This window comes from Puma concolor, chromosome B3, assembly GCF_028749965.1.
Source record: "Puma concolor isolate L17-30 chromosome B3, mPumCon1.1.hap2, whole genome shotgun sequence".
In the NCBI taxonomy this organism is placed as follows: Eukaryota; Metazoa; Chordata; class Mammalia; order Carnivora; family Felidae; genus Puma; species Puma concolor.
This window is the reverse complement of record NC_141672.1, coordinates 96816237-96878172: the sequence shown is the minus strand read 5'-3', so window position 1 is coordinate 96878172 and position 61936 is coordinate 96816237. Positions and strand designations below refer to the sequence as shown.

Below are 61936 nucleotides of genomic sequence, written 5' to 3'. Positions count from 1 at the left end.
GTGTGGGAGGGTGTGGATGGATAAGGACTCTCATATACTGCTGGCAGGAGTGTACCTCAGTACATTTTGGGACAGCAATATGGCATCTCCTAGACTTGAAGATATGCATTGTCTGTGACCCAGCAACTAGATCTATACCCTCAAGATACTCTTATACATGTTTGCAAAAATTCTCACTGCAACCACGTTTAGAGGAGCAAACTTTTGAAAACAAATGTCATTTTGAATAAAATGTAAATAAAAAAGTGATTAAAAGTGGATAAAAACATTGCAACACAGCAATTAAAATGGAATTAGAGCTACATGTATCAACAGTTATATTTCAGAGACATATTGAGTGAAAAATGCAAGTTGAAAAAAGATTAACAATATGCCATATGGAATTTTAAAACATGCAAAATGTTTACAAAACCATATATAGTAAAAGTATAAAACTGCATGAAAATGGTAAAATTCAGCAACGTGTCTTCCTCTGGGAGAGGCAGATAAATGTGATGTGGCGGGGGGTTAAACAGAGGGGTTCAACTTTATCGGTAGCTGGTTTATCTGACGCAGATCAACTCTAGATGAACAAAGCAAGTGACATATATATTTACTAACAATTCCAGGGGCACCTGGGTGGCTCAGTCAGTTAAGCGTCTGACTTCGGCTCAGGTCATGATCTCATGGTCCATGGGTTTGAGTCCTGCGTTTGGGCTCTGTGCTGACAGCTCGGAGCCTGGAGCCTGCTTCGGATTCTGTGTCTCCCTCTCTCTCTGCCCCTCCCCTGCTCATGCTCTGTCTCCCTCTCTCTCAAAAATAAACAAACATTTAAAAATTAAAAAAAAAAATTCTATACACCTTTTCTGTATGCTTGAAATTGCATTTAAAAGACAATCAAAAAAGCGTAGGGGTGGGAGGGTGCAGAGGGAGGTGTACTGGCTCCAAATTAAGCCTAATTATTGAAGCTTAAGAAATAGCTCTAAAAATGGTGATGCCACCAGTTCAGTGACATGACAAATCTGACACACATCATCCCAAAAGTCTGAAAGCTGCACAACAGGTAGAACATCCTTCTAATTCAGAGTAAGTCATTTAAATAGTAAATTATTTTTGGACATAAGATGGCAGAATAGGAAGCCTCAGAACTCACTACCCCCACAGAAGCACTGACTTAACAATATATGGTCCCAAAAGACCTCCAGAAAACAGTTAGGAAGTCACAGCATACCGGACAAGCTCGACGCCAAGAACAGGTGCACTAAAATTGGAAAGGAAAGCGGTTTCATGTCAATGTCAGTCCCTCCCCCATGTTCCTCGTGATTGAGAGGAAAAGGCCACCTCACAGCTTCTCCCTTGGAAGGGAAAGAGAAGAAAAGAACGGTCATCCAGTGTTCCAGGCTGAGGGGCTACCCAAGAGACTGGCTTCAGTCTGGCCTGACTCAAAGCACTACTTTGGATGCGTGGGGGCCACTGAGAACAATCATGGGTTGTGGCAGAGCCAGAGAACCTACAACACCTCAGACAGCCAAAGGGGTAAGAGACTACTACAACCTCCTAAGAAACACACTGTCCAACTTGGGGTGAGGAGGAGGCTGGATTATGCACATAAGAACAGAGATGACACACACAGCCCCATAAAAAGTTTGAGATGCCCCCAGAAACTCTAGCTGGGATGATAGGGGAAGATGTTCCCCAGTACAAAGCCAGTCTATAAAGAGACAGAGGTGGCTGTTTCTCCACAGGCAAAAATCACAACAAATAACAAGGTACATAAACAGGGAAACAAGGCCCAAAGAAAGAAATCTCCACAAATTGACAGAAAAGAAATGGAGATCTACAAATTACCTGACAAAGAATTCAAAATAATCATGTTAAAGAAGCTTAATGTGCTACAAGAGAACACAGCTAACATCACAACATCAGGAAAACAATGCATGAACAAAATGAGAAAACAAAGACATCAAAACTATAAAGGACAAACCAAACAGGAATTCTGGAGCTGAAGAATACAAAAACTGAATTGAAAAATTCACTAGAGGGGATCAACATCAGACTCAATCAAGCAGAACAGTAAGTGAACTCTAAGGTAGTTCTTTTAAAATTATCCAGTCTGAAGAACATAAAAACAATGAACAAAAGTGAAAAAAGCCTAAAGGACTTAATGAGACACAATCAAGCAAACCGATGCACATGACTAAGAGAAGCCAGTTGAAAAGGCTGCATACTGTATGATTCTAAGTCTACGACATTCTGGAAAAGGCAAGAGTATGGAGAGAATAAAAGACCAATGGCTGCCTGATGTTAAGGGAAGAGGAAGGGACGAGTGGGCAGAGCACAAAGGATTTTCAGGGCAATGAAACTACTCTGATACTAAAATTGTGGATACATATTATTATACATTTGTCTAAACATAGAGTACATACAACACCATGAGTAAACTCTAATGTGAACTGTGGACTTTGGGTGATGATGATGTGTCAATCTAGGTTCATCAATTATAACATACGTACCACTCTGATAAGAGATGTAGATAATGTGGGAGGCTATGCATGTGCGGGGGGAGTAGGTATATCAAAAATCTTTGCACATTCTCCTTAATTTTGCTGTGAACCTAAAACTGCTCTAAAAAAATAAAGTCTACTTTTAAAAAAGCCCTTGAGGCACCTGGGTGGCTCAGGCCGTCAAGCGTCCAACTTTGGGTCAGATCATGATCTCCCAGTTCATTGAGTTTGAGCCCTGCAACGGGCTCTCTGCTGTCAGTGTGGAGCCGGCTTCGGATCCTTTGTCCCTCTCTCTGCAACTCCCCCACTCATGTTCTCTCAAAAATAAACACTAAAAAAACAAAAAAAAGACCTCCATTTCTTGACTCAACACCGTGTCCTTTGTTCCACTTTTCAGGGACTCCGTTGACAGGACTTCCTCAGGTAGAAAGGCTATAATGGATACATAACAAGCTATGTATTCTGGGGTATAGGGGTTTGCCTCTTATTTAAATATGATAACACTAAGTAGGACAGGTTCTATCACTGCACATGAACAAAGTGGATTATTTTTATTTTACCTTATGCTCAACTAGCATTCTACTAAACCCAAAGCTGCCACCATTTTACAACCACCCATTCTATAGCAGATACTGTATATCCCTTGAAAGCAAAGACTGTGACTTATTATTCATCTTTGTATTTCTATCAGTGACTATGTAATGCTTTCCATATCCAAGATTACTAATAAATACTTGATGGACGTGTTAATGGTTCCTTTAGAAAATCCTTCTAGATAACTCATTTAATTTTTTGTTTATTTTTATTTTTGAGAGACAGAGTGTGAGCAGGGGAGGGGCAAAGAGACAGGGAGACAGAGTTTGAAGCAGGCTCCAGGCTCTGAGCTGTTGGCACAGAGCCTGATGTGGGACTCAAACTCACAAGCTGTGAGATCATGATCTAAGCCCAAACTGAATGTTTGAGCCACCCAGGCACCCCTAGATAACTCATATTATTAAAGGAATATTCTACTTGGCATTATAGCTTACTTGCAGATTTGCATTTTTTAATAAAGTGTGAGATTCATGGAACAAAAAAATAATGAAAATAAAAAATAAAAAAGACCTCAAATCAACAATCTAACTTTACATCTTAAGAACTAGAAAAGGACAAAAAACATCCAAAGTCATGAGAAGGGAATAATAAAAATTAGAGCAGAAACGGAGAACAGAAAAGATCAACAAAATCAACAAACTATTAGCTACACTGAGAAAAAGAGAAAAGACACAACATAAATCTTAAGTGAAAAAAGGACAAGTTACAACTGATACAGAAATAAAAAGGGGTAAGAGACTATAATGAACAAATTATATGCCAACAAACTAGATAACCTACAAGAAATGGATAAATTTCTAGAAACATGCAACCTACCAAGAGTGAATTGTGAAGAAATTAAAAATCCAAACAGACCTAGTAAGGAGACTGAATCAATAATCAAAAATCTCCCAAAAGCCTTGGGACCAGATGGCTTCACTAGAGAAGTCTACCAAACAGTGAAACAATTAACAATTCTTCTCAAACTCTTCCCAAAAATTGAGGAGAGAATATTTCCAAAGTCATTCAATGAGACCAGCATTACCCTGATACCAAAATTAGACAATGGTGTTATAACTACAGGCCAATATACCTAATGAGTATTGATACATAAAGTCCTAAGACAAAACACTAAGCAAATCAAGTCCAACAGCACATTAAAAGGATTACACGATCATAATCAAGTGAGATTTCTGGAATACAAGAATGGTTCAACATATGAAAATCAATGTAATTCACCACATTAGGGACAAAAACCAGGATCATCTCAATATGTGCAATAAAAGCATTTCACAAACCACCTTTTCATGATAAAAAAAAAAAAAACCACCACACTCAACAAAATAGGAAAAGGAAATTACTTCAAAGTAATAAAGGCCATATATGAAAATCCACAGCTTAACATAATATCCAATGGTGAAAACCTGAAAGCTTCCACTCTAAGAGTTTGTCTTTTTAAGGTTAACTGGAGTATAAATTCACAACACGTGACAATGATACCCATCCAGAAAATACCTGTATTTTTTAAAAGCTCTGAGAATCCAAATGAAATCAGTGAATAGGTCACCGGGAAGGTAGAAGTCTGAATATTAATAGAACTGGCTTTGTATATAAATAAGGAAGACAAATGGAAAAGGGAGGTTAAAGGAAAAATGGTTTTATATTTGGATAGGTAAATAGGTAAGTTCTTGAACAAAGGAAACATGATGTACTGTAGGGCAAATACATTTAAATTTTTTTTTTTTTTTTTTTCAACGTTTATTTATTTTTGGGACAGAGAGAGACAGAGCATGAACGGGCGAGGGGCAGAGAGAGAGGGAGACACAGAATCAGAAACAGGCTCCAGGCTCCGAGCCATCAGCCCAGAGCCCGACGCGGGGCTCGAACTCACGGACCGTGAGATCGTGACCTGGTTGAAGTCGGACGCTTAACCGACTGCGCCACCCAGGCGCCCCTGTAGGGCAAATACATTTAAAGGAGGTTCCTCTGCGTACTTCAAAGCCTCCAAGGGCACTTAATAGTTTCGAAATATATAAAACCTTATTCCATTTTAATGTGTGAAGGTAAATCAACAAGGTTTCTGTGTAGAGACAAAGAAGCTTTTTCTTTGAAGCCGTTTAGCCTAACATAGTCTAAAGTACAGCCACAATTTTGCTGAAAGGTGAGACTAGATAAAGAATTTGCTAATAATTTTTACTTTTCCTGCACTACCCTAAAGAGTTCAACAGGAGCCATAGTTGCTGGCCATGTTTATTTGTCCTTTTCTTTGAACAGGATCACTAAAGATACCGACAGTATTCAATAAAATAAAATAGATGAAACAAATTCTAAGAGACTCCAATACCACATGCTATATTTAACCTAATTTTATTCATGCTTGCCTTGGGATGGGGAACAGATCATTCAGTAAAAACATACAGTAAAAACAAAATATGTCTTATCATGTACAACTTTTAAACTACAATAATGATGTACCTTAATTACTTCCATGCACACAAGTCTAACATTACAATTTGTTTTGTTTAAAAATAAACACAGTTAAGACTTCTAGGAGCATTTTATAACAAAGTAATTCCTAATGTTTCTTTGTAGATAGATCAAGCACCTCCAAAATACAAATTCCTATACACAGTGAGCGCTTTACTTAAAATGAATACGAAAGTAAATTAAGTACGTGGACAGCCTTAGGATGAGCCGACATTATATATTCAGCTAAGTAGGCAACAAACCATAGTGCCAAATGGAAAAAGTGTATTTGCAAATAAATTTCAAAAACTAAGTCAACTTTTTATAATTAAATACAGAAAATATACTGATTTTCTAAAATAAATAAGATGTGATGTAGTAACACTTCACTATAAAGAATGCATACCAGAACATTTATAAACGGTGCGTGAATCTTATTAATAGTTTACTACAATAAACGCTGGCTAAATAGAAGTGCATGTGTGAAGCACTATGGATGGTATATGTTTTGCCACATACTTTTGTTACCTTGAGGTAGATAACACATGTGTACCAAATTCGGCATTCATTTTCAGTTGCTGCTGGTATCATGTGTTTTAAGAAATGTGTACAGTATGAAAAACTTGAAAATACTCATGAATGAAAAATGTTTTAGGAAAAAAATAGATATTTTCATGCAATTATGTACAGTCTCACTGTGTAAATTTCAAGGCAAGATTTTTGTTTCCTGTAAAACAGATCATTGTTCTATGAGAGAATGTTTTTTACTTGTCTTAGTGCATTTCTTTTGTCTCCTCCTGCATTGCATTATTTTGCTCTATTCTTTATTTTTGTGTGCAAACGACATGCCAGTTAAAATGAAAACCATCTCACATGTAGAAAAAAAGTCTGGATTTTAAAAACCAAGAACTAATAAAATCCTTTCTAAATGACACCATATGATTCAAGTAAAAAAATGACTTAAACACTAGTAATAAAAAAGACAAAACACATTTCATGAAGAATACAAAGAGAAATGTCTGCTGAGTGTTTTAGTTCAGATGTTTCAGAATGCTGCTGTATGTCTTATGAGGAATCTGAGGGGAAGATTTCATAGCAGAAGGTGTTAAGGTGGCCTGGATTGACTTCAGTGGGGACCCAACTGGACTGTGAAACTGCGGGATGCCTATGGATTCGAGCTGCTTGTTAAAGAGGAACTCCCCACTGTTGTTCAGAAATCCTTCCTCATTTCCTCTCTCCCCAAGCTTCCCATCCTCTACTGGCTCAGTTTCTAGCATTTCGGTATCTTCTTTCCTGCTAAAGAACTTGTCCAGGTAACTGGTATAAGTGTTTTCCTTCTCAATTTGTTCATCCTTCCTTACCTCACAACAAAATTGATTTATAAGAAAACAGTCCTCCCCACCACCCACAAACTGGCTATCCCAAGAAGACTGGTACAAGGCTTCTAACTGAGCCAAATTTGCCATGCCTTTTTCCTGTTTTTCTCGGCTTACTGACTTTGATATCAAACTTTTCAATTCTAGTTGGGACACTGAGCTATTCAAGTCATTCAATTTATCAACAACATCAGTAGGTTCATGTTGTGAACTAAGTTGAATAGTTCCTGCAATAAAGGAATCAAAGTCAAATCCCTGATTCTTTTCCCTTTCTTTTTCAGCCAGTTGCTGTGATGCTTCCTCTAGAGCTATCTGGGCTTTAACCAATCCATTCCTTTCACATTTTGACTTGCCTTTCTTATCAGACTTTTCTTTGCTTTGTTCTTTCCAATTGGAAAGATCTATGATAAGCTTGGGTTCATAATAATGGTTAACTTCACTCTCTCTCCAAACTAAGTTATCTAAATAAGATGATGACCTTGTTTTGTAGTTACAAGTATGGCCACACTCCAGATCACAATATTTGTTTTCATGATGATCTGGGTACTGCCAACAAGGCTCGGTAGAGTAATTCGTATCGAAAGCAGGATCCTCCAAATACTTCTCACGATCTCCATCCAAATATTTTCGAGGATCGACTTGTACTTCTTCTTCATCAGTGACATCAGACAGAGCTCTTGGGTCAAGCTGAACTTCATCAATATCAAAGTTGTTATGTATAGGCCAATCATGCTCTGAAAATTGGCAATCGTGGTACCTGAAAAAAATGAATACATTACTATTAGTGCAGGGGTATGATTTCATTTTCAAATTCACTGAGTGCCTTTTAGGTGAAAGCACTCTGCTAGGTCTATGCAGGGATAACAGGAGTGTAACTCCTAACTTTAATGGATAGGTAAGATCTATTACTACATAAAGTAATAAAAGGCAATTTTGGTAATTACCAATGAAGCCTATGATTATAACAAAATTCTAAGCCCTCCATTTTTAAATTTAAGATGAAATACCATTTTACAATTATTCCATCTTTTCTTTATTTTTCATCCACCTCAAACACAGCTGTAGATAAACATCTGAGTGACTGGCTTGTCTACGGTTCAAGTCCAACAGTTTCATACACAGAAAAAACACTTTGTGGCCACAAAATCAATGTCTCTAATCTTAATCAGGTCTCTTACAGATTTTCACTGTACTGGTACCAAGTCAGACTAGAAAAAAAGGAAGGCTTCCTAGCACTCATACTGAATAGAAAAAAACCTCTCCATGTATAAGCACTACCAAATACGGTATCCTCTTACTGACATATCACAGTGAGGTGACCATTCATGCCCAAGTAGCAGCAGACTGGGAGACACACACAAATGGTTGGGGGATGGGGAGGAGAGACTAGGAAAGATATTAGAAGACATCTGGTTATGTACCTACTATACACAGGTAGTAGAAATGTTCATGTGGACAAAATGGTCATTGGCAGAGGTGTGTAAACATACAAATACCTGAACATTTTAGGAGGAAAATGCAATGACTTCACAAACTAATTTAATGATTTTTCTTTTAAACAAAGAAATATATGAAATTTTAAAGTTTTACGACTGTCATTAGTGACTTAACACCTAGTGGCTAAATATCAAAATTATCTGAAGATTTTAAAAAACATCGATCCATTATTATATGCTACAACCTTACTTTGAAGCAAAATTATACCTAAATTTCTCCAGAAATTTAGAAATCCTAAAAGAAAGCGGAGGGAAAAAAATTTTTAACTCAAATGTATGATATTACCCATTTTGATATTTTATACTATTCAAAATAGAAAAGTCCCTTATACTGGACCTATGTTAACTGAAGTTTTTTTTTTAATTTTTTTAGTGTTTATTATTTATTTTTGAGAGAGACAGAGAAAGACAGAGTACAAGCAGGGGGAGGGGCAGAGAGAGGGAGACACAGAATCCGAAGCAGGTTCTAGGCTCTGAGCTGTCAGCACAGAGCCCAACATGGGGCTCAAACTCACAAACCGGGAGATCATGACCCAAGCCGAAGTTGGATGCTTAACCAACTGAGCCACCCAGATTTCCCCCGAAAGTTAATTTTATGTCATTAGGAAAACAGATTTGAATAGCATATACCATGAATCAAAATAATTGCTATCCTAAGATACAAGAGATTTTATGGAAAGATTTGAGACATTATGCAGATACCTTACTGGATTAAGGTTGAGTCTTGTCATCCAACATCTTAAATAGTAACTATTAATATTTAAATTACATAAAGGCTATTCAAAGATATTAAGTTTAGCAGAAACCCCAAGGGACCATCACTAATTATTTTTTTTAATTTATTTATTGTGAGAGAGCGAGCAAGCAAGGGAGGGGCAGACAGAGAGAATCCCAAGCCAACTCTGTACTGTCAGCACAGAGCCCCACACGGGCCTCAAACTTTCAAACTGTGAGATCATGACCTGAGCCAAAATCAAGAGTCTGACACTGAACTGACTGAGCCACCCATCCAGGCGCCCCCCATCAGTAAATTTTTAAGAGATCTACATTGTCTTACCATAATTTAAAAATAAAACTCACATAATAAGTGGGCTGTGATCATATAGTAATTAGTACACTGTTGTGAAAATATAATAAATTGTATTTTTCTACCTTAGCATCAATTTACCTTTCCCAGTTATAAATGTGACTATGAGTTTCATCCATAAGCAAAATATCATCAACTTCATCTTCAATATGAAAAGGATGACTGGAAATTGGCTCATCCATTGGAAAAGAATATATGCTCATGTAAGGATGAGAAAGCGCTTCCTCTGCAGTCAACCGATCCATTGGGCTAAATGTCAGAATTTGTTCCAGGAAATCCAGTGCTGCAAAAGAAAGAGATAAAACACCTTAACTGTACTGGAGGTCTGCCAACCAATGTAGAGGAAAAAAGGGATTATACAATTAAAAGGTAAATTAATTTATCAGTGAAATAAAACTGATTTACAGATTAAAAGGATACCTATTCAATAATCTTAATAAATATTTGAAATGTACCCCAATCTCCTATTATGCTCAGTTACAAAAAAAAAAAGAATATATTAAGTTGAATCATCTGAAACTTCTATTTTTGTCAGTCAAAAATGGGCAAATGACAGCAATTTCATATGGTTCAACCTAATACTATAGGTCGTAAGCTCAGCTCTGCAACTCACAAGCTTAACTGAATTACTCCCTAGCTGTCAAGAGCTAGACAGATTACTTAAACTTGAACTTCAGTTTCTTCATGTATAAAATGGGTATATTGACAGATATCTTATAAGGTACAAAAATTAAATGTAAAGGATAGTGTCTAGTGCTTAATAAAAAACACTTTCCCCTTTCCTTCCCTTATCTCATTGACTAGCTGCTGTACTAATTTGTTGATCTCTGTCTCACATCAATCACTGGGCCTTCCTAAGCTGCTAACTCAGCCTGAACCACACTGTCACCAGCCTGAAGGTTGCCCTTACACCACCACACACTTGTATGCCTTATGATTTATACCAATCTTCAACTTTGAGTGACTTCCCCCATCTACTTTTTCTGCTCCCTAGCCATACAGGCCTGATGAAAGCTACATGCAAAATCACACCCAGGGCTCACTACAAATTCATACTGTGGAATTGCAATTTGGCCTTTGCTATTGCTCAGCAATGTTCCACACCATCTCTTTACACTTTACACATCATTCTCAACAGATAAACCCGCTTCACATTTACCTCAATCCCTAGTTCTTCACTATGGCCTGTCACACACCCTCGTATCTTTACCTCTGTCTCTAAGGAAAAGATAATTCTTCCATTTTCAATTCCCGATTTCTCATTAATGTAAAAAATAGCTGATTTTTTACAGCCTTTTATATTTTACAAAGTGTTTTCATATACATTATCTCATTCAATACTCAATCACTCCAATAAAGACTATAGAAACTAAGACTCACTGCTATTCAGGCCCTGCAGTGGCCCAGGGCTGAGGCCTCTTCCTCTCCTCTCCCTTATCCTCCTCTTATCATATTACCCTAATCTAGGAAGTCATTTCACAATACATCAAGCTGTTCTTGGTTGTCTTGCAAAGGAGTCCATCTTAATTAGCCCAGGGACCATGTGTCACAAGGCAAGAGAGACGCTAAGGCACAGTTATGAAGGGCTGACCCAGCACAATCACCATTCTCAGAAGGGAAATACGTATCCCAATACACAAGAGGAATATACTCAAATCCCTAGCATTTGGGAACTGTAGGCAGCAGGTGGAAAGAGGAAGAGATAACAAAGAAACTAGCTAGGCTGAGCTCCCAAGTGCATGCAATATACACATACATAGACTATTTCCATAATTACAGAAAGTTATATTGGACAGCACTGCTCTAAAGGAAATAAATCTATTTGCTATGATGGTGTTGAAGTGTGCTAAGACATAAAAAAAATTTTGATGTGAGAAAGCAAAAGGGAGGATGAGAGATAAGTATAGGGGGAAATGAAAAAAGATTATTTCATTGAAAGATGAAGACCACTAGGGTTCTGGGGTGCCTGGGTGGCTCAGTCGGTTAAGCGTCCGACTTCGGCTCAGGTCGTGATCTCGTGGTCGGTGAGTTAGAGCCCCGCGTCGGGCTCTGTGCTGATAGCTCAGAGCCTGGAGCCTGTTTCGGATTCTGTGTCTCCCTCTCTCTCTGACCCTCCCCCATTCATGCTCTGTCTCTCTCTGTCTCAAAAATAAATAAACAGTAAAAAAAAAAAAATAAAAAAAAAAAAGACCACTAGGGTTCTTAATTGTCTTCATTATTACATGTTAATTCATATGTACTTAATCTTGTTTGGCTTTTTCCTCTGAAGATCATGAACAGAGTGGGAGAAAAGAACATGTATTTCTTATGAAGTCCCCATTGCCTCAGAATGTGCTCTGTTCCAAAAATAAAACTCCAATGTTAATCTTGATTAAGAAGAAACTGGTGTAGAGCACATCTACACAACATATCTTTAGTCTCAGGAAATTTAAAAACTCTGCACTGCACTTGTATGTAAGCATAGTTCCGCTACTTGTGAATACCAAGGATCTTTGGCTGATGGTTAATTAACCCATTATGAAAGACATACATTCAATGCATTATGAATAAATCCCAGCCATCAGGCAAATATTCAAGTTGATTTACAACCAACTAAGACATGGTCCTGACCCTAATGAGGGTAGGGGAAATAGAAGATTCAAGTTTGGCTAGCCTGCAAATGCTTCAACAGCAATGTCCTACATTATTACTAGCTTGCCTCTTTGGATAAGACACAGCAATAGCGACAACGGATCAAAGCCAATCAAGGTTATTCCTGAACAATGTCTCTCAACCTGGCTGAGTGGGGCCACACCTGTAGAGGGCTTTAAAAAAGACACCTGCTCTACTCCCCACCTTACCTCCGGATTCTGACCGAACAGTCTGCATTTTTAAGAAGCTCCCACTTGGGACACCTGGGTGGCTCAGTCAGTTGAGCATCGGACTCTTGATTTCAGCTCAGGTCATGCTCCCTGGGTCGTAGCATCAAGCTGAGTACAGAGTCTGCTTCAGATTCTCTCCCTCTCTCCTGCTGCCCCGTCCCCATCTTGTGTTCTCATTCTTGTTCACTCTCTCTCTCAAAAAAAAATTCTCCCACAGAGGATTCTGAGGCACAGTCCAATGCTACGTGACTACTGTTCAGTTACGAAAAAGGGTGTCATGACATTGGCTACAAGGTCAGGAGCAAGACAGCGCACTGGAATCTGAATGTGAAGATAAGACTTGAAGACTGGTTAGGATTGTAGAACTATTGAAAAGGAAGCCTACAAAACCTGCTGAAATTAAATACAGCTGCTTCCTCATTACTTAGGCATTTACTATATAGGTTCTAAGCACAAGTGAAGAAAACAAAATGTCATTATGATATCCCCATCCAGTGCCTATTTCTCAAAACACTTGCTACTTTAGAACACTTTGATACACACTAACCCAAACCACATATAGTGATCAGAGTGGGTAACATGAATAATGGATATGTAATTAAGAGAAACAACTATATATCCCTAACTTGATTCATGAGAGAACTATACAATACTGACATCTTAATATGATATCTTAATATGATAATTCTTAAAAATATAAGACACAATCAACTTTTAAGAAAGATTTTCCTTATGTCCAATGCTCATCCTTAAAAAAATGTTATCCTGGGGCACCTGGCTGGCTCAGTCAATACAGCATGCAACTCTTGATCTGGGGGTTGAGTTCGAGCCCCACATTGGGTGCAGAGATTATTTAAAAATAAAATTTTAAAAAAATTATCTTACTACAGGTAACCACTACAAGAGTTAAAGACTTTTGTATATTATTTATATCAACAAATCCTGAAGACATGTCACTCTTTTTTGAAACATAAAATTATTGTGTTAATGGTCAACAAAGCTTTGATTCTAAGTTCCTATCCCTTTCAAGCTTGCACAAATTCTCATATTTAGCACCTAATATTCCTAACACGAACCTGCAAACTCTAATGTAATGTGTTTGCTCATATGGAGTTTTGCTCTTTCCTCTACTTCCTTGCCCAGAAGCCTTTGCTTTCTCCCAACTCAATTCACTTTCATATGTAAATAACATGCATATTCATACCCAACTTATCATATAACCCTCACAGAACATTTTAGCTTAATGAGGGACAGTGTTTCTAGATGCTCACCTATGCCAGAGAATCAGAGGTGCAAGCTAAAAAAGTAGATGGAGTTAGAACCAGGAGAGGGGTTCAGTTTATTCAATCTGAAAAATTATTCAGAGGAACAAAGAAAGATATCCCTCTCTAAGAGTCAGGGAAAGGGAAAGTAAGGGTTGAAATTTTAGATATATCTTAATGTCTAAAGACTTTTTGGGAATATAGAGATCCTGCTTGCATGCATGCATGTGCACACGTGTGCACGCACATGCACACACATACACACACACACCCCATTACATGATGGTTACTCTTGAGTAACAATACCTTCTCGACTAATTCCTGGAAGCAGCTGAGTTAAAGGTTTGTGTGGCTCAGTCATGTCATTTCTAATGTAAACTGGAATTACGCTGAGAAGCTCCTGACGATCTTCCTCATGTACTACAGGAATAGATTCTAAAATCAGCTGCATCTGTTCAAGTTCATGTGCACCTGAAATTAGATAAACATCAAATACAATATAAACATATTCCTCAAGGCTTACTTATTTGCAAAAGACATTCTAAAGTTATAGGAAACTAACTTAAATACTGTAATGACCACTGGGAGGAAAACGGTTTTAACTGAATCCTTAATCAGCATGTTTCTTTACTTTGAATATCATCAATCTACTCAAAAAGCAGATCTATTCCGATTTCAGCTCACTGACATATTTACTTTTGGCTGCTTTGTTGCCATAAGAAACTGACACTTTATGTTTAGCCTTAAATTAAGGCATCATAAAGTAGTGAAGAAAGCAATGAACTGGGATTCAAGACACATGGATTCTAGTCGTGGCTGTATCGCTAATTAACTGGCTATACCTCTGGGCATACTGAAGATGATAAAGGCTTCATTTCATCACCAGTAAAATGGATGGCTGGACCAGATCTGCACAACAAGAAGTTTTATAGTTATAGGTTACGCTCAGGTAGCCATTTCAGAACCAGTATTAAAGAAATAAAAGCGGGAAGAGGTGCCTGGGTGGCTCAGTAGGTTGGGTGCCCAACTTTGGCTCAGGTCAGGTCATGATCTCACAGTTTGTGAGTTCTACCCCGTGTCCAGATCTGTGCTGACGGCTCAGAGCCTGGAGCCTGGAGCCTGTTTCGGATTTTTTGCCTCCCTCTCTCTCTGCCCTTCCCCCACTCACACTCTGTCTCTCTCTCTCTCAAAAATAAATAAGCATTAAAAAACTAAATAAATAAAAGGGGGAACTTTAAGCTAAATGGTGACTAAAGAAAACCATTCAGTTTGCCTTTCCACGAATTTCTAGAATCCATTCAATCTCCCAAATTTTTCTTGGGGTTCCTACTATGAGCAAGGTACTTTAAAATACAGCTATGAGGGCACCTGGGTGGCTCAGTCAGTTAAGTGGCTGACTTGGGCTCAGGTCATGATATCACCGGTTTGTGAATTTGAGCCCCATGTTAGGCTCTTTGCTGCCAGCTCAGAGCCTGGAGCCTGCTTTGGATGCTGTGTCTCCCTTGCTTTCTTCCCCTCCCCAACTCACAATCTGTCTCTCTCAAAAATAAACACTAAAAAAAAAAAAATTAAAAGAAATACACCTATGAAACAAAAAAGACCAAACCTCTGTCTTCACGGAGCTTACAATCTAGTGGAGAAAAACAGATAATAACTCTGTCAACATTTATGTCAAATGCCATGAAGAAAAATAGAGTAAGCAGGGAGGATAAATAGCAGTGTTAGGGGCAGGATTATTAATTTATGCAGGATGACCAAGGAAGGCCTCCTTCCTTGGAAATGCTGAAAATTAAAGAAGTTGGAAAACACACCATGCATTCATATGGAGGAAAGGAGTTACAGAAAGATGGGGAAAGGCCCAAAGGCCCATAAGAGACAGAGGGCTTGTCCAAGAAACAACAATTAGTTAAGTGTAGCTGAAACAGAATGGCTGCAGGGAATAGAAGATAAAGTCAGAATGGTACCAGAACACAAAGGGTATGCTTTATCCTGAATTTGATAGGGAGACATTACAGAATTTCAAGTAGAAAAATGGCATGTTCTGATTTATGTTTTCAGAGAAATACCATGGCTACTATGTGGTAATTAGGCTACAGACAGCAAATATTAAAGCAGGAAAGACAGTTAAAAATCCTGCAATAGACCAGGAGAGACACAGTGGTTGACTGAACCACAGGGAGGTGGGAAGCTAATAGAGATAATAACAAGCAGTTAGATTCTGAATATATTTCAAAGGAAGAGTCCATAGACTCTGTACTGACCAAAGTGAAAGATGAAGCCAAGATGTTTGCCTTGGCAACTAAAAAAGTGGATCTGGTTTACACAGATGAGGAAGACAGCAGAAAAAGAAAGGAGGGAGAAATACCAGTTCAGTTTTGGATAGGTTAAATATGAGATGCTATTAGACATTTCAGTGGGTGTCTTTTATTGCTCTGTTCATTTGAGGCCTCTATCTAATAAACATCTCCCTCATGCTGCTTTTGTTGAATGGCTCACAAATTTACCAATAAAGGAGAAGAGAATTAAAACTGGAACTTTCAGGGGCGCCTGGGTGGCGCAGTCGGTTAAGCGTCCGACTTCAGCCAGGTCACGATCTCGCGGTCCGTGAGTTCGAGCCCCGCGTCAGGCTCTGGGCTGATGGCTCAGAGCCTGGAGCCTGTTTCCGATTCTGTGTCTCCCTCTCTCTCTGCCCCTCCCCCGTTCATGCTCTGTCTCTCTCTGTCCCAAAAATAAATAAACGTTGAAAAAAAAAAAAAAAAAAAAACTGGAACTTTCAAATCATTTTACATATAATTCTCATTAACTGTTTAAAGTTTACATGGGTGTAAGATCAAAATATTGTTATTTAAAGGTGTTGTTTAATCCAATTATTTTTATTGCTATACTTGAACAATTCTGAATATGCTGAATGAATAATCAATATAGCATTAAGTTCTGACCCCATTTCAAATGACTTAGAGCATGATATAACAATTATAAACAAGCTAGTTTTCCTGATAAAATATTCATTATTGTGGCAGCATTAAAATATGTCCACAAATTTGGGTGCCTGGCTGGCTCAATCATTAGACCATGCAACTTTTTTTTTTTTTTAATTTTTTTTTTTTTTAACGTTTATTTATTTTTGAGACAGAGAGAGGCAGAGCATGAACGGGGGAGGGTCAGAGAGAGAGGGAGACACAGAATCGGAAGCAGGCTCCAGGCTCTGGGCCATCATCAGCCCAGAGCCCGACGCGGGGCTCGAACTCACGGACCGTGAGATCGTGACCTGAGCTGAAGTCGGACACTTAACCGACTGAGCCACCCAGGCGCCCCAGACCATGCAACTTTTGATCTCAGGATCCTGAGTTCAAGCCCCTCATTATGTGTAGAATCCACTTTATTTTATACTGTTTTCACGTTTATTTTTGAGAGAGAAAGATACTGAATGTGAGTGGAGGAGGAGCAGAGAGATGGGTAGATGCAGAATCTGAAGCAGGATCCAGGCTCTGAGCTGTCAGCACAGAGCCCAATGCAGGGCTCGAACTCATTAACTATGAGATCAGGACCCGAGCCAAAGTCAAACACTTAACCGACTGAGCCATGCAGGTGCCCTGTAGAACCCACTTAAAAAAAAAAAAATGTCCACAAATTTTTTGGTACTCTTCCCTTCAAAAGGTGGAATCCAACTTCCCTCCCTTTGAGTGTGAGGTATACTTAGATGACTTATTTCTAATGCATAAAATAAAGCTGAAATGACAGTGTGTCACTTTTGAGTCTAGGTCACAAAAAGACATGCTGCATTTAGAGTCAACTGGTTTTTGACAAGAAGGCCAAAATAATTCAATCAGAAAGAATAATGTTTTCAGCAAATGGTGCTGGAATAACTGGATATCTACATCCAAAATAATAAAGTTAAATCCTACCTCACACCATATACAAAAATTAGCCCAGAATGGATCACAGACCTAAATTCAAAAACTAAAACTATAAAATTCTTAGGGCTCAGGCAATAATTTCATATATATGACACCAAAAGCAAAAGTGACAAAAGAAAAAAAAATAGATAAAATAGACCTCATCAGAACTAAAATCTTTTGTTTCCAAAGACACCATCTAGAAAGTAAAAAGAGAACCTGTGGAATGGGAGAAAATATATTCAAATCATTTTTCTGATTAAATGATTTGTATCCAGAATATATAAAGAACTCTTATACCTCAAATATAAAATACAAACAACCCAATTTAAAAATATGCAATGGAGGGGCACCTGGGTGGCTCAGTCGGTTAAGTGTCCAACTTCAGCTCAGGTCATGATCTCATGGTTCATGGGTTTGAGCCCCACGTTGGGCTCTGTGCCGACAGCTCAGAGCTTGGAACCTACTTTGGATTCTGTGTCTCCCTCTCTCTCTGCCCCTTCCCCTTCTCATGCTCATGCTCTCTCTCTCCAAACATAAACATGAAATAATTAAAAAACAAAAATATGCAATGGATCTAGATAGTTCTCCAAAAATGACACATTGTCAATAAACACACACTCAACATTATTAATCATTAGGTAAATGCAAATCAAAACCACAATAAGATACTACTTCATATTCAAAAAGAATATAAGACAGACTACATTTTAATTAATGTTGGTGAGAATGTGGAAAAATAGAACCCTCATACACTGCTGGTGGGAATGTAAAGTGTTACAACCACTTTGGAAAATGGTCTAGCATTTCTTCAAAAAGTTAAACATAGAGTTATCATATGACACAGTAATTCTACTCTTAAGTATATACAAATCCAACAGAATGGAAAACATAAAACTACACAAAAACTGTTCACTGATGCACATGGTAGCATCATTAACAATAACCAAGAAGGACAAATAACCCAAATTTCCATAAACTGCTGAATGTATAACCAAAGTGTGGCACATACACAGAGTGGAATTATTTAGCCACAAGAGGACATACTAATACATGTTATAACATGGATAAACCTCCAAAATATTACATTAAGTGAAAGAAGTCAGTCACAAGGCCACTTGTTATATAACTTATTTACATGAAATACCCAGAACAGGCAAATCTACAGAGAAATAAAGTAGCTTAGTGTTTGCCAGGAGCTAGAAGAAGGGGGAAATGGAAAGTAACTGCTAATGGTTACAGGCTATCTTTTAGGGGGGACAAAAATGTTCCAAAATTAGACGGTTATACAATCCTGTGAATATGCTACAAAATACTGAACTGTATATCTTAAATGGGTGAAGTGTATGGCATGTGAATTACATACTGACAGGACTTTTTTTTTTTTTTTTTTAAGATACAGAAGCTTTCTCCTTGCTCTCTTTTGGATCATTCATTCTGGGGGAAGCCAGCTTCATGAATCCAACATAATGAAGACATTCAAGCAATCCTATAGAGAAGACCATATGATGACAAACTGAGGCCTCCTAGTAAGTCATGCGAGTAAGCTATCTACAAGTGGATCTTCCTGCCCCAGTCAAGCCTTCAGATGACTGCAGACCTAACCAACACCTTGACTAAACAAATCTGAATTAGAACCACCCAGTGAAGTCACCTCCCAATTCCTGACACATACAAAGTATGAGATAATAAATGTTTGTTGTTTAAGCAACTACATTTTGAGACAGTTGGTCATACAGCAACAAATAATACAGTAATTATTTTACATGTTGGAAGGTACTTGAATATCAGGAATATAACCTCCAATTACAGTATTGTTTCTAGGAAAAGATTCAATCCACTCAAGCATTTAGTTTCCAGGAATAACTGGTATTTTCTCAGTTTTCTAAATTGAAATTCAATCACTATCAGACATATCAGAAGAAATTTCAGATAAATTTAGGGGGAAAACTACAAATTGATTGGTCAATGTTACGTAAGCTGAGTAGTGCAAATGTCAGCATTAAAAGAGAAAAGTAAGGGCATTTAGTCATACCATCCTTTCTTCAATAGTGTTCTCCTATGCACCCTTATCTTTCTTTTAGTAATCCTTCTTTTGTAAGCAGACCCTGCCCTTTCTTCTGCTCTTAGCATAATCTGGGAGTGGTGGGAGGGCCACTGTAAGTAAGACTGGTTAGAGAGAAAAACAATAATGTCCAAAGAGAGAAAAGACCTAAATCACCATCATGTCAGTTCTCTAACTAAAAAATCTTCAGTACCTTACTACTTCCTGGTTTTCCAAATGGAATTCTTCTGCCTACTTTCTAAGTATTCTGGCCCCATCTTAACTAGACATAGATATCTTCATTATTTGACACCTTGCTTCCATCCAACTTTTTGCACCAATTCTTGCATGTACACGATTTCTGTCATCAAACTTTTCTCACTGATTCAGGCTCATACCCTCATTTACATTACCACTTTTTTCTTTCTCTTCCTCTCACCAAAATTCTTCACTATTTCTATGTAGTGAAAAATCTCATAGCATCAAACTCAGCAAAAAATTCCTTGTTTCTGAAAGGTCAAAGGAGTCAAGCAACAGGACACGGCAGTTCAGGCAACAGGGATGATAGTGGACAAAGAATTACTGGGTTTTCAACAATAGCTAAAAATTTTGACTACGAGTGACAAATACTGACAGCATTATACAACTCAGGTATCATTTACCACAGATTACCAACAAGTATTATAAATCTAAAAATACAACATTATGTTTGGGGTGCCTGGGTGGCTCAGTTGGTTAAGCATCTGACTCTTGATTTTGGCTCAGGTTTCTCATGGTTCATGGGATGGAGTCCCACATGGGTCTCTGCACTGACAGGGTGGAGCCTGCTTGGGATTCTCTCCCAGCCCCACCTCCCGTCCCTCCCTTGCTCACACTATCTCTTTCAAAAAAAACAGACATTTTACAAAAAAACACGCAACATTATGTTTAAGATAAATACAAAAGAACACTAAAATTCTGACTGTATTTGCTGTGTGAATTCAGTGAATATAAGTTTTTTAAATTTTTTAAATATTAAAAACACCATTCTCTCTTAATATTCCAGACTACAATTGTTTTAAATCTTATGTAATTCTTGCTTCATAGATACATGCAAAATTATTTCTCTTTTGGATAATTTTCCATATATTTTAAAATCTCTAACCTGCAAAGAGGGTTTTACCAGTCAGCATTTCAGCAAAGATGCAGCCTGCAGCCCACATATCAATGGCTTTAGTATAATTATTAGGAGAAAGTAAAAGACGTGGAGACCTGTACCATTTAGTAACCAATCCTTCAGAAAGATGACCCTGAAAAAGAAACAAAAACATAGTTCAGTTTTTTTCTTTAGCTGAAGAACAGTACAAAACTTGAATCCCTGATCTTAAAAATGAAACAAAACAAAAAACTATAAAAACGAATTGTGAGATCCTAACAAAATACAGTTGGTTTCTGTATTTTTAAGGCGCTTATACTTTTCTGGCTAAATAGGAGTTTAAACTCCCCCTGGGATTATATAATCTATAAGATGATGTTCACATGAAGTCTGCTGACCAAAATATACTGTAAGAATTTAGTGCTGATTCTAGGTCACACTTTCAAAAGAGGAGCTATTTTTCACTTCAGGTCTTAATTAAGGAGCAGGCATGTTTCAAATCAATGAGGGAAAGGTAGAGAAGAACACCAAAGGTGCTACTTCTAAACTAATGCCAAGCTCCTTACTAACAACCCAGGGGACTGGCTCTACTACATATCCCACTCTTTTTTTTCAACGTTTATTTATTTTTGGGACAGAGAGAGACAGAGCTTGAACGGGGGAGGGGCAGAGAGAGAGGGAGACACAGAATCGGAAACGGGCTCCAGGCTCCGAGCCATCAGCCCAGAGCCTGACGCGGGGCTCGAACTCCCAGACCGCGAGATCGGGACCTGGCTGAAGTCGGACGCTTAACCGACTGCGCCACCCAGGCGCCCCTACATATCCCACTCTTAACCAGTTTTGCTACTTTACATTTATAAAGCATTTAACAAAAACAGTTATACATATATTGTGTTACTTCATCCTCAAAACAACCTTGAAAAATTATGAAGGTAGATGTTAACTAGGGGTTCTTTATAACCAAAGCAGCTCCACTTTAATATTTTAAAGATCAGGATCCCACAGATAATTTCATTTGAAAACTAAAAGACCAAAGTTCAACTCAGAAAATACTAACTTCTTCTATGAAGGCAAAAGGTTACCTAAAGTACAGTTACTATGAATCCCTTTAGCTATTCTTACTTCCCATTTTATCTTCATGCAAATTTAGATAGCAAACTAAATTAAGTGTGCCTAAATAAGGCATAACAGAATACTAGAGACTCAAAGGGACACAAGACATAAAAGTTCAAATAGCATTCCCTCTTAACTTCAGATAGAACCACAATTCTGCCCTACACACTTAAGAATATATCCCACTTTTAAATAAGGGAGAGTTTCAGTTATAATAAATAACCATACACTTTTAAGAATTTTTATGTAATTAGGATCCCACTCCACCTTCCTTTTAAACACAGATTCTGACTGAAAGATCTGTATCAGAAAAAAAAAAGGTACCATGTAAAGTTTAACACAGTTAAGGAAAAACATCTGTCATAATATAAAAGAAAATACAAGACCTATTCCTGATGATACACATCAGTTTAAAGATCTGTCTCAGCTGGCTTTGCACCTACCTTATGGGAATAATGGGGATCCATGATCCGTGCAAGACCAAAGTCACCTATCTTCAGCACCAAGTCTTCAGTATTAATGAAAAGATTAGCTGGTTTGAGATCTCTGTGCAGTACGTTTGCAGAGTGAATATATTTGAGCCCACGTAGCAGCTGATACATGAAAAGTCTGGCATGCTCTTCCAGTAAAGGGCCCTGCTCCAGCACATTAGCCAAGTCTGTCTCCATATACTCCTGAACAATGTAAACACTGTTCAGTTCGGTAAGAGAGCCCACATCGTCTGTTAACTGGCTTCCACTAGGACCAAGAATTTCAAACACTTTCACAATGTTATCATGGTCAAGTCTTCTAATAATTTTGATTTCACGTAGAGCATGTTTGACACTTTGGGGATCAGTAAGGACAATTTTCTTGATGGCTACTCTTTTGTCACAGTCATTGTCTACAGCAGAAAAAACCAAGCCATTGCCTCCACAACCCAATGGTTTTAAGTCCATATACCTAGAGCCCAGATCAAAACCATGAATGTTCATGAGACTTTCAAATTTCTCTGCCATTTTGAAACCTCTACTATTGCCTTTTCCTTTCGAATTGTTGAACTTGTGTAAACAAGGAAGAAAACTGACATCAAAAGGAAAGATCTTTCAAAAAAGGAAAAGAAAAATAATTTTGCTTCCACAGCAAGATGATTTCTTGATGTTCATTGCATATGCCAACCAGGCCCGTTGAGTTCCCCTTAGATTTAAAGCTCAAAAAGCTCTACTCATATTGAGAATTAAAAAGATTGCAGTACTCATAGTTCAAGAAAGGGGCAGCAACTCTGCAGACATTTACAGAAAACACTCAAGAAACTCAAACGGAATGAAATGACATACTATGCACTCAGATTTACTGTGCTAAACGATTTAACATTTAACAAAAATGTGAATAAATATGCACACAACAGGCTTCTATGAACATTCTCCTCACAGTGCAGATACATTCAGTGTTGGACTGGTCCTGAGCAGCATCATTCTAAGGTGCTGGTAAGCACTATTTCCGTTTTGCCTCTTTTCTTCCTTTGTTGCTGTGTATTTCGACAGGAAGCCCTGGTGGCTGTTGGTTAACAGAAGATGTCTTTTGTTAGTGATCAGGTGGCTCCAGCTCACCACAATCACAATCAAAGCTACCGTCCATCTTACTCTGATACAACCTAGAGGATGAGAAAAAAGAAGGAAAGAGTCACCATTGCAGGAAATGCTCTTCTTACACCTTTGTTAAATGACACGAACTGAGCATTTAGCTATAAACAACTACTGGTACATTGAACTTATTTATTTATAGTCACCAAATGGAAAGATGACCCTCAATCAAAAATAGCTATCCATGTTGTAAGCAATTCACATGTACTAGCTCCGACTCTAGATCCCACCATACTAGATACTTTATAGTATTTACAGTCATTAGGTTGTATCACTTCTTAAATGCCAATGAATGAAGGAAGGTTCATAATTGTTTTACAGAGCTCTTTAGAACTTTTTGAGGACAACATTAGTAACATTTCCCTAAAACAAACAAAAAAACATAATGAGCCTGCAATGTGTTAGTCTTTGTTAAAAAACATGTTTACTTATTAACTATGCCAATGGATATCGAATAAACAAAAATCTAATAGTACAAATAAGAAATCTGCAGAGCATGCTCTTCAGTTTACAAAAGAGTGAACCTGAACAGTGAATAAACCAATAAAGGTGTTTAACTCTACCGGTAATTAGAAAAATCAAATTATTCGAGAAGAAAACATTTCAGATTAGAAAAACATTTTTAAGAGTTTGCTAATATCAAATCTTAGGAGGAATGTGGAAAAACAAGGACTTTCATACAATATTGGTGAGTTTAAATGAGTAAAAGAATGAGAAAGAGCACTTTGGAATAAATAAATATGTATATGAATAAGTAGCATACCTATGATTTGGTAATTTTTCTTCAAAAAACATTCCCTAGAGAAATACTTGCAAATGAAAAAATGCCCACTTTTTTTTGTAGTGGCAAAATATTAAAAACAGCCTAAACTTTCAACAATTGGAGAATAAATGAACTATATTCATATAGGGAACCACTATATAATAGTAAAAATGAATAGATGGTTGAAATCGCCATACACTCAATTTAAAAAAGCAAACTCAAGATAGAAATGGACATGCTGAAACCAGTTATTTCAGGTTCATAAACAGGCACAATGTTACTTTATATATCTATGTCTATATAGATATATGGCAAATGTATTAAAAACATGATTGGTAAGTAACAAATTCATGATAATCATTACTTTGAGCAATGAGAGAAGGGATTACCATCAGGGTGGGGTTACACAGTACGCTACAACTACATCTTTAATTCTTTTTTAAAAAGATGTATGGAGGCATGACAAATTATTAAGAATTTAATAGAACTGGGAGGTATGTATGTGAAGAGCTCATATAGTGGGGGAAGACTGGCTGACAAATAAGCAAAACACAGATGTCAGATGGCAATAACTGATGTAAAGAAAATAAAAGAGAAAGGGCACAGGGAGAGTGGTTAGGGAATGTCTCTAGTGAGGTGATATTGACAGCAAAGCCCCAAAGCAGGTGGGCCTCAGGGGTGCTGTGTGGGAGTAACTGTTGTGGACAGAAGGGCTAGCACATCAAAGCCCCTGAGGGTGAGTATGTGTCTCCTGTCTGAGACACAACTAGGTGGCCAATATAGTAGCTCATTTAACGCATGTAATACAGGCTAACTCTTATATGGAAAGGCTTGTTGTTGCTGCTTTTTGATCTAATAGCTGGCAAAGGTGTACGTACAGTGTTGTTTTCTGAATGGGTCTGAAGAAATTGGAAGTGGGACAAGTGCAATATTCATTTATTCAAAGGGCTAATCATTTAAAGGCAATGACAAACATGAAATAAAGCAGTCCATTCTGAACTTGAATTATGTGACAACTTTCAATCACCTTCAGCTGTGGCTTAAGAGAACTGCTAGCACTCTCAAACACAGAGCTGTTTCACAGTAGTGAAGCTTTTGTACAATAGGGAATCTGCCTTTATTTCCTGCCTTCTTCATATTGCCACATACCTCACATGTGGAAATACAAGATTCTGAAAAATATAAGGTACAGCTACTTGCCACAATCTGAGCAAACCACTTTCAAGAAATCCACAAACATTATAACTGTGTGAAAGAGAAACTGATGATACTGATAACTCAGAGTCTAGATAAAGAATCCTTATGACAACAATTTCACAAAAATTGATATTTACTATCACTGAGTTCTTTTAATAAATATGAGCACTTCTTGTATCTGATTAATGTTGTCAACAACATTAATAGCCTAACAGCTTTGTTTTACTCTAACAGAGATAGTTTCTTCTCTTTGCAAGCTTTTGTCTGCTTCTCAGAAATCAAGGAAAAAAACAAACAAGCAGACTCCGAAAGATTCTGTACCTTACCAGTTTGTGCAAAACATTTTAAAGTCTACAAACAAACTTTTGAATTAAAGAATGTTTCAATTTTTAAAAGGCTTTAATTAATACTATCTCCCCTTCCCCTCAATTTTTTCTAGTTGTATACATCTTGGTACTTCCAATTCGCTACCAAATATCCTTTAAAAAACAGTACTTTTTAAATTCATTTTTTAGAAAAAGGGAGAAAGAGAGCACATGTGAGTGACAAAAACAAACAGAATCTTAAGCAGGCTGCTCAGCCCACAGCCTGACACAGGGCTCAATCCTACCACCCTGGGATCATGACCTGAGCCAAAATCAAGGGTTGGACCTTCAACCGACTGAGCCACCCAGGCGCCCCTAAAAAAACAGTATTTTTTTAAGGCGCCAATATTTCTGAAATTTTACATTTCTAGTCTCCACCCGAAACAGAATGTTTGTTTCATACTTATCTTCTTGCCCTTGTGTAGACAATTCCTTAAAGCTCAACTTTTAAGTTTTCTATAAATGTACATTTTAAACTCAGTTCTACAGACTTGACATACAGAAAAATCTCTAAGCACTCTCTTAAGCTTCTAGTTCACTAGTAGAGCAATCATTGTCAAGCGCAAATAAGTTAGCTTTGCTAAAAGTGACACCGCTATTATTGGACAGAATAGCACTGTAACAGGAACTGCAGCCAGATGACTGGAGAGTCATGAGAACGCCAAGATCTCCACTCAAGGCCTCCACCCACATCTGCTCCCTGTAAATCGTAGTGAGACCCAGAAGCATCACAGACCAAAAACTACAAGGATGACAATGCCTTTTCAGATATCTGTGACTGGTCAGCACTTACAGGGGTAGACAGTGGGTAAAAAATCATATTGGGGAAGGCAAGGACTTGTAACCAACCTGAGAATCACAGAGTCCTCATTACAGATTCAGCTGATGACTATACTGAAAGACTTGAACAGACTTTACAGAAATATGAGACCATTCTAGTGAAAGAAAGGAATGTTAATCACCAAAACTATAATTCTACAGTGAGGATTACACTAATAAAAAAAATGGGGGGGGGGGTAAAGCTATTCTTGCCCAGTGATCTACCTCACTGCTCTGTACTAGTCTTTAAAATCCTTCAATATCCATTGGACCAAAAGCTATTGGAGCAGGTTTTCATCCAGGAGCTTGGAAAGTAAGCCCACCTTAATCAGTAAGTTGGAGATAACGCTATACTTCTGCAAGATAAAGTGGATCCACTAAATGTTTCCAATTCATTCATGCTCCTTTCAGCAAGTATTTACTAATTATATGCTATGTACCTGTGAATATACTAGGTACTGGGGGTAAAATAGTAAGTAAAAACAGACTTGTGCCTTGACCTCATGGGGTTTACAGTATGATTGGAAACAAACAATAAACTAATAAAAGGAAAAAAGAGGAAGGCAAAAGGGGACAAGTGGTACCAAGGAATGGTACAGGATGCTGAGAACCTGTACACTGGGGGATCTGACCTAATAAAGGAGATCTGGATATATGCCTCTGGAAGCCACAAAAAGGCAGAGTCCTCCCATGCTCACTCTTAGTGACCATGAATACAGTTTCCTCCTTATCACCCTGATACAAATCCTGATGTCTCCAACTACCTCCATCTTATAGGTCAATCATGGAGTTCTTTGGCCCGAATAAAAGCATGCAGTTACAACTTAACTGGACCAGCAGATTACTGCTCAGAGCACCCTCCATCCGTATCAACAATCTCTAGAAATGTCCTATTTATTCCATTTCCTCTACCATCTTTCATGTTTAACTTCATAAAAGTAAAGTTCAAGGCCTAGACTCAGGAAAAGATACATATTCCTTCTTCATTTCCACATACTTCAAGGGAGGAAAAGGAAAACTAAGATGGGACAGTAAGTAACTTTTAAAATAAACCTTCCCAGCATCCTTCTAATTTCTCTACCTCCAAATGTTACCCACTCCTACCAAACCCAGGGCTGATACTGTGTTGCCTGGAAAGGGATCCTTAATTAATTTAAATTTTAATTAACATTAGCCAATGTTTTGTTTTGAACAACTAGGTAAATAAAATGAATTACAAGGAATGATTTATAAGAATAAAGATGGCTTAAAGCATAAGAGACTCTTAAAAACTGAGAACACTCTGCCCCTCCCCCGTTCATGCTCTGTCTCTCTCTGTCCCAAAAATAAATAAACGTTGAAAAAAAAAAATTAAAAAAAAAAAAAAAAAACTGAGAACAAACTGAGGGTTGATGGGGGGTGGGGGGGGGGGGAGGGTGGGTGATGGGTATTGAGGAGGGCACCTTTTGGGATGAACACTGGGTGTTGTATGGAAACCAATTTGACAATAAATTTTATATATTGAAAAAAAAAGAATAAAGATGGCTTTATGCTTTACCTTTGGTCTTCAGTGATCCACCATATAACAGAAGTAAGTCTTCTATGTAGCCTAGTTTGGGTACCAGCTTCCTACATTTATGACAGTTCCCTGAAACTGCATTGGCCACACAGATCTCCTCAAGCACTCCTTTCTTCCCTTAATCATCCTGCTTTCTGTCACTTAGCCTACCGCCAAGCAAGAGAAATACAGGCAATGTGAGTCAAGCCTAAGAATATTCAGTAAACTTATAAAATGACAAAGAAAGAAATAAAACAGTTAAATAAATAACTTCACTCTGCCCCATCTTCCCATTCTATAGAAACTGGATTTTCCTTCCCTTCCTATATAAGAACTTGGCCCCCTATCAGAAAAGAAGTCTGGATGTGCAAAGCAAGTTTGAGGTGAGTGACTTAAACATATAAAGGTTACTTATCTGGTTTTCTCTTCCATCTTCCACTCTACTGCTTATCAGGTTAAACGTTGACATGGGTCATCTGGCCTGATCACATGCACTGACAACTCTCCACCTCCCCCTCCTCAATGCCTCTTGCCTACTTTGCTCCTCTCTAGGGTCAAGTGAGTAACTTGAGTTACCTGGAATCCAGCCAACCTCACATCTCCTCAGCCAAAACCTAGCTGCTTTTGGAGAGAAGGGAAAGGTTGAGCTCTATTTACATTCACCTAGGACTATCTCTTAACCCTGGCACAGAGAGGTGTTGTCATAGCAAATTCATCCTCCCTTAAGATCATGTCTCAAGCTCTCATCAAAGCTACTAAGTTTCTAGGGCAGAAAAGGCCAAAGGTTACAGCTTAACTGCTTGTTCATATTCATTGACAATGCCCTTGCTCCTGATGTAGGGGAGCCCTAAGAGTTACCAGGGATCCCTCTCAAGATATGGAACTCAAGGAGGCTCATTGTGCAAACTAATGTCAATGAATGATCTTAGCCTTCTGGGGTGGGACGAAGGACCTTAAAACTAAAACACCAAAGCCTAACAGGCCTTGCCTACTATCAATATCTGCTATAGAAGCAAACTTACAAAGTCAAAGATAGAGGCTTACTTGGCTTCAAAGTATCCGATTTTTTAACAACTCTTCTACTCCCAGCTTCTGTTCTTAAATTGTCTGATCCTTTGCCTGAATATACTTTAAGAATTTGCATTTGCCTTTAACTATTTAAAAAGCCATTATAAAATAAATGCCATTATGTTTATTTAGGTGCTTATCTCTACTTGCTATTTATTCTAGGGTATCCATATTAGAATATAAAAACACAGACCAGATAACTTGGTCAAAGAATCTCTCAAGACCCTTCCAACTCTAAGTCTATGATCTGTGAAAGTACATACAACAGGTCTTTTACTTACCTGGTCTTTGTTCCCAAGCACTTCTTATGGTGGTATGCCCAGAATGGGGGAAATGTGATTGAAACTGCTATATACTAAACATTAAACAAATACAATCCTTTCTACAAATTTACGGCTGGAAACTTAAAAATAATTATAATAACCCTTCATCCCCTCTCCTATCTTTCTCTTGCCTGAGACCTCATTTCTAAGACTAATGTTAAGGCAACACCAGAGCAAATATATAAGCAGGAGACAAGTGGGCAGCCTCCTCCTTCAAGTGCCTTTGGCCATATGAGGATTCCAACCAGATGAAAATTAATATAAGTATCTGTAGTCAACATAGGTTAGATTACTGTACACTAACAGAAAATCCCCAACATCTCATTGACTTACAACAGAAGTTTTAAGTCATGCTCATGCAACAAGTCCAACGTAGCTGTCATCCAAGTTGCTGAAGGAACTACCAGCTCTGCCACTGCCACTCGATGGTGCCAGAAGGAAACAGAATGTGGGAATACCTCATGGGTCTAAAGCTTCCATCCAAAAATGACACATTTCACTTCTGCTCACATTTTACTGATCAAGGCAGGTCACATGGTCAAACCTGCTTCAAGGGAGTGGGGAAATGCAATCCCAACATAGTCCCAGGAGCAGATAACCAAGATGTTTTGAACAGCTTTGACTGAAATAGTTTTAATTCTACCATCCATTACATTTTTATTCAACAAAACCTTACTGCATGCTTACCATATGACAGACATTGTTTTAGGCATTAAGATATAGCAGGGATCAAAATAGTTTAAAAAAACAAACACCCTGACCTCATGGAGCACATACTCCTAGATCACTGTAGTAGACTCCTCCCTAGCCCACTAACATTTCTTCCCCCCTCTCTTTTCTAATAGTATTCTCCTTCCCTTGTCTTAGGCCATCCTTGCCCAATCTAATCTCATCTCTACTCTTCAGATACCTCTACACTTCCAGGGGACCATTCCCCTCCCCTTTGTTGCATGTAGCTCTTTTTTAAAATAAAAGGTTTGAGATTCAGTTGCTTTATTAATACTTTCTGAGCATAGTACCTGGTACTTGTAGGCATTTTAAAAACTGTACTGAGTGAATTAATGTAAATATCAAATTGTATTTGACAGTAAGAAGTTTTGGAGAAGATAAGCTCTATCCTCAATTTTTTCAGAATCAGATCATACTCTGACCTACCACAGGGGAACATCAGTGATGACTCCTAGATCTGGTACTTTCCTTTCCAGGCATTCCCCCCAGGAGCCTCACCCTATGGTAAACACACAGGTTTATCAACATGTGAAACAAGCTCACTCAGACTGAAAACAAAAACAAAAACCTTCAGCTTTGTTATAGTGCCTTTTTTGTTGTCGAGGTAGTAAGAAGGGGTTGTACCACTGAAATAGTGTCTTATATTAGTAGACAAGCAGGATTCTATAGGAAGCCATTAGCCCATGTGATAGCAAGTAGGTATCATGAAGATATGGGAGACCTTGACATTATTCTGATTATTCTTCAGTTCATCCTAGCATGCTCTATGGCATTTAACATCAAAGCTTTCCAGACTGCACATCAAACATAACTGCTGTCATTTTTCAGCTAACCCTGGTGAGGGTATGAAGAAGGCCATGCAAAACACTTTTGGACTCTCATCAAATGGACAGAACCACATACTTCATTGGAGAATAATACCCAATTTAAAAAAAAAATGAATCAGAATGGCATGTAACTTTCCTGGAATATCCTTCCTGGTTTGTTTCTCATTTTCTCCAAGGCTGAACAAGCTTACAAGATTAAAAAGCACAGTGTAAGTTTCCTGTCAGATTCACACTAACGTTTGGCACTACGGAAAAATTCCTGTCTGGGTTCACTAAGCCCATATTAAAAGGGGGTAAAAAATGAATTAAAGAGATCTGACATCTAGTTCAGGATTCAAGGCTAAATTAGCTGTGTATCAAAGTAGTCCACATTTCTAGGCCTCAGTTCCTCATCAGGAAAATGATGTAGCTAAACTACATGACTAGTACAGCCTCTTCCAGTTCTAAAATTTTATAATTTTTTTAAGTTTATTTATGGTTTTTGAGAGACAGTGTGAGTGGGGGAGGGGCAGAGAAAGGGAGAGAGAAAATCCCAATCAGGCTCTGTGCTGCCAGTGCAAAGCCCAATGCAGGGCTCGAACCCATGAAACTGTGATATCATTCCTTGAGCCAAAATCAAGAGCTGGATAATTAACCAACTGAGCCACCCAGGTACATCAAAAGTTTTATAATTTTAAAGAAAGGTTCAGGATTTCCACTTCTGATTAGAATGCAGAAAATTACAAGACTCTATTATTCTCACCCTATAAACCACAATAAGCTGGATAAGCTACAATATTGCAGTTTTTAAAAAAACTCAACAGGAAATCTAAAGATGCAAAGAAATCTAAATTCTAAAAAAATTTTTTTAATATTTATTTTGACACAGAGAGAGAGCGCGCGCGCGCGCGCACAAGCAGGGGGAGGGGCAAAGAGAGACACAGAATTCAAAGCAAGCTCCAGACTCTGAGATGTTAGCACACAGCCTAACACAGGACTCGAACCCACGAATTGTGAGATCATGACCTGAGCTGAAGTAGGTCGCTTAACTGACTGAGCCATCCAGGTGCCCCAAAGAAATCTAAATAAATTCTAGAAAACAGTAAGCCCTTCATAAAAGAAGGACCATGGCATAACTATTCTCATTCCTGGCAAAGTAAATAATTTACCACTAACAAAACTGAGAAGAAACCAACCAAATTTATAACCAACTTTAATAGCTACATGTGGTTTCAGCAAACAGATCAGAATTCAGAGGAGGCCCAGCTTCAAGTCCCACCCGCCAACTCTTCCCCACAGGTCCTCACTGAGAACAAAAATCTGAGGGTAAGGCAGGAAAGCTGAGAGAGAATCTCATGAAGCATATGGGCCTCCAACACATCCAAGGCAGGTGCCCTCTGAGGGCGGTGGCGAGGGACAAGTCAGGAAGCAATGCATTCTGAGTATAAGGCAGATGTTCTTCCTAAAGCAAATAAACAGGGCAAAAACACAAAGTACAGAAAACCTGAAGTGGTACCAGAAAGCAAAGAAATGTCCAAGCAGTCCCACGAGCTAACAGCTAGGCTGAACAGATTCAGAAAGCTGACAGGGTAGAAATATATGAAGAGATAGTCAACAAAGACTTTCCAAAACTGACAAAAGACACCTACTCACAGACTCAACAACTCAATGCAAGACAAGCAGGATAAATATAAAGAAATTCATACCTAGGCAGATCATAGCCAAATTGTTGAAAATGGAGGAGGGAAAAAAAAAAAAAAAGAGCTCCTCTTAAAAGCAACCAGGTAAAAAAGAGTTAAATATATTAAGAGAAGAATGAATAGGATGGCTGATTTATCACTAGAAATGATGAAAGCCAGAAGACAACCTAACGTCATCTTTCAAGTGCCAAAGAAAAAAAAAAAAGGAAATATTAACCCAGAATTCTGTATCTAGGGAAATACATTTCAAAAGTGAAGATGAAATACAGACATTTTCAAAGAGACAAAAGTGACAAGAATTGGTCTCCCTCAGACTTTTGCTAAAGAAATGCTAAAAGTTCTTGGGCTCAAGGAAAATGACAACAAATGGAAGCTGCAGAAAGGAACAAAATCTCCAGAAAGGGTAAATAACTGGAGAATATAAAAAATCTTAAAACAAAACAAAAAACATCTACATGTTTAAATGTCTTTAAGAGATTACTGATTATTTAAAGCAAAAATAATAATGTATCATGGGGTTTACAGCACATGTAGAAATAAATTTTAAGGGGCGCCTGGGTGGCGCAGTCGGTTAAGCGGCCGACTTCAGCCAGGTCACGATCTCGCGGTCCGGGAGTTCGAGCCCCGCGTCGGGCTCTGGGCTGATGGCTCAGAGCCTGGAGCCTGTTTCCGATTCTGTGTCTCCCTCTCTCTCTGCCCCTCCCCCGTTCATGCTCTGTCTCTCTCTGTCCCAAAAATAAATACACGTTGAAAAAAAAATTAAAAAAAAAAAATAATAAATTTTAAGACAACAAGAGCACAAAGTGCTGGAAAGGGGTGAACTGAATCATGCAATTCTAAGGTTTACAGAATTGGTGAAATAATTTATAATATTTTAAAAAGACTGTGATGACTAGTAAAAGGCTCACAGGTTATCCTTAAACACCTTCTTCCTTTTTGGTCATTATGTTTACTTAATAACATGTCCATCAATGGAGAGTAAAAGGAAGGGAAAAAAGGAAAACTAAATAAATCAACAACTGCAAGTAATGACCTAGTTTGTCAAGAGGTTCTTTTATACTTTTACATCAATCATAATATAAACCAATACATTAAACATTACAGATTCATTGGTAATTCCGAAAGAAATGGAAATTAACCATGTTAATCAAGATATACATATTTTCATTGAAATAACAAACTTGATTAAGAATGTATTATGTGGCAACTATTGTACTGGACATATACTCTTATACTAAATCCTAACAAGGCTGTAAAATGGATTTTATGATCTTTATTTCAGACAATTTAAATAATGCATTCAACATCACACATCAATGAAAGAGCCATGATTTGAATCTCAGGTTGCAAACTAAAGCCCATGACCTTCTCTCAAATAATAATGCATTTTTTTTTTTATTGACCAGTAAACACTCCCCCACCTCTTAGAGAGTACAATATATTTCCTACAGACAGGACACTCTTCTGTATAACCAAAAAGTAATCAAGATCAGGAAATTAACACTGGTATAATACTACTACCAAATACTCAGATCCCATTTAAGTTTCTGCAATTATACCAATAATGTACTTGAGAGCTAAAGGACCCAGGCCAGAATCACGTTACATTGACAACACAATCTTTAATGTAGTTTTCCCTTTTAGAAGCTTAAAGGAATCAAACATTTTCTATAGTCCACAAAAATTTAATTTACTGAGTACCTGGCATGTGTCAGGCACTATTTGATGGTACAGTGCATATTAAGACAGTTAAGGTTCTTCTACTTCCAAAGCGTTTACAATCTAGTTTACAATCTAGTGAGGACAGATTAACAAAGAAATAACATAACTCCAGATTTATCTAAGTGCTATGATTGAGTGTCTGGGAAATGGCCATCTAAGAAGCTGAAATCTAAATGAGACGGTACCAGCATTGCTAAGAGATGGGAGCAGAGCATTCCAAGCAGAGAAAACAGCAAATACAACCTAAAGAAGGAAAGAACGTGGTATTTTGGAGGAAAGGATGGCAGTGTAGCCACAGCATCCTGAGCAAAGAGAGGGGGGAGTGATGTGGAGTTAAAACTAGACAAGTAGAAAAATAACACATGAGGCTCTGAATTTTACAGTAAGCACAAAGGAAAGCTATGAAGGATTTAAGCAGACAACTGGCACAGTTTCATTTACATTTTAAAAAGATGAATTCTGGCCACTGGTAGGAGAATGGACTGAAGATAATAGAGTGAAAGTAGAACCAGCTAAAAGCTATTTTCAGTAGGCCAAGTGAGATGATGGTGGCTAAAACTAGGATGGTAGCAATCAAGATGTAAAATAGGAGAGAGGTTCAAACAATATTCTGGAGACTAAGAGAACCTGGTGATGGATTAGATATGGGGGATAAGGGAAAGAGGACTTAAGGACAACACCTAGGTGCCAATTACTGAGATGGGGAAGACTGGAAGAAGAATAATATGGGAAAAAGTTCTATTTTGGATATGTTAAGCCTATTTACATAGTGTCTGTTTAGGTAACTGAGTGGTAGTATCAGGTACACACTGGATAATGTCTGGAGCTCAGGTGAGAAGTCTAAATGTAAATCTGAGAATTATCCACGGTAGACAGTACTTAAATTGAATGAGTCGACCAGCTGGGGAAAGAATTTAGAAAGGGTTGGGGGAGGCCCAGAACTAAACTCTGGGATATGCCAATATGTGGACGCAGGTAGAGGACAGAAGCCTGTAAAAAATTTTAACAAGGTGTGAGGTAGCAGAAAAACAAGAATATATGTCTCATAAGCTAAGAAAAGCAGGTGAATATGCAGAAAACAGTAGTCAACTATATTGAATTCTATTACAAGATCCAGTAAGATGAATTTGGTAAGTCAAAAGTCACTGGTATCTTGATTAGAGCAATTTCATGGGGTTGAGATGGTGACACAGGCCAGTCTAGAGCAGGCTGAGGAGCAAAGAGGAGACAGCACACAAAGACAACCCTTGAAATTTTGCTTCAAAGACAATCAGAGAAATGAGAAATTAGTAGCTAGAGGAGAATGTGCAATCAATCAGGAGAGGGTATGTAACATTCTATAGACATACTGTTCAATATGGTAGCCAATCAGCCACATATGGCTACTGAACAAATGAAATATGGTTAGAAGGCTGAGAAACTGATTGTTTTTCCTCAATAAATTTTTATTTAAATAGCCACATGTGGCCAGTGGCTACCACATTAAATAGTTCAGAGCACATTTATGTACTAATAAAGACCCAGTAGAAAGGGAAAAAAATTCATGATACAACCAAGAGATGAGTCCTTAAGAAGTCAAGAGAAGGAAAGCAGAGCTCTTGGAAGAATCTACAAGGGATATGACACGAGTGAAGCAAAGCATGAAGTTACAGCAACCAGTAGAAACCAGTAAAATCTAAAATTACACTATGCCTTAAGCCTGGCTGAAATCTTAAGCATAAGACTAAATTACAGAAGGCCATAAAAGCTAACCAGGAGGTCTTAGGAAGGCAATTTGTATTTACTAAGTATGTATTAAGCGCGAGGCATTTTCTAAGTGACAAATTATTTCTGCTACTCAGAACTAGTACCTTGCAAATCTTATTTTACAAACAAAAGTACTGATACTCTGAGAGAGAAAGCAACTTCACTGAAATCATATACATAGTAAATGTGAAGATCTGGACACTGGCCAGTCTGATTTACTTTAGGGTTAGTTCTTCCCTGTGCCTAATGTGCGAAGTTAAGAATCAATCAATGTTTCTGCACCTGGAAATAATATAAAAAATGGCAGGGGTGCCTAGGTGGCTCAGTCGGTTAAGCATCTGACTCTTTATTTTGGCTCAAGGTATGATCTCGTGGCTTCTGAGTTCAAGCCCCATATTGGGCACTCTGCTGTCAGTGCATGAACCCCTTTCAGACCCTCTGTCACCCTCTCTCTCTGCCTCTCCCCCACTTTCTTGCACTCGTGCTCTCTCTCTCTCTCTCAAAAATAAATAAAACATTTTTTAAAAATGGCAGATCAATCTGGCAGCTATCAACAAGTGCCAACAAGGCTGGAGGTACTAGACCAGAGGCAAAAACTATCCCCTCGATACTATCTACAAGATAATTAAGGCACATTTATTTAACAACTATTTTTAATTTTTTAATGTTTATTTTATTATTTTTGAGCAAGAGAGACAGGGTGTGACCGGGAGAGGGGCAGAGAGAGAGGCACAGAATCCAAAGTAGGCTCCAGGCTCTGAGCTGTCAGCACAGAGCCCGATGCTGGGCTCAAACTCAGAACCGTAAGATCCTGACCTGAGCCGAAGTCAGACACTTAACTGACTGAGCCACCCAGACGCCCCTTTAATTTTTTTAATCTGAGTGAAAATATCTTTATTAAGACAAACAGGAAAACATACATTCTTGCAACTTACATTATCTACTAAACACAACAGTATCAATCAGAAAACTGGCAGTACTTTATATTAACTACTAAAATCATATCTGGGTATAATGGAAAAGCAAGCAGTTAGAAACCATCTTTCCAATTTGTAAATGAAGAAGGAAATTATTTTTTAATATTTATTTATTTTGAGAGAGTGAGCGAGTGGTGTGGTGGGGGAGGCAGACAGGGAGAGAATCCCAAGCAGGCTCCATGCTGCCAGCGCACAGCCCTACGCGGGCGGGGCTCAACCTCAGGAACAGTGAGATCATGACCTGAACTGAAATCAAGAATTGGCTGCTTAACCAAGTGAGCCATCCAGGTGCCCCAAGAAGGAAATTATTAAACTGAGCCTAATCAGTTATTAAATTACACCTTAGATTATTTTAAATTTGGTACAGGCAAAAATCATCTAGATCTGCACTGTCCAATATGGTAGCCACTAGCTACACGCAGCTATTTAAATATAATTAAAACAGGGGCGCCTGGGTGGCTCAGTCGGTTGAGTGTCCGACTTCGGCTCAGGTCATGATCTCATAGTTCGTGAGTTCAAGCCCCGTGCTGACAGCTCAGAGCCTGGAGCCTGTTTCAGATTCTGTGTCTCCCTCTCTCTCCACCCCTCCCCTGTCTGTGCTTTGTCTCTCTCTCTCTCTCCCAAAAATAAACATTAAAAATAAGTAAATAAAATTAAGTTAAACATTCAGTTCCTCAGGTGCACTAGGCATCATAAAGTGCTCAACAGTTACATGTGGCTAGTAGCTACCTCACTGGACAACAAAGAATACAACACTTCCATCATCACAGAAAGTTCTATTGAACAGTAATCAATTAGAGCTTCAATTTCCCTTTTAACTTTTTTCAGGAGACCCAATAAAAGGAGCAACTCAGAAAACCTGAATTTTCCAAATCAGTCACTAACCAGTTAATCAACTAAATATACATCATTTAGCAGAGCTTCTAGAAATGAGTGTGCATTTGAATCACCTAAGAGTCCTGTGAAAATGTAGATTCTAATTCAGTAGGTCTTGGGATGGGGTGGAGAACTCTGCACTAACAAATTTCTGGGTGATGTTAATACTGCTGGTTCAGAAATAACACTTTGAGTACTAAGATGTTAGTTCTCTCTGGGCCTCGGGTTCCTCAGCTATCATGTACCTGGGGTAAGATAATGGCCATGACTCCTCTGTAAATGCTAATATTTTATAGTTGATACAGAATTAAATGCAGAGATTTCATTCTCAGCAGAGGAAGTTTCTTCCCTGAAGTATTCTAACAAACAACTTTTGTGCTACCATTTTTTCCCATGAAATGACATACTAACTTTAAATGAAAATCAATGGAAAAATCTGATTTGCTATATAAATGTTCAATCTCTGTACACTTTTAAATCCTTAAATAGATTTAAAGGGCATGTATGAAAGACAAACCTTTTAAGAACCATCAGCGGGGCACACTATATTTTCTAAATACACAGCTTATGGAAGAAAAAACTTGATGCTGGACTCAGCCCATACACTGTTACCTTAAAAGCATCAGCTCCACATGAAAAGCCAACTCCCTTGGGAAAAGCCATTAACTACAATAACATTATGTTGTTTTGTTTTTGTAAAGTTTCAGTCAGGTCTCTGAGCAATAATACCAAAATCCCCATACCACTAGCAAGCTACAGAGTAATGTTAACAGCCCACAAAACAGGCTGAAGGAGCTGACACAGGGCAGCCAACAATGCCACAAAGAACTTATTTTGAGACATCTATTTTAACAGGAGTCCTAGAGTAACACATGGTTCAAATGGACAATGCGAACAAGGAACTGGACCGCAGAGGTGTGGCTCACCGTTTCATAAGGATCTCATGGAAAGGAGACAGGCTAAGGTATCCACTTTGTTCATAAATTCTGAATTCTGAATGACAGGTAATTACCTATACTCTTAAAAAGATAATACTGGGGGGCGGGGGGAGCGCAGTCAGTTAAGCATCTTACTCTTGATCTCAGCTCAGGTCATGATCTCATGTGAGTTTGAGCCCCACATCGGGCTCTGTGCTGTCAGCTTAGGATTCGGTCTCTCCTCTCTCTCTGCCCTGCCCCTGCTTGTGCACCCACTTGTTCTCTCAAAATAAATAAATATACTTAAAAAAAATTTTTTTTTAAACCTGGAAATACACGTTCAACCTCTAGGTGATAGGATGTTTTGAAAGAAAATATACGATACTTTTACATTTGTATTTTTATACTTCCTTTAGTGGGAAATACAAAGTTTAAATTAAACTTCATTAAACTTCTGTATAAATCATGGAAGGATCTTCCAAAATCTTTCCAAAGATTTAATTCACATTAACAATACACCTTACTACCTGCAAAACTCTTCAAATAAATCACTTTGAGAAGAAAACCTAGGGGATGGGGAGTTTTTCTTCTCACTTTTAAAACAAACTGCTATTCTCCTCAATCTTTTTTTCCCCCCTCAGTCTTATTTTAAGCCAACCTGCTAAATGGTGGCTTTAAAAACTCTGTCAAAATATCTCGTTACCAAATTTCAGTTTGAGTCCTAAATTTGGAACCTTACATTCTGCTGGTCTTTAAAAAAAAGACTGATGAGGGGTGCCTGGCTGGCTCAGTCAGTGGAGCATGGGACTCCTGACCTCAGGGTTGTGAATTCGAGCCCCATGTTGGGTGTAGAGACTACTTAAAAATTAAAAATAATTAAACATAAACTTGGGGGGAAAAAGCACTGATGAAAAAGTGCCTATAACAACACCTACTTCAAGTTGTCCTTATTAAAACAGAAAATTCATGTAGATCAGGAGAAAGCACTATGTATAATTATATCAGAGTGAAATGTTCATGTTCAGAGCTATATCCGATTAATATTTCTGCACCTTTACATTTATTTAAACTAATTTCTAGATATTAAAGATAACTTTTAAATTACCAATGAGAACATAAGGTTAATTTCTACCCATACCACAAAAGTTCTGTTTTTAAATAATCCTTAACAAATCTCTCAATAAGGGAAGAACTGCTGGTATCAAACGTTTAATCATAGCAACTGACCAGCAATTAATTTTACCTCTCAACAAATGTTACAAAATTCCACCTGTAGGTTATATGACCTTTTTTTAAAATGCAATTTAAGAAGCCATTACTCTTAGAGAAACTGTGGCTCCTCTTGAGAGAATTATGATGTGGACAGAAACATTTTAGCCCTATCATTTAAAAAAATACAGTGTATAAAAAAAAAAAGGGCCACGTAGCAGTCCGTGGGCAGTATGAGTCATCATCCAACTCAAAACTTGCCACACTTCTAAGCTTCCTCCTACCAGACCCCATCCCCTTCAGTAATGTACCCTGAGTCAGCAAACCTTACTATTTTGTCAGTTATGAATTCTCACGATGCTTAAATGAACTTATGCAAAACACTGCAACACATTTAGTACTAACACTTGTCATGAGAACATGTGCTGTTTCTATCGCAAAATTAACTCATCTTCAAATCAATCTTCTTCGGATTCTTTCTTAATCACAAAAAGTAGCCAAACACTACATTTAATCCTCTTTTGCAAGTAAATGAACTCCAAAATATGGTCATATATAAAGGTTTTTATAAACAATTCCCTATTTCCCAGAGTTTTTTTTTTGTTTGTTTAACAGTAACATCTAAATAATAAAACATGTCCTGCTCAAATCTGGCATATTTCCTAGATGACTACAATTACTGAATTTAGAACACCAATAAGCAATTTTACAAGTTTCACCAGGCAATTCTTACTAAGTGATGTAACATATATATGTGAAAGGACTTTACACTCCTTGGCACACTGCAAGCAAGCCCTTCATAAACGTGTTTGAACAACGACTTGTTAGAGAGGTTAGAAATTCTTCCACCCAGTTCAAAATTACTTTTCACACATTAAAACCTGACATTTCCAAGAAGAAACTCTAGAAGCCGTTCCTTTTCAGGGCCAGGCCCTGTTTGGACCCTACATTCTTACTGTCAGATTACTCTTTCCATCTCAGTTTCCCAACGCTTAAGAGAGAATATATCCAATCAGAACTTTAAAACAGAACAAGGCTAGAAGAAACAAGCAATCAGAAAATTACTCTGAAGCTGTCTGAGCTCCATTTTGTCCCCCGTTAATTTTTTTTCCCTTGACAAATCATCTTGCATCGTTAAAAAAGTTAATACTGACTTTTAAGAGCATTTTTAGCACTGAAGAAAACAACATGAATTGCAAACGCAATAAAGCTTCTAATTCCACCACTTCATTGGATCTTTGCCAATGAGCAAGCAAAAGATAAATAAAACAGGAAAGGAATCAAAAAGATCCTGCTTCACAGAGCTCCCACCTAACACCTGAACCAGTTGAGTCTCGCTAAGCCAAGGAACAAAGGAGGCTAGAAGACCTTTACTTTTCAACACACCTCACTAAATCAGATAAAAACGCACAGCCAAGTGAAGAGGCCCTTTTTAGTGAACTGACAAAACAAGTTTCCATTTGGGTACTTTCACAGACCAATGCTCCAAGTCCCGAACGCAGCTAAGGAAAGGCTGCGGGGGGGGGGGGGGGGGGGAAGAAATTAGGAATTCCGACTCGGACAAGTTTTCTGTACCTCATTTACAGCTACAACTCAAAACTTAGGCAGAAGACTTCGGGGCTCTGAGACCAGCCGGGTGAGTGGTGCGCGCTACGCAATTCGCCGAGTCCACTGGAGACTTTGCCCGGCCGGAGTCAGCTGAGGCCGAGTCACCGGAGTGGGATGGGGGAGGAGACGCGGGAGCATTTCGAAGGCAGCGTGCCAAGAAGGCGAGACTCCGCGCCACCTCACGCTCCCCGGGCCGCCCATCCCGGCCGCCGCCCCTCGCCCGCCGCCCGGGGCGGGCTTCGAACCCGCGGAGCCCGGCGCGGGTGGCGGTGCCGCAGCGGAGCAGCGGGGCCCCGGGGCCGGCGGGCGCGGCCGGGACCGGCAGCCGGCGAGGGGCGTGCCGGGTGGGAGGGGCGCGCCGGCCGCTCTGCCGGCCCCACGCGGGGACCCCGGCCCGCCGCCCGCCGGCTCGCGCGGGGACGCGCCGGCCAGGCCCGAGCGGGCGGGCCGGCGGGCGGGCCGGCGGGCGGGAGGGCCGGAGACGGAACAAAAGCGCCTTTGTTGAGCGGCGGCCGCCGGAGGGTCACACACAATGGAGGAAGGAGCCGGCTCCGCCGCCGCCGGCGGGCCCGCCGCGGCGCCCTCCAGAGCCGCCCCGCCGGCGCGCCCCGCACACGTACACACACACACTCACGGGACTTCTCCGGCTCATCGAGGGAGTGCGGGGCCCGCGGACAGCCCCCAGTGTCGGCTCAGGTCTCCGGCTGTGCTGGCGGCAGCGGCGTCTCCGAGGCTCTCGCTTTGCCGCAGTCGCCGCCATGTAACCCCGACCCGCGAGAGAGGGCGAGGGAGAGGGGGCGGGGTATCCATGAGCCACGCCCCCTCGCGTCACAGGCTCACTCCACGGGTTCCCCCGCCCCCGCTCGGCCCCGAGCGCCTGCACGCGCCGGAATTTCCAATGCTGGTGACTGGGTTCCGCGCGCTGCGGGGGCGGCGGGAGAGGCACGCGGTGTCATCAGCCACCTCAGGTGGGCTGGGCTGGGCCGGGGGCTGGGTGGGAGGTGGGCAGACGGGCCCTCTGTGCTCTGCCCTTGCCACATCACTATAGCACAAAGTGACCAAACTCCTTGCTAGTGTTTATTTGCTCACCTACTACGGGCAAGCCACTGGGCCATCCGAGAGGAGTGAGCCTAAGCCCGTGTGCTTAGGGATGGGCCGGGAAACAAGAAAGCCTGGGCCTGAAGACAGGTTGGCTAGAAGGTAGCAGCCTGAGTACGAGGCCAACGCTGTTAGCGGCTAAAAGCTAAGAAGGTCATTAATTCTGCCTGAGGGTATGGAGGAGGGCTTCTAAGTGAGGTCGCCACGGGTGATCTTTCATCTGGACCAGAAGGAGCAGATATAACCAGAGGAGGCTCAGCTGGATCTGAAGGAGATATAACCAGAGGAGACGAGGGGGAGGGTGTTGTTGCGTTGGGAACAGTGAGAGAGCTAAAACAGGAAGGAGAGCACCTGGCTTGTTGCTGAGCTGGGACTAGGCCTGAATCAGAATTTGGGAAGGGGTGTACTGTGAGATGTAGTGGGAAATGTAGATTGGTGCCTTCTTGGGACTACTTGGATGAAAGCAAACTTAATTTTATTTACCACGACTTATTTGGTCCAAGGAGCGAGCCTTTCCAGCATTTATGGGAAATTTATGTAGTTATTTATCAATTTAGAGACATAGGTCAGCACATTTTTTCAATGACTTAATAATTCCTGGTGAGAACCAAACGTTTGGTAGCCCCTTAACCATTATTATGCCCATCTTCAAGCTTGAGGCAAATAACCACTTTAAATATCACATAGTAGCTTGAAGTTAAGTGGTTGGGATAGAGCTGGTGTGTTCTATATGTTTTATATTTAAAACAGTATCATCTGAGTACCAGGTGTGAAGAGGCTGAGTAGATAAAACCAAGAGAAAGGGGGAGCCTGTTTCCAACCGCAAGATTTTGTGGATGCAGTCTCTCTGCAACAAGAGCTCCTTAGGTGTGACCATTACACATCCCTCCTGCCCCCGCAATAGGATACCCTCAGATCCCTGAGACACCCTTCCTTCCTTGTCCATCAATGTTTGATCACCAGCAGGAGATAGGAGGAAAACAAATAAATACTGCTTTTCCCTTGAGAGCTTGTAATGTAGTGTCAACTCCTGACTTCCAGCAAAGACAACCAAAAGAACCTGTTGATCAAAGCCAAGTTTATTGCTTACAACAGTAAGTGATACCACTATGTTGACAGTCTTAGCATCTCAAAAAGGGACGTCACGTGTAGAATAGTTCTAAGATTCAGGGCATCTGGTTTAAGACAAGTCTTTTCAATGAAAGCATGATTGAGACTGGACTGAATTTATAATATCATTCAGGACGATTACAGGGAGGGGAGAGTTTTGAAGGGAGCCTAGAAGAGTAAACAATTGTTTGACAAATCCAAGAGTAATCTGTTGAGGAGCAGGCTGTTTATCCTGACGAAGGCTAGGTCAGTCAATAGTCTGTTGTTCAGATAAATGGACTTTGAGGAAGTTCCTGAAACTGCAGTTAAGTTATTTGCAACTTCATCTTCTTGGGCAAGAATTTCTTGGAATTGAAGTCAAGTTTCTGTGAATGGTGGAGTTGTAAAGGCATGTTAATGTCATCGGTCTTCGTTCTCAATCCTATTGTGTGGCTGTAAATAGTTTCAGTTCTCAGTAGTTTTTCAAACTGAAGGCTATGATCCAGTAGTGAGTAGTGAAGTGATTTTGGTGGATTATGACTTGCATTTTTTCTTGTGGAAATAGAATAAAAAACTAGAGAGCATTGCCCATAATAAAGGGTAAATACTGTTTTGTGAAACTTATGTTTCCGTTATCTACTATATTTCAACAAATCTGAAATGTCATTAATCATGACATGCCATTATTTTATGTACTATTAAGAAAGTGAAAACAACACAAATAAGTGAAAACTCTTATCAAAATATACTCTATTGCTGCATCCTGGTTTTAGAAATATTAACACAGAAGACCTATTTTCTTTTAATTGTTTTTTTTTTTTAATTTTTTTTTTTTAACATTTATTTATTTTTGGGACAGAGAGAGACAGAGCATGAACGGGGGAGGGGCAGAGAGAGAGGGAGACACAGAATTGGAAACAGGCTCCAGGCTCTGAGCCATCAGCCCAGAGCCCGACGCGGGGCTCGAACTCACGGACCGCGAGATTGTGACCTGGCTGAAGTCGGATGCTTAACCGACTGCGCCACCCAGGCGCCCCTAATTGTTATTTTTGAGAGACAGAGACAAAACACGAGCCGGGGAGGGGCAGAGAGCGAGGGAGACACAGAATCGGAAGCAGGCTCCAGGCTCTGAGCTGTCAGCACAGAGCCGACGTGGGGCTAGAACCCATGAACCGTGACATCATGACCTGAGCCAAAGTCAGACACTCAACTGACTGAGCCACCCAGGCTCCCCTAGAAGACTTATTTCTTAAAATTGATGAAATAAAGTATATATAAATGAGCCAATTGGATAACAGTGTAAAATGTATTTCTACTTATCTCTCATTATTGCTATGAACTATGCTGTTGTCACAAGAGTCTGAAAGCCACTGTTGTAGTGGAGTCATGCAGGAGAGGATCGAGTAAGTACACCATAAAGCAGCATGAGATGATTACTTCCAGAACAGAAATGCAAATTACCTGCTCTTATTGGAAAGAACAGTTAATGAGGACATCAGGAAAGCTTCAACTGGAAGAGGGAATATCTGAGCCTGGGCTTGATTCCATCAGGAAGGATCAGGGAAAAAATTTCTGAATGAGAGAGCAAAATGTACAAAGGCATGAATGTGCCAGGCACACTTTGGAAGTAGAAGAAATCTGACAGGCCTAGGGGAATGAAGACAAGTTAGCACCAGACTGAGAAGGCCTTGATTGGATGCCAAAACTTTTGGATTTATGTTAAAGGCAGTAGGAGAGGCATTTAAATGATACAACTAGTACTTTAGAAAGGTAATTCTGCCATAAATGGGAAAGGTGGGTTAGATGAACCAGAAGTTAGAGACAGGGAGAAGGTAGGAGAATCTATTGCTTTTTCTGCCCTGCATCCTTAATCTGGTAACAATACTCTGATGCCCTCTAAGAGCCACTCTTTACTGGGTAAGTCAGAATTCTGTCACAGTGACGGAAAACCCAATCCAAACTCTGGTTTAAACAGAGAAAAAGAAAGAGAATGTGTCTCTAGTGGGCACAGAAAGGGAATGACGATACAAGCGATAGTCTTGGGGCAGAATCAGCGGGAGTTGGTGAATGCTTAAATGAGTGAAGGGTAAGTTTCTAGTCACCCAGTTGCCCTCACTTCACCTGTTTGGATTTAAATTCCCTCATTAGACTACTTGTTTTACCTTTTTCCAACTCAATTACTATCTTCCTATTAAGATAAACTGCCAGTATCATGATTTGCAAGATGGAGGGCAAAACAGATTTTAAAAATACAGACCGCTAAGCTTGATGCCAAACCCTGGAAATTTCCTAATATAAATCACAGAACACAGTGTGTTAGGGAAAATGTAACTATTAGTAGGAGTCATGGAGTCTTTTCAAGTAAATCATTACAAAGAAATACCACTTCCTTTCTTGATAGGATTATTACATTATTGAACAAATGTGTTGGTCATTTCAAAAAGTCAAGATACCTTGGGGCGCCTGGGTGGCGCAGTCGGTTAAGCGTCCGACTTCAGCCAGGTCACGATCTCACGGTCCGTGAGTTCGAGCCCCGCGTCGGGCTCTGGGCTGATGGCTCAGAGCCTGGAGCCTGTTTCCGATTCTGTGTCTCCCTCTCTCTCTGCCCCTCCCCAGTTCATGCTCTGTCTCTCTCTGTCCCAAAAATAAATAAACGTTGAAAAAAAAAAAACAAAAAAAACAAACAAAAAAAAAAAAGTCAAGATACCTTTAGGTTGGGATGAGAGGATATGGGTTTATATTATTGCAGAGAAACGTTGATTGGAAGAATGCTGATTAATGGAGTGACACAAATCTTGAAGCCTTGCGTTCTCAAAAACAGCAATACACATTTTTCTTCCCCTTTTGCCCAGTCCTGAGTAATGTTTTTGTCAATGTTTTGAATTAAGATACTTAGCAAATTTAAGAACTCAGATCAGAATATGATAGACGACAGAATAATTATTCAAAATCATGGTTTTTACAGAAAGAGATGACATTTAACTGTAGTAAATATAAAGTATAGCTTCTTTGTTCAGAAAAGTCATTTGGAAAGGACCAGGACTTGGGAGATTCAGCTTGACTTGATAATATAGGGGTAAGTTACAGATACTCATGCGGTATGAGCAATCATAAAAAAATAATAATGACATAATGTAAATTGTGTTAAAGCGATACAGCCAGCATTCAAATCACAGGGGTATCAGACCTATGCTGTTGAGCTCAGAATTTCTGAACTTTTTGTGTTCAAATATAGATATCACATAAAAAGAACTACCATACATAACAAATTAGGATTCTTTCAGAAGAGACATCCAAGAAAAGTGTGGAAATCTTATACTCTGAAAAACAGATGAGGGAATTGGGTCTATTTAACCTGCAGAAAAGAGATCTGCTAAAGGGTTATTATGCAGAGGAAAGAGTAGATGTGTTTCATGTTGCTTTGGAGTTCAGATCTAAACCATCAGGAGGGCTATTTCCAAGAGGAAAATTTTGGCTCAGTATAAGAAAGGACAGTTTTGGATATTGGAACTGAACCATAGTGGACAGGACTTCCTGGTGAAGTGCGGTGCTACATTGCCGGAAGCATTCAATCAGAAAACAATGGCCACCTGTCAGGGTGCTATAAAAGGAAATGAGGAAGGAGGGGCCTGCAGAGAGGTGTAACATCCAAGGTCTTCTCTAACTTGAAGCTTCTATGTATCTATGTTTATACTCTTAATTTAAAATGATTGCTCTCTTAGACATGGTTTCTAAAAGAACACATTGTAATTTGATTTGTAAATAACTTTCCACTGAAGAAATGCATTGCCAAGTACAGTTGATTCTTTGTTCATGGTAGCTTTGTTCTATAAAGTCACCAAGAACACTGAATTAGTGACTGCTGAGCCATTGCTTCTAGGGGAAATAACAGGATTAGGATCCTGCAAAACTCTGGTCTCAACATTTTTGCCAATCAGTCATTGTATAATTTTGTTTTCTGTGTGTTTCTATTTAAAGACACCTAATTTAATATATATTAAACTCATGGCCAAAAGCACTATAACTCATGCTAAATGAAGATTATCTAACATATAATCTCTGAAAGGCATATTACACCTTTCTTATACTTGGGGACACTAGCCAGCACATCAGTATTATTCTTAAGGACCATTTTAAACAGCTAAATCACCACCACCAACAACAACAACAAAGCAAAAAAATATGGCACTAAATAGACCACAGAAAAGACACTTGCTTATAGTATGAGAGTTGATACAAGAAGGTAGACTACTGCCTTGTTCAACCTCTATGGAAACGTAGACGTAGGGCAACAAATTTTTCACCACTCTGCATAACCACAAATGACTGAAAATGCTGAGTATTGATTTTGCTTTTCTTGTGTTCTTAGTGGATTGGCATCTGGTTTACAGTGTACAGTCTTTGGGACAAATAAATTGAAGCAAGTAGTCAAGTTTGCAAACAGAATCTGCGAGTAACGAGAATTGACTATAGTTAAAAATTATGAAGAAACTGTCTTCAGTCAAAATCCATTAAAACTGTATGTAAAGTTCATTAAGAGGCAGATCAGTTGAATGCTTTTATGAGGTGGGAGACACCTATAAATGAAAATCAAAGATCCTACATTTAACTTGATGGGACAACAAAGAGCTTACCCCTTGGGAGAATGGTAATAGCATCATTTGTCAAATTCCTACCAAGTAGCCTGTTTCGGGTAAACACTTTATAAGCATTATATCATTCTCTTAGGCTATGATAAATGGGATTTTGTAGAAAAGCTGCAGTAAGTAAGCTATGTAAATTTTTTTAGATAAAGCCAGGCTTTCTGTGCAATAAAATTACTTTCTGAAACAAAAATTTGTACACTTCTTCAATAAGCGTTATGTAACTAAACATTTAAGTGTACTGGGAAATACCTATTGGAGTAATTTTGAGAATAATCCGGGCTTCTGCCACATAACCACTGTAAATAGAAAGAATAGACATGATTTCCTTCTGCCCATCCACAGGGACTGATAAATATTTTCAACTGTGGGGACAAAGCAGCTTTCACTGTACAAGGTCATTCCCTTCCCTTTTGCATTCCAAAATAGACAAGCTATCTGTCACTTGGGAAAGAAGGTAATTACTGTCTGTAACTCTAAGTAAACTTGTGTGGAAGATTTGTTTACATTCAGCATTCTGAGTACTCAAGTTATCAACTAGTACGTAGTATGATTTAGTAGGTCTGCCTTCCACAATCCCGTCTCCCACCTTCTGTTTGACAAATATTTTGCCAGCCGGCAGTTGCCACTACTCAGACACCCTCCCCTGAAAATGTTATCATCCCTAGAGATCCAGACCCACCTCTGGGGTCTTGACTGAAGCCATCACCATCTCTAACAATACCCTAGGTGTGGTGTCCTGAAACAAAAATAGCGAGGCCCTCAGGAGGCCTAAGATCCATCTGCCCACCCTGGGTGGCTCTATCTTTGTGAATGCCCGTGTTAGGCTGCCAGAGGCCTCTCCCCACCTCCCCCAACCTCACCCCCACGCCTCCCATACTCAGGGTGTTATACAGGACCCCACATTCAGAAAGACCATGCTTGTTTTAATACTCTACTGTTGCCATCTTGAAATTCCTAATAATTTTATCCTCCTTTTCTTAGTTTTTTATTTTTTGAGAGAGGGAGAGAGAGTACACACGTGTGTGTGTGAGCTGGAGAGGGGCAGGGAGAGTGAGAGAGAGAATCCCAGGCAGGCTCCTTGCTGGCAGTATAGAGCAGGTCTCAGGGTTTTATCTCACAAATCAAATTGTGAGATTGTGACCTGAGCCAAAATCAAGAGTCAGATGCTTAACTGACTGGGCCACCCAGGCGCTCCAGCTAATAATCTTATCTTTGAACTTCTGTTTTATAGTGCAATTGATGGGACAATGGAGCATGCACGTGAGTAAGAGAAGCAATATGCACGTCCACTGTTCCTTGCTGCCCCGTTCACAGAGAGCATTCTCCATGCCCCACAAGCACAGAATACTCATGGACCCACACTGTGCTGGAGTTCAGTGAAACAAAGCCAGTGAGTACAGGGGGTGTTATGCCCACAGCTGAGTAAGTAGAGGGGGCTGATAGCTCCAAAAGGCCATGCTTTCCATTGAAACCAGAACTTGCTTTGAAACCAGAAAGAAGGCAATGGCATTCTAAGAAACACAAAAGACCAAGGAACCCTATTGTACCCTCTCGTGTTTCTTCCCTGTATTAGCCAACCACTTATGCTGAAAACATTTCCTTTTCCTTTCAGTCCTTTCTTCCTCCTCATGAAGGCAAAGGTAGACAGTCCTGGCAGAATGTGTATCAAGAAGTGAAATAATAATGGTTAAGTTAGTTTTCTGCGGTGTTCCACTGCTTTGGCAAGAACAAAATATATATGCATGTACGAGCTACGAAACAAATTGTGTCATTTTGGTGACTTCACATAGGAGTTAAATGCTCTTATATTTCAAACTGGCATTGTTTATGGCAATATAAAAATTAATTATGAAATCCATGCTAATAACAAAATATTTCCTTACTTAGCACGATATTAAACAGTTATAATAAACTGTCTATCTAAATTTAAAACACCAGGACAAGTCGAGAGAGACCAGAAGGAAGGAAAACACCTTTATGTTTTAGTACCTTTAGCTGCATTTGTTTTTTTTCTTTTTGAACAAGGGGCCCCAGAAATTATATATCTGGCTTTGATACAAAAGAATGCCGGCAGCCCTACCCTGAAAAAGGTGGGTTGGGGAAAGACTCCCTACCTAATGCCACTCCCCTCACTGGTGGGCTTAGGGCAGGAGAGGTGAGAGACTATCTGTGCCAGGTGGATAAGACATTCCAGTCTGCCACAGAGCCCAGCCACCCACACTAGGAGCTGCACTTCCTGTAGTAAATACACTGGCTTCATTACTCATGGAGGTAGGAAGTGGGGGAGGAAGGAAGACCTTGTTCAGCTGCTGGGGCCCATTTTCCCCATGGAAACAATGCCATGGTGTCCATTCTTCTCACAGAGTGGCATATGTGCTAAGTGGGCTCCTATGAGTGGGCCTGAGAACCTAACCCAGGTTTGTCACGTTGTTTCTCTGAGGAAAGCGCATTTTCAGTTTCAAACAACCAAGTTAGAAATCAACTTTGGGGAACACATCTTGGTCATACAGGAGCTGTCTGTACCTTCCTCGCTCAGAAATGCTAACCACAGACAAGGATGGTGTCTGTCAAAACCTAGGTAAGCATTAAAGAGGAGGTTTATATTAAAAGTAAGAACTTCACTTTATCCTCTTGGTGGGATGAGGAGTCCAGTCCTTCAGATGTGTAGCTTGAAGAAGTTGATTGTAGGTTCACCAGGGATGATTGGTCTCTGGCAACCAACACACGCCTACCAAACCCAAGAGACTGTGTACTGCAAACCAGATGCCAATCTACTAAGAACTCGAGAAAAACTGTGCTCAGTTGGACTAAAGATCTGTCTAGTCTGGTATTCTCTAATGATGGTTGTAAACCTCTGTTCTATTCATTGTGAACTCTAGTGTTGAGCAGAGGCCCTGAATTTAATGTTCTCTCAATAAATGTTGAAAATGAAGTGGGGTGCCTGGCTGGCTCAGTCGGTAGAGCATGTGACTCTTTTTTTTTTTTTTTTTAATTTTTTTTTCAACGTTTTATTTATTTTTGGGACAGAGAGAGACAGAGCATGAACGGGGGAGGGGCAGAGAGAGAGGGAGACACAGAATTGGAAACAGGCTCCAGGCTCTGAGCCATCAGCCCAGAGCCCGACGCGGGGCTCGAACTCCCGGACCACGAGATCGTGACCTGGCTGAAGTCGGACGCCTAACCGACTGCGCCACCTAGGCGCCCCTAGAGCATGTGACTCTTAATGTCAGGGTCATAAGTTCAAGTCCCACATTGGCCATGGAGCCTACTTTATTTATTTATTTTTTTTTAATTTTTTTTTTTTTCAACGTTTATTTATTTTTGGGACAGAGAGAGACAGAGCATGAACGGGGGAGGGGCAGAGAGAGAGGGAGACACAGAATCGGAAACAGGCTCCAGGCTCTGAGCCATCAGCCCAGAGCCTGATGCGAGCCTGACGCGGGGCTCGAACTCACGGACCGCGAGATCGTGACCTGGCTGAAGTCGGACGCTTAACCGACTGCGCCACCCTGGCGCCCCCATGGAGCTTACTTTAAAAAAAAATTGGGGTACCTGGGTGGCTCAGTCGGTTAAGCTTCCGACTCTTGATTTCAGCTCAGGTCATGATCTCATGGTTCATGGGTTGGAGCCCTGTGTTGGACTCTGCACTCACAGTATGGAGCCTGCTTGGGATTCTCTGTCACTCCCTCTCTCTCTGCCCCTCCCCTGACTTCTCTCCCTCTCTCTCAAAATAAATAAATAAATGTCAAAAAAAAAATTATAAACAACACAGATGTTTAAAAAAAAAGAAAATGAAGTATTTTTTAATATTGTAATTGCTCTCTATGACATAAAATTCAGAAAGGTAAGGATTTCCTCCAAATATCCACTTATTTAATAAATTTTTTAAAGCAACTTTCTTCTCAGGGAATCTGATTATTTTAGTTCCCCTTTATTACAACCTTATATATCTACTAGGCTCTTTTTTTAAGGGTTTGGGGCAGAATTAGGTGCATGATTCCAGGTATTCATTATCATTATGTCAAATGTAGGATAAAACAATGTTTCCAGTTTTATTTTCCACATTCTTCGCAACAAGAGCTAGCATCATTCTATATGACTTTAGGAAACAGTCAACAATAACTCATGGTTCTCTTTCTTTCTTTCTTTCTTTTTTTCAGTAGGCTCCATGCCCAACATGGGCTTGAACTCCTGACCCTGAGATCAAGAGTCTCAGGCTTTACCAACTGGGCCAGCCAGGTGCCCCTGGCCTTTCTTGAAAATAAAGCATAGCTCCTTTCTTGTGGCTCCTTTCTTGAAATAAAGCATAGCTCCAAGCTCATCTTCTTTTAAGTATGCTTCAGATTAACAATCCTAAATACATTATTCAAAATTAGTACAGGATGAAACTCATTTGTCACACTTATGTCCACTCACATAGCTTTGTGCAATTTATCTTTTCTTCAGTTTAGATCCATCTGCTTGGTGTTTACTACCCCAGAGAGCTTCAGGACATCTCAGCCCAGTGACTTTTTTTTATATGAGTCTGCTTCCAAGCAGTCCCTAAAAGTCTTAAATAAGAGAAGTCTTCCAGCAGTAATTCATGGGGGTTCCACTCTGAAATCAGAAGAATCCATCTGGTATCCTGCACTGACAGTAGATAGCAGACCTAGGGACTGGTCCCAATTCTGCCACTTATTAGTTGTTAGACCCCAGGCAAATCATTTAATCTTATTATTTTTTAAAGTAGGCTTTACACCCTACATGGGGTTTGAACTCATGACCCTGAGATCAAGGCCTGAGCTGAGATTAAGAGTCGGACGCTTAGCTGACTGAACCACCCAGGTGCCCCTAATCTTATTTTTTTAATGGTGTGAATAACATGTGCCTCACCTCCCTCCCAGGATTGTTCCAAGGATTACCTGAGACTGTGTCTGTGAAAGCACTCTGAAAATGCTAAACAACTGCATAAATAAGGGGTGTCATTAACATCGTCATTCAGTAGCTCACCTGGTTAAAACATGGTTTCCTGAAGGTAAGCCAGCTCTCTCTCCTTTCATTCAATCCATCCCACAGAGGTTCTTCTCGTGCCTATTTTATCCAAGATAGAACTTTTCCCCCACTTTCTTGGTAACTTGGGTAGGATTTCTTTTCCAATGTTTATTGTGTAAATTGGTAGACATTTTTTAAAAAGTGCAATGTCCACTCCGTGCTTATTTCTGTCTCAAAGAGATGTGGTCAAATAGTGAAGCAGGAGACACGCTTGAGCATGCTGCTGCAAAGGTGGAAGGCCAGAGCACAATCCCTACCCGCATCTCCCCCCAGAAAGCAGTCTTCTGCTACCCTCAGGCTAGGAGAGACAGAAAGGAAAGCCTAGAGGGGGTGCAGCAAAGCGGTCAGTGAAGAGAACATGAGGAGTAACTATACAACCTCTCAGATCCCAACGATCAGTATTATAATAAATAGATTTACTTACATGAAAGCAGCTTAAAGCAAATCTCCTTTAATTTAGCCTGTGGTCCATTCAGCAAAGAAACATTTCTTCCATTTTTAGAAGCTTCTGATGGAGATTTATAGATACTGTTTCCAGAGGAAAAATAAAAGGCAAGTGATTCTCGGGGAAGAGAGGAAAAACACAAAATTTTTAAATGATTTAGCTGTACAGCAGGTTATGAAGGAAGGAAAAGGAAGAGATTAAAATGGTTCTTTCCCTCCTCCCTCTGTGACTCAGAGATTCATCCTAAAAATAATTTTCATTCCAGTTTGGGGAAGCTGAGCAAAGACTCACGTCTCCACATTCCAAGTTCCATGATGGCCTTGGAGAGGGAGGGAACCAAAGGAAGAGGAAAATGGGAAACAGTAATTATTAAAGGTAGTCTGGAAAAGACTTTATCTTCTCAGAAGAGGTGAGGTGAAATTAAAGGCCAGGCTAGCTGTAATGAAGCAAGCATTTTCTGTTCTTGCCCTAGTCTGAGGTATGTCATGTCAGCAAGGATGAAGCCTCAACTTGCCTTTCAGCCTTATTTCCTACCAGCTCTTCTGGTGATCAGTGTTTTACTCATTCAAATGAATTTTTGTCTTCTAACATCATTCCCCTTTCTTGTTTTTTTTGAATTTTTATTTTTTAACTTTATTATTATTATTTTTTTAGGTATAATTGGTCATTCCTCTTTCTTTGTATCAGCAGCAGAAGGTTCTTGTTTAGGTGTTTCTTTAGTCACATTTAATTGATATTAGTATGTTCATTTTAAAAAGAGATTTTTATTTTTAAGGTATTTCACACTTACAGAAAAGTTGTTCACGTAGCATACTGAACTCTTTTTTTTTTTTTTTTAACCTGAACAATTGGAGAGTAACCTGACATGATACCTGTGGCAGATAGCAAGATGCATTGACCAGATGCCCTTCAAGGAAGGACTTGTTGCCCAGCCTTGGAGACTGTAGTCGGCACACAGCTGTCAACTTGCATTTCCTTTAGGGTTTGCCTCATCTGCAGAGAGCCATCTTGCCCAAGGAGATGCCCCTTTCCCAGGTGGCCCAAATCCAATGACTGATAATGGCAAGGATAGAAAGGCCTGGCTATTTTGGCCCTGTGCAAGACAACTTCAATGGCCATTTCCACTCGAGAGCTCCCAGTGGGGTTAGCTGAGGCTATCAGCCTGCAGCTCAGATCAACTTCTACCTCTCCCCACTCCTGTTTGCTTCCCCTCCTATCCACAGATGTTGATCCCAAGAGCTCTCCCTAATAATTATCCTGAAGACTAAAGTCTGCCTCAGAGTGTGTTCCTAAAACACCCAAACTACTACTCAGCCAGGAGAGGTCTGAGAAAGCAGACAATAAAATGGAGTTTTGGATCTGCATCACTCACCACTCACCTGGTAGGAAGACCTCGTCACTGGTGATAGATGGAGGTCAGACAGTGACTGGCACAAGGTGGCAGCCCAGTTATTAAGATTTTCACCAGCAATGAATTGGGGTAGTATGCCAGTGAAAGAGAATGTATTAGCTTTTGTACTGTGTGGAGGAGATAGTAACTACAAGGGGATTGAATGGTTATTGTGTAGCTCTACTGAAGCTCTAGGTAAAGAAATGAAAAAGCTGAGAAAGTGACTAGCAGACAGCTGAAAGCCAAGTGTGAGAACCAGAAGGTCTCTTTCATAGCAAGTAAAGAGGCTTTCATAACCTGCATTGGAGAGAACCAGAACGAGCTAAACTGTTATGTAACCAAGAGCCAAAGGTTAAACTACCAAGTAAACTAGGTCGCCTATGCTAGAGATGCTGCTGTGGTTGAGAAGGAGTGAGACCCTGGCACATGGAATAGGGACATCTAAGCTGATGCCCCCCAAAATCTTGAATTCCCAGATTTCTCTTGATCCTCAGAGCCTGAAGAAGTGAGCTACCCTTCCCTATTAAAAGCTGCACATTCCCTTTGCTTGAGAAAATAATGCCAAGGCCTCTCTCTGCAAGACAACATGTGACTCCTCAGTATCTGCCCCCACCTCTCCTCCTGTCCACTAAATCTATAACTAGGGTGACGTGGCAGCATAACCCAGCTGGGGACATGCTAGGCCTGAGAAGCAAGCAAAGAAACTAGACCCCAAAGGAGCAAAAAGATCTAACCAGCGTGGGCTGCAGGAGGTGGTGGGAATCCACATGGGACTAGATTCTGAGGATACTTGATCAAAGAGGATAGAGCATGAGATTAGATAACAATTTGTGTGTGCTCTCCCAAAGTCAAAGATTTACACTCTGATGTAAATCTTACTTGCCAGTAAAATGGCTTCTGTGAAGCATGGTAAAAGTGATGGCCCATGCTGAGTGAGATCAAAATACCATAAATGTCTTCGCAGGTGGGAGAGGAAAGAATTAAAATGCTAAGAGAAATTAAAAAATAATAAAACATCTAGGAGTGAATTTAACAAGACTTGTACACTGAAGTAAAAAGGGGGGGGGGATAAATTTAATAAGACCTATACACTGGAGAGTACAAAACCTTGTTGAAAGAAATTAAAGAAGACCTAAATAAATGGAAAGATATTCCATGTTCTTTTATTGGAAGACTTACTGTTGTTTCAATGCTAATAACCTCCAAATTGATTTATAGATTCAATGCAATCCCTATCAAAATTCTGCCTGGATTTTTTTTTCTTTCTTTTTTTTTTTTTTTAAAGTAACAGATCTTAAAATTCATATAGAAATGCTAGGGACCCTGAATAGCTAAAACAGTCTTTGAAAAGATCAAAGTAGAGTACTCAACTCCTAATTTCAAAACTTACTACAAAACTATTGTAACCAAAACAGCATGGTACTGGCATAATGATAAACATAGCATAAGAGAATAGAACTCAGAGTCCACAAACAAGCCTACATGTTTATGTGCAATGGATATTCAGCAAGAGTTCCAAAACAATTATTGAGAAAAGAATAGTTCTTTAAACAAATGGTTCTAGAGCAACTAGACATCCCTATGCAAAAGAATGAGGTGGGACCGTTATCTCACACAGTGCACAAAAATTAACTCAAAATGAACTATAGATCTAAATGTATAAAGCTCTTAGAAAAAAATTAAGTAAATTTTTGTGACCTTGGATTAGGCAACAGTTTCTTAGACATGACATCAAAAACATAGCCAACCAAAGGTAATTTGGTAATTTGGGCTTCATCAAAATTGAAAGCTTTTGTGGTTCAAAGAATACCAGCAGGAAAGTGAAAGGACAGCCCACAGAATAGGAGAAATTATTTGCAAATAATATATCTGATGAGACTCTAATATCTAGATATCTGTATCTATATGTATGTATCTATCTCTTTATTCAATAATAAGAGAAATAACCCAATTTTAAAATGAGCAAAGACTTTTAAGGGGGGCCTGGGTGGGCTCAGTCAGTTAAGCATCCGACTTCAGCTCAGGTCATGATCTCATGATTTGTGGGTTGGAACCCCATGTTGGGCTCTTTGCTGACAGCTGAGAGCCTGGAGCCTGCTTCAGATTCTGTGTCTCCCTCTCTCTCTCTCTGCCCCTCCCCTGCTCACATTCTGAGTTACCATTTAGCACCAATAGAAAGACTGTAATAAAAAAAAAAGGGAAAATAACAAATGTTGGTGAGGATGTAGGGAAATCGGAGCCCTCATATGTTGCTGGTAGAAATGTAAAATGATGCAGCAAATTGAGAAAACAGTGTGATAGCTGCTGAAATAGTTAAACATAAGGTTACCGTTTGACCCAGGAATTCCATACCTAGGTATATACCGGAGAGAATTGAAACATATGTCTGCACAAAATTTGTATCCAAATATCTATAGCAGCATTATTTACAATAGCCAAAAAGTGAAAACAACTCAATCTCCATCAACTGATGAACAGATAAATAAAATATGCTATATCTGTACTATGGAATACTAGTCAGTTATAAGAAGAAGTGGGACTCTGATACATGTTACAACATGGATAAACTTTGAAAACATTATGCTAAGTGGAAGAAGGCAGACATAAAAGGCCACATATTGTATGATTCCATTCATATGGCATGTTCAGAAGAGGCAAATCCACAGTGATAAAGTAAATTAGTGGTTGCCAGGAGCTGTTGGTAGGAGAGAATAAGGAGTGATTGCTGACTGGCACAGGGTTACATTTTGGTGTGAAGAAAATATTCTAAAATTGATTGTTGTAATGGCTGTACAGCCTTGTGAACATACTAAAAACCACTTCAAAATGGGGAATTTTATGTATAGTTTGTGTTACCTCAATTTTTTAAAAAGGGTTCAGGGAAGTAGGAGTGCTGGTGTGGCCACATTATGTAAGATCAGAAAACCCACCAGATGACTGTTCCACAGGAGGACCTGGAGAATACAGTGTCTACCAAAGCAAAGAAGAACGTGTTCATAAACAGCACTAGAATCACTGTGAAGTCTAGTGGTGGCTTGCTTTTGAAGGCTGGACTTATGGTAGGGGAAGCTGTTCCAAAACTGATCTCCTCATTAGCAAGGGAGATCGTATAACCCAGAAATGATTGAGCCAGGTGGCATCACGCGACTGTCAGAAATCATGTGGATGCAATTAGGATAATGAGTGGCAAGATCAAAGTGGCAACCATGAGCACCTGACCTACAGAGAGTTATGGAGATAGTTAATAAAACATGGTGTCACTTGCTAGAAAATAGATGGGCAGCCAATAAGGGTACTACTCCTTCTGTATAAGCAAAAGAAAACAGAGGGTGAAGGGAATGGAATATTTGGGAGCAAAGTTCTTATATACTGTTGAAATTAAATTCATATAAAGATGTTAATTGTAATACCCCAAGGAACCACCAAGAAAACAACTCAAAATATACATATGTACTAAATAGGAAACGATGAGAGAATTAAAATGGTACATTGGAAAACATCTTTTTAGCACAATAGAAGGCAATAATATAAGAATGAAGGAATAAAAAAGACATGGCATATAGAAAAGAAAGCTAAATGGCAGATGGGCAGATATAAATCCCTCATGTATAGAAGGACTCAGCCAGTTGATTTTGCCTCTGTTACTGACCACACTATTGCTGGCACAATGGATACGTGAATGAAGTGGCCATGGTGGCGGAGACTGAGGCTATTCTTGGCCCGATAGCATGGGTTCCCACTTCTCAGGGCTCATCTAGCTATTGCCACTGCTAAATGTCCAACTTGACAACAAGAGATCAATGCTGACTTCCTGATAGAGCACCAATCTTCAAGGAGACCAACTAAGCAATTGGTGGCAAGTTGACTACTTTGGGACCTTTCCACCTTGAAAGGGCCAGTAGTTCATCCTGCTAGGATGAAGACATATTCTGGGTAAGGGTTTAAATGTCTTATCTTCAGGCTTCGCCCTGGGCTTACACAATGTTTGATGCACCAGCAGAGGACCTCCCATAACATTGTATCAGATCTAGGAACCCAACTTACAGCACAAAAGGTGTGAGAGTGAACTCATGACAATGTTATCTACTGGTTGTTATCACTTATTTTAGCACTCCAAATCTATCAGCCTTGTAGAGCATTGGAAAGCCTTGCTGAAGGCACAGCTGAAGTATTAGCTTGATTGAAATGCTATGAGTGCCATCTTCCAGGATACATTAAACCTATTGAATAAAAGATCTTTATGTGGTGCTGTAACCCCAGCAGGAAAAATACATGGGTCTATGAGACAAAATATGGAATTAGGAGTGGTCTTGCTTATCATCACTCCCAATGGCCCCGTGGGGAATTTATGCTTCCTGTTCCTGCTAGTCTGTATTCTGCAGGTTCAGAGGACCTGGTTCCTAAAAGGAGAATATTTCTTTTTTAAATTTTTTTTTCAACGTTTATTTATTTTTGGGACAGAGAGAGACAGAGCATGAACAGGGGAGGGGCAGAGAGAGAGGGAGACACAGAATCGGAAACAGGCTCCAGGCTCCGAGCCATCAGCCCAGAGCCCGACGCGGGGCTCGAACTCATGGACCGCGAGATCGTGACCTGGCTGAAGTCGGATGCTTAACCGACTGCGCCACCCAGGTGCCCCTAAAAGGAGAATATTTCTACCAAATGGTACAGCAAGAGTCACTTTGATTTACTAGCTAAAACTGCTGCCTGGGCACTTTGGGTTCCTACTATTCAGGAATAATTGGGCTGTAAGTAGAAGAACAATCTTGGCAGGGGTATTAACCCTGACCATCAGAAGGAGTTAGGTAAGGTTGCTGTTATACAGTAAGGGTAGGAAAAATTATTTTAGCATTGAGACCGTGTATCTGAATGCTTCCTGTTAGTCCCTTGCACAGTTACAATGGTAAATGAATAATGCAGCAAGGACATGGCAGTTAGGAACTCAGACCTCTGTGGGATGAGAATCTAGATCATGCCCCCAGGTAAGCCACTAAGACTAAGAGAAGTGCTAGCTGAGAGTGAGAGGGATTTAGAAAGGATGGTCAAGGAGGGAGGCTGTAAGTTTCAATGAGAGCCCTGAGACCAGCTACAGCAGGGCTATAGCTTGTCCTACAAACCTTCCTCTTCTAAGTCTCCCCAGGAGGAGAGGCTCATCAGAAACCTGGAGAAGCTACTCTTCAACAAAAATGAGGTGGATCCAAGAGCAGCACAGGGAATGAACATGGAGATGAGCCCCTGAGATTTCTCTTTGCAAGACTTCTTGTCCCGGCTCCCTGGAGGACTGTCAGCAGGCAGCCTTCAGTTCCCAGCTCCTGCTGCTGCAGACAGTTGCTTTATCAAAGCTCAGGCCCTTTGGGGCTAGGCCATAGCCAATTCTTGATCCAGGTCTGGGTTTAAAGCCCAGCCCTTTCAGCCTGGTTTGGGACAGTAATGAAGGGCCATTTCAGCTCCAGAGCTCCTCATGGGGTTAATTAAGGCTGCTGGGCCTTCCTTATACACAGCTTGCTTTTTCCTTCTGTCTAAGCCTGTTTCTAAGCCTGACACCCTTCCACAGGTATCAATACCAAAGGCACTCCCTAATAAACCTCCTGGACACTAAAGTCTGACTCAGAGTCTTCTTCCTGCAAAGCCTAAACTGTGAAAATGCCTTGTCATCTCAAATGTGTTTCTTACTAATGAGAACTTTCATCTAGATCGCCCCAGTAGAACTATCAAAATCAGGAATTTAACATTGATATATGAACATCCGTTCAAATGTCGTCAGTGGTCCCAATAATATCCTTCTTAGAGGAAAAGGATCTTGTCCAGAAATTATGCATTGTATTTAGTTGTCTCTTTAATCTTCTTCAATCTTGAATAGCTTCCTCGTCTTTACTTTCATGACCTTGACACTCTGTAAGATTACAGGCCTTTTTTTTTTTTTTTAAGAATATCCCTCAATTTGGGTTTGTCAACTGTTTTTCAAGATTACATTCAGGTTAAGCATCATTGGCAGAACTAGTAGAGGAGTGATGCCATGTTCTCGTCATTGCATCCTGTAGGTTGGCACATGACTCTAATTTGTCCCATCACTGATGATGTGGACTTGATTAAGGTGATGTCTGCCAGGCTTATCCACTGTAAAGCCACCCTTTTCCGCATTATAATTTACTATTTTGCAGGGAAGTATTTTAAGGCTATAAAAACATCCCAGTCTTCATTAAATTTCCTATATATTCTTTTATATATATCCATATTGGTTATGGAATCCTTATTTTATTCAATGACTTATAATCCATTATGGTTATTATTTTGACATTGAGACTGTTACATATTTGGCCAGCGGGAGCCCTTTCTGGTTTGCTTCTTTATCCTTTTGACATACCTCCATTATTCTTTTTGCATTTCCTTTCTTGCTGCACAAGATAGTCCAAGCTTATTTTGTACTTTCTCTGCCCCAGTCCTAGAATCAGCCATTTCTT

At 39.7% G+C, this 61936-nt stretch overlaps 2 protein-coding genes across 8 annotated transcripts; one reads left to right on the top strand and one right to left on the bottom strand.

The window, feature by feature from the left end:
- Positions 1-5407: 5407 nt before the first annotated feature.
- On the bottom strand, positions 5408-42548 carry MAPK6 (mitogen-activated protein kinase 6). The gene is made up of 6 exons (XM_086710694.1): positions 42411-42548; positions 22236-23425; positions 20689-20833; positions 13911-14075; positions 9563-9764; positions 5408-7655 (listed from the first exon to the last, which is right to left on the bottom strand). The coding sequence occupies exons 2-6, from the start codon at positions 22788-22790 to the stop codon at positions 6554-6556; spliced, it is 2169 nt and encodes a 722-aa protein (XP_086566820.1). The 5' UTR covers positions 22791-23425; positions 42411-42548; the 3' UTR covers positions 5408-6553.
- On the top strand, positions 41711-56719 carry LOC147580225 (uncharacterized). 7 transcript variants are annotated; one of them, XR_015252646.1, is made up of 5 exons: positions 41711-42744; positions 49841-49999; positions 53493-53623; positions 54351-54460; positions 54940-56719. XR_015252646.1 is itself a non-coding variant. In XM_086710696.1 (2 exons), the coding sequence occupies exons 1-2, from the start codon at positions 41891-41893 to the stop codon at positions 49875-49877; spliced, it is 891 nt and encodes a 296-aa protein (XP_086566822.1). In that variant the 5' UTR covers positions 41711-41890; the 3' UTR covers positions 49878-51541. The 7 variants fall into 7 exon arrangements, 1 of the variants encoding a protein (XP_086566822.1); XR_015252650.1 differs by lacking the exons at positions 53493-53623; positions 54351-54460; positions 54940-56719 and adding exons at positions 51120-51187; positions 52770-52888; XR_015252652.1 differs by lacking the exons at positions 49841-49999; positions 54940-56719 and having other exon boundaries at positions 54351-54930.
- Positions 56720-61936: the final 5217 nt, after the last annotated feature.

What these genes read in the sequence shown, in the direction of transcription:
- MAPK6 (XM_086710694.1), bottom strand. Translation starts at nt 22,790, where the DNA reads ATGGCAGAGAAATTTGAAAGTCTCATGAACATTCATGGTTTTGATCTG. An exon ending in ATCCCCATTATTCCCATAAG is followed by an intron (nt 20,834 to 22,235) that starts GTAGGTGCAAAG and finishes TTTCTTTTTCAG; the next exon opens with GGTCATCTTTCTGAAGGATT. An exon ending in TGGTAAAACCCTCTTTGCAG is followed by an intron (nt 14,076 to 20,688) that starts GTTAGAGATTTT and finishes ATCTAATTTCAG; the next exon opens with GTGCACATGAACTTGAACAG.
- LOC147580225 (XM_086710696.1), top strand. Translation starts at nt 41,891, where the DNA reads ATGGGGGAGGAGACGCGGGAGCATTTCGAAGGCAGCGTGCCAAGAAGG. An exon ending in GGTGTCATCAGCCACCTCAG is followed by an intron (nt 42,745 to 49,840) that starts GTGGGCTGGGCT and finishes TCTGTTTTATAG; the next exon opens with TGCAATTGATGGGACAATGG.